Source organism: Protomyctophum bolini, assembly GCF_963924005.1.
Source record: "Protomyctophum bolini genome assembly, chromosome: 15".
Lineage (NCBI taxonomy): Eukaryota > Metazoa > Chordata > Actinopteri > Myctophiformes > Myctophidae > Protomyctophum > Protomyctophum bolini.
The window spans coordinates 3155620-3227185 of NC_137876.1; the positions used below are offsets into that span (position 1 = coordinate 3155620).

At 49.4% G+C, this 71566-nt stretch overlaps 8 protein-coding genes across 8 annotated transcripts in view; 2 read left to right on the plus strand and 6 right to left on the minus strand.

The window, feature by feature from the left end:
* Positions 1-690, minus strand: part of LOC308329213 (choline/ethanolaminephosphotransferase 1-like) — a gene marked incomplete at both ends in the record, with an annotated part of 1311 nt that extends 621 nt beyond the window's left edge. The window contains one exon of the mRNA XM_080783417.1: positions 1-690. This exon is cut by the window's left edge and continues 621 nt beyond it. Coding sequence (XP_080639543.1) covers positions 1-690 — 690 coding nt within the window.
* A 1385-nt stretch (positions 691-2075) lies between these two features.
* On the minus strand, positions 2076-3446 carry LOC308329214 (BRO1 domain-containing protein BROX-like; the record flags this gene model as incomplete). Its single annotated transcript, XM_080783418.1, has 1 exon — positions 2076-3446. One exon carries the CDS (start codon positions 3444-3446, stop codon positions 2076-2078), a length of 1371 nt encoding a protein of 456 aa, XP_080639544.1.
* Positions 3447-17584: 14138 nt separating this feature from the next.
* Positions 17585-19720, minus strand: LOC308329216 (eukaryotic translation initiation factor 3 subunit B-like; the record flags this gene model as incomplete). The annotated part of the gene is made up of 1 exon (XM_080783421.1): positions 17585-19720. The coding sequence occupies one exon, from the start codon at positions 19718-19720 to the stop codon at positions 17585-17587; it is 2136 nt and encodes a 711-aa protein (XP_080639547.1).
* Positions 19721-24965: 5245 nt separating this feature from the next.
* On the minus strand, positions 24966-25910 carry LOC308329217 (deoxyhypusine hydroxylase-like; the record flags this gene model as incomplete). Its single annotated transcript, XM_080783422.1, has 1 exon — positions 24966-25910. One exon carries the CDS (start codon positions 25908-25910, stop codon positions 24966-24968), a length of 945 nt encoding a protein of 314 aa, XP_080639548.1.
* Positions 25911-26164: 254 nt separating this feature from the next.
* On the plus strand, positions 26165-27570 carry LOC308329218 (inorganic pyrophosphatase-like; the record flags this gene model as incomplete). The annotated part of the gene is made up of 2 exons (XM_080783423.1): positions 26165-26168; positions 26648-27570. 2 exons carry the CDS (start codon positions 26165-26167, stop codon positions 27568-27570), a joined length of 927 nt encoding a protein of 308 aa, XP_080639549.1.
* Positions 27571-37144: 9574 nt separating this feature from the next.
* Positions 37145-37702, plus strand: LOC308329219 (NADH dehydrogenase [ubiquinone] 1 beta subcomplex subunit 5, mitochondrial-like; the record flags this gene model as incomplete). Its single annotated transcript, XM_080783424.1, has 1 exon — positions 37145-37702. The coding sequence occupies one exon, from the start codon at positions 37145-37147 to the stop codon at positions 37700-37702; it is 558 nt and encodes a 185-aa protein (XP_080639550.1).
* A 12100-nt stretch (positions 37703-49802) lies between these two features.
* On the minus strand, positions 49803-50327 carry LOC308329220 (superoxide dismutase [Cu-Zn]-like; the record flags this gene model as incomplete). The annotated part of the gene is made up of 1 exon (XM_080783425.1): positions 49803-50327. The coding sequence occupies one exon, from the start codon at positions 50325-50327 to the stop codon at positions 49803-49805; it is 525 nt and encodes a 174-aa protein (XP_080639551.1).
* A 6128-nt stretch (positions 50328-56455) lies between these two features.
* On the minus strand, positions 56456-57331 carry LOC308329221 (gamma-soluble NSF attachment protein-like; the record flags this gene model as incomplete). Its single annotated transcript, XM_080783426.1, has 1 exon — positions 56456-57331. One exon carries the CDS (start codon positions 57329-57331, stop codon positions 56456-56458), a length of 876 nt encoding a protein of 291 aa, XP_080639552.1.
* Positions 57332-71566: the final 14235 nt, after the last annotated feature.

The following is a 71566-nucleotide window of genomic DNA, read 5'->3' on the forward strand; positions in this document are numbered from 1 at the left end:
CAGCGGCGCCATCTTGGCCGTCAGCACCGCATCCTCCTGGCCGGCGGGCAGCAGCAGGGCGGCCACGGGGGTGGGCAGCGGCAGCGTGCGCCGCCAGAGCTCGGGGCCGCCGAACGCCGCCGCCAGGTGCACGCCGATGATGAACATCTGCACCTCGGTGACGTCCACCGCGCCGCAGCGCAGCGTGCCCAGGACGTACGTCTGCCAGTGCGCCAGGTAGAACATGGCCATGGCGGCGAAGCAGCAGAAGAACATGGCGTCCGGGTGCGTGCCCAGCTGCGCCGACACGCACGTGCCCAGCACCACCAACACGGTGGAGAGCGCGTCGCAGCCGTGGTCCAAGAGCTCGCCGAGCGCCGTGGAGGAGGCCGTGCGGCGCGCCTGCTTCCCGTCCACGGCGTCCAGCGACTGGTAGAGGAAGATGCCCGCGGCGGCCGTCAGGTACACCCAGAGGGGCGCCCGCTCCGTGGCCGTGGGGCAGTGCCACACCAGCAGCAGCGTGGTCAGCGCGTTCACCGCCAGGCCCAGCACCGTGATGAGGTTGGGCGCCACCCAGGGCGGGAGGCGCCGCAGCAGCCACTCCCAGAAGTGCTGCATGACGGGCTCCAGCAGGCTGCTCCCCGCGCTGTTGTACCGGTGCTCGTCCAGGCGCTTCAGCTGCTCCTGGGAGAGCGGGAGGGACGGCGGCATCGTCTTCGTCCTCGTCTTCTTGTTGTTGGACGACCGCCCCGGGGGCTGTCGGCGGGTCAGAGGAGATCCTGCACCACTGGACCGCAAACGTTGTTCTTCTTGACCAGAACGGAACCACGGTTTACGGTCGTCTTCCAGGGTTGAAGCTCGAGACACCTGGGTAAGCCTCCCTCTGTCTGTGGGATGGGAGAAGGAGGGGAGAGAGGGTGGTCCGGTGTACAGTTACACGGAGGTGTGGCCGTAGAAGGACAGCGGTGGCGAGGGACGATGTGGTCAAGTTTCTTCCCTTTGGCAACCTATTATAACCCTCCGATCGGAATCGATCGATGTTACGTCTCCGAGAGTTTGAATTCGTCTACAGACCAAAGATGCCGATGAACACAACTGAGTGAACGCTCGGCCCTTAAGCTCGTTTTTGATTGGAGCCGGTCTTGACGACATATCGATGACACCAGCGAGGGACGGCCATATATGGTTATGGGCGGTCTGTGGGTATACCTTGTTCATTGGTCCACAGAGAACCAATAGAGTCAGGGGGGCGGCAGTGGCTGAGAGTGTGCCGACTATGTCCCCAGTTAACCCCTGGGGTAAAGAAAAGGCCTTAGGTGTTATTTTTGGGCTAGGTTGGCCCAACTGTCATCCAATCAGGATAGAGAGGGGCCTTCCGCCAATCATGATCGAGCAGGGGGGCGGGCATTGATGTGCGTGCTGTTGGCCTGTTGAGCGTCCCCCCCCCCCCCACTGTAGTGCGCGCATAATGCACATCTTTTTTTTTTATACATATTTTTTATCCCACAATTTTGTAACCCATTTTTCACCCCTGTGTCAATCATCTAATGTGATCCTGGGCTCTACACACCCTCCACCAACCTACTCCACATATATGGGGGACAAGGGGAGACCAACCTAGTCCCCATATATGGGGGACAAGGGGAGAGCAACGGACTTGAACTCATGCTTCCTTCATGCCTGAGTGTCCAAGTTGCTCCTTTACAACCTGACAGGGGGGAGTTTCCGTGGTTGGACGTAGCGCGTGGAAGGAACACGTTATTCCAAACAGTTCCTTGCCCCTCCATCAGGTGCCCCGGCTGGCCAGGGGGAGGCAGTTTAGTGACTGCATGTTTTTTGTGAGGGTACCTACCCTAGGGGTCACGGGGAGAACATGAAAACTCCACACAGAAAAGCCCTTTCGCCAACCCCGCCTTTGGTTATGGGCACTGATGACGCGGAGGAGGAAACACGCCGCCAGCACCCACAGCGTCCCGAGCGGGAATCGAACCCAGGACCTTCTATAGCTGTGAGGCGACAGCACTACCAACTGTGCCACCGTTCCCCCAACATAATGCACATCTTGTTACCAAATCACTGGATGCTCTCTTTGATGTTCAGGAGACGACGCAGCCCGAGTCCTTCAGAGGCTTCAGGTCCGGCTCCTTCACGGGCCTCACCTCTTCCTCCTCCTTGCTCCGGGCGCCGGACGACGAGGGGCCTTCCGCCCTCCTGCCGAGGCGGAAGGCGGCGTAGACCTCCGGCGTGGCCCAGAGCTCGCTGGGCGGCGGCATCTGGAAGGCGACGGGCTCCGCCGCTCCGTGGCCGGCCTCGAGCTGCAGCCGCGGCTCCTCCTCCTCCTCCTCCTCCGCCGGCACCCTGTGGAAGTAGATGAAGTCGTTCTCCCGCTGGCTCTTGGCCAGCGTGCTCTCGATGAGCCGGCCCAGCTTGAGGAAGAACAGCTGCTCCGAGGGCTTGCAGGCCGTGGCGGCGGCGGCGGTGCTGAAGCCGCCGTCGGGGCCAGTCGGGCCTTGGGTCTGCCGGTAGTCGCGGCACAGGGCCTGGGCGCGGGCGTAGCAGCGCGCCGCCGTGCGGAGGCAGCGGATGGACTGGCCGCAGCGGTCGGCGGCCAGCAGCGTCTGCCCGTGGTAGCAGTGGGCGTAGGCCGCGTAGAAGCTCTGCTTCAGCTGCAGGAACTTCCTCCACTTGGCGGCGGTGGAGGCGCCGCTCAGCGCGGCGTCGGCCCTCCGGTACAGCTCGGCCGTGTGCAGCGCCAGTGCGGCCACCAGCGCCGCCTGGTGGCCCAGCGCCACGGCCCGGGCCATCGTCACCTCCTGCGCCTCGGCGCGGCACTGCGCGGCGTAGGCGTCCAGCACGCGCGGCTCCAGGTCTCGGCCGCCCCCCGCCCCCGCCGCCGACGAGGAGGACGAGGCCAGGCGGGGCGCCTGCACGGCGGCCAGGTGAGCGAAGATGCCCGCGGCCACCCGCAGGCCGCGGTGGACGTCGGCGGCCTCGGCCTCCGTCACGTCCTCCTTGGCGGCCGTGCGCGCGGCGTGCTTGGTGTGCCACAGCGCCACGTTGAAGGCCATGGAGGCCAGCTCGAACACGGCGTCCCGCCGAGCCACGGCCGCGCCCGCCAAGGGCAGCAACGTGTCCGTCCACTTGAACTTCTGAGCGAACCTCATCTCGTTGTCGCGCGGTGTCTTCGGCGAGGTTCCGTCGTCGTTGGGCGCGGAGGAGGAGGAGGAGGGGGGAGGGACGATGAGGCCCTGCAGGAGGGAGAAGTAGGCGTCGGCCGCGCTCCTCATGGCGTCCGGCGGGAAGGCGTCCACATCGGCGAACATCTCCAGGAGCCGAGCCCGGGACGTCCTCAGCTCGCTGCACAGCCTGCTGGCCACCTGGCCGGAGGAGGAGGCGTGGCCTACGCAGAGGTCGAAGGACACCTTGGCGGTGGCCTTCAGAGGGTTCCTGTGGAACCAGTGTGTCATCCTGGCCCGTTGGTCAGGAGTTTTATTGTGGGGGGGGGGGGGGGGGGGGGGGGTAATGGGTATGGGGCGGGACGAAGACTCGCCAAAAAAGCGTCTTACGACAGAGATGTTGTGCGGTTTCTGTATTTTTTTCGACGGCTCACTTCAGGGGGGAAAAAGGCTGGCACTCAACTCCAGGGCGGTCTGGATGTATCCGGGTGCAGATTCAGACGATAACTTGGAAAGAAATATTAATATAGTGTTGTTTAATAAACAAACAGACCTTTGGAAGGTCTGATGTACAAACAAACCCACTGGTTCGACTTAGGTGGTTCACACTGTGAAAGGAAGCGGGACCGACCGTTGGCACTATAGTGTTCATTTAAATCGCTTGCACGCCATCCGGGGCTTAGACGCGTTTGCTGGATCGTGTGACGAGCGAGTCCGGGTATAGTTATGGTTATTGATCCAGGGTTGTGTTATTGATCCGGGTAGTTATGGTTATTGACGCTGGTGCCGAATCACATTAGAGCCTGGGCGCAGTCTGACATCATCACTCCATATATGGTCATAACATTTGACGTTCATTTGGAACTCCATATTTGGATGAATGAACATGACATTTTGAGGGAGCGCTAGAGGAGTCACAGAGAGGAAACCCTGGGGGCGAAAAAGAAATAGTGAACGCTATGTTTCATAATTATGTGAACGGGCGCAATGATAGTCAACGGCCCGCAGCGCGTTCATGTCTGGCCCATGATGAGCAATCCCAGAATGCACCGTTTCCAACCTGGAAGAACGCCTCATGCACTGCAGGGTGACCACAAGTGGACCACAGGTTTATTTTTATATTATTATTAGCCGGTTGGAATTGATATGAAACTTATATAAACCTGCAAGCTCGGGGACTTTGGCATTCAATGGGTAATAATCTTAACCTGCGAGCTCGCGACTTTCAATCTCTCTGAGTGTTAAGTACAGTATACAAAACATTATAAATGTATACAGAAACATAGCGCTGCAGTCCTCCGGGGTCTGCATCAGTGTGGAAATCAATTATCAACCAGAAAACCACCGTCTGCTGTTGTCCAAACAAAACCCTCGGCATTAAGCATACAAAATTAATTATGCTCAAATCATCAAGCGTGGCGAAAAAAAAACAACAAATAAATAATTAACCCTTCAAGGAAAACAGATGGTTGGTTAGCCACGCTAACCTGGTTCAACGTAACAACACTTAGTAATGACTACACAGAAACACTCACACCATCTATTGTCTTTCTATAACGTTATGATTATAAAGGCACAGCCCTCAATATAGGTTATTGGAAAATACACTATGGGACGGAATCACAGTGCCAGCTACATTTTCTACACTGTCAGTCAAAATAACAATGATTTTACGATATTAATTGGAGTCTCAGAGATGGAAATGCCATTAAATATATATTCAGTGACTTCACTTAAAATTCTAATATCACTTATTTTTTTTGTTTTGTTGTGATAATCCTCTGTAAAGGCAGTCTGTGGGACACATGCTCAAAAGACAATTCATAATAATGAATTAACGAGGCAACACAAGATGTCAGAGTTATAGAGTATAAGGATTTTACTCGAGTAAGGAGACAAGACTTACATGACCTGTTCATGTATGGAAAACCCAGTCTGACTCCCCGAGAAACAAAAAGGCGACAGCTTTTATAGCTCAGTCCCACACAAACAACCCCCAACTTATAGCCTCAAGGCATTCACCAAATGGGACAGTGACATCATAAAACAAACAGCACCGAACAGCACCAAACTGTAACTTGGAGTATTATTAGATGTTTATCCCTAAATTTCCACGACACCTCCCTGCTATATTTTTTACCTTTATTTAACCAGTAAAGTCACATTGAGACTGCCTCTCTTTTACAAGTGGGAACTGAAGGCCAAGAGGCAGAAATAAAATTACACTTCAATAATACCACATCGTCAAGGTTACATTTTGAACGAGCCAAATACAACATCCATAATACACCTTAAAGTACCTATGCATAAATACAACAAGTCACCTGTCCTACTTTTTAGTAGCAGGGCAAAGATACACCATATACACAATCTACACGATCTGAACCGATATACTAAATATATAGGCAGGAACATACTGTAGGCTAGTACATATCCAAACATGTGCAGGTGTTGGATTGTACATCTAAGATAATCCTTTTGAAACTTCTCAAGGGAACTTTCAAAGCCAATTTTTTGTCTGGACTGTAGATCATTCCACGACCAAGAGGCCAAAGAAGGCCAGACATTTTTTTTCACCCCCCTCGGATTTAAATGCTGGTACTACACACTACACACTACACACTACACACTACACACCGCAGCCAAGCATTTGACCTGAGGTTGAGGCCGTTTTGGACCAAGTCGAATTTGGATGAAATGTAAGACAGGCAGGTCACCCAGAATGGCTTTATAAATGAAAATATGCCAATGCTGAAGCCTGCGAGCTGCCAATGAGAACCAACCGACTGCAGCATACAACGTGCAGCGATGTGTTCTGAAAGGTGCATTTGTTATGAATCTCAATACAGCATATGGTACAAGGGGATCCAATTTGGTCAAGGTTGAGGAGCAGGCAAACCATAATCCATAACCATAATCCAATTGGGACAGAAAGAGACCAATGACCAGTTTTTTTTACGAGCTGTACAAGCAAAACAAGCCTTCAATCTGTAGAAGAAACCCAGAGTGAATGTAAGCTTTTTGCACAAGGAATCAATATGAAATTTGAAGTTAAGGTGTTTATCCAGCCAAAAGCCAAGGTATTCGTAGCGTTCCACCCACTCAATGGGAGGTAACATATACTACTATAGAGTGTGCTGACCATACCAGTAAGACGCGCAAACGCGGGAAGCGAATGCAGCTCGTACATATTTTTTTATTTTTTATTAAGATTTATTTTTAAGTTATTATTTTTTTAAGTTACGTTATTTTTAAGTTACGTTTTTAACTTAGCCATAAAGGAGTCCCCAAAGCAGCTATACGTCCAAATATGGAGTGTTTTGCATCAATCACAAACAAATCACTCAGCTCCATATATGGGCACAAAAGCGGGACAGACAGACAGACAGACAGACAGACATGATCTGCTAGGTCTCATAGTAAGTGCTCACTGATTCGCAACTATAGAGTGTGCTGACCATATAAGGAGTTCCTCCCTGTCCCCAGTTAACCCCTGGGGCCCGGCCTTCATCCAATCAGGGTAGAGAGAGGGGCCTTCCTCCAATCATGATCGAGCGGGGGGCGTGCCTTGGTGTTTATGCTGTTGGCCTGTTACGTGTCCCCCCCACTGTCGTGCGTGTGCATGTGCACAGTAGGTCTGCTTGTAGGTCTGCTATTTTTGAAAAATCGAAGAACGACTGACATTTTTAGAATCTGATCTCAGGTCAGAATGGGTTCATCAGACCAGTGTGTGTCCAGTGGAAACCTCGTATGAATCTGATCTCAGGTCAGAATGGGTTAAACGGGTTGAGAATCACTGCTACAGAGCCGTAACAACATTCTTCTCTTATGGGGGTCCCTGCAGGCGTATCTCTTCAAGTGGGGGTCCGTGGGCTCACTAGTGTCAATGTGGGGGTCCTTGACATGACAAAGTTTGTGCTATAAATAATAAAAACAAGACATTAACTGCCAGCCATGGTTGAAACAATCGCTCTCTGTTGTGCCTCTGTCTGTGCCCCCTTCTGTCACAGCGTGTTGCTGCCCCCTGTCTGCCGAATCAGGAACAGCAGACAGAGCCTGTTATCTTTGTTTTAAAACCCATTTTGGGGCGGGAACCCCCTTTTGGTGTTGGCATTATGTTATGCTTTTTTAGCTATTGAAAAATAGCAGATCTACAAGCTCATAGCGCGCTACACGAGCTTGTAGGTCTGCTATTTTTTTTGAAAAATCGAAGAACGACTGACATAGAAACATAGCTCTTTAAGAAAACTGTCAGGATGTAGAAGAGATTTTTAGAATCTGATCTCAGGTCAAAATGGGTTGAAAGAACATTAGGTGTCGGAACAGATAGTTTGGGAAAGGATGCATGTCCCACCACATGAGAGTTAATTCTAACCCACCACATGAGTTAGTTCTGGCCCACCACATGAGAGTTAGTTCTAACCCACCACATGAGAGTTAGTTCTAACCCACCACATGAGAGTTAGTTCTCACCCACCACATGAGAGCAGGATGATGGAGTCTGCTACGAGAGAGAGAGAGAGAGAGAGAGAGAGAGAGAGAGAGACTCGCATATCTTGAGAGAGGATTTTCCGGATGCAAACTGGGGGTCCTCGAAATTAAACGGGTTGAGAATCACTGGCTCTGGCATGCACATCTCTTCAAATGGGGGTCCGTGGGGCCACATACACACACACACACACACACACACACACACACACACACACACACACACACACACACACACACACGGTATGATCGTAAACATCGGTCTAATGTCCATGTTGCTGTGGGGTTACAGTACAGAAGATGGTGAAAGATACGGATAAGGTTGATGCAATTATGCTCCTCTACTATCTCCTCCTCTCCTCTCCTCTCCTCTCCTCTCCTCTCCTCTCCTCTCCTCTCCTCTCCTCTCCTCTCCTCTCCAACATGCTGACAGTGCAGTCTTGTGTTTACCACAATCATCAATCAACACGCTAATTTACCTCTCATTATTTCATGGCTGAAATCGCACACACGCACGCACGCACACACGTACACATGTCATGCACACAATCCAATCCACATTATATAAAAAAAAAGATCTGCGCCACATTTTCAACATAAAAAAAAGCAGATCTACAAGCTCGTATAGTGCGGTACTCGGTGGGGCGCTATGAGCTCTTAGGTCTGCTATTTCTTCAGTAGCTAAAGTATAAAATAATGCTTAAAGTATATATTCAGTGATTTCACTTAATTCAAATATCACTTCTTTTTTTGTTGGATGGGGAAAGGAACAGGTCGGTAAATAACGTGTTCCTGACTCTCCCTCCCTGTCAGGGGAAAAGAAGCAGCTTGGACTCCTCATGCATTGAAGGAAGCATGATGGTAGAGGAAGTGTAAGCGCCCAGGATTACATTAGATAATTGACATTGATAAAATCCACATTAAAAAGATGGTTGGCCGAAAACATAGTGTAAATATAGTGTAGAATAGATAAATGGCATAAATGAAAAAAGAAAAAAAGTAAGGGGGGGAAAAGAAAATAAATCCAGTTTTATTGGTCAGTTTATATGCATTTTGTCCTGTTTCTTGTGATTTTGTTTTGTTTGTTTTTTGCCTCCTGTTTTTGTCTGTATTGTACCGTTTATTGTCTGTTGCTCCCCTTCCCCTTTCCCCAAGAGGACCACAATGGAAACAACATGTCTGTTGCTCCCCTTTCCCCAAGAGGACCACAATGGAAACAAGCCTAACAGCTTTCTTGTGAATTTATCCTTTTGAAATATATTTTTCAATAAAGTATTCAAAAAACACTGGGTGAGAAAATGGGTTGCAAAATCGTGGGATAAAAAAGAAAAGAAAAGAAAACACAGTGTGCAACGCTGCATCACTGACATGCAGGGAATCTAGTTCAGCATCAAAGCTACAAAATAAACACACAAACAAAGAGAAGAGACTCACGTTGTTTGAGGCTGCAGGCGATCTGGGGGGGGTGGGGGGAGGGAGGGGGGGGCACCCTTTGTCAGTTTCCACGGCAACAGCGGCGGCGATGTAGCCTGGATGTACTCCAACGAGGTGTGATCCTAAACGATGAGAGGAGAACATCGTCACGCGGTGCTACAGGGCCCGGCGGAACTCTTACATAATCACGTGTGTGATTAACACATTTAGTACCGGAACTGCATCAAAATAAAGGCGCTGCTTGCGCCGGAGTAATCGCCAGAGTAGTGATCGCTTCCATTTTGAAAGCCATGAACCGGAAATACTTTCTTAAAAAAGTTGACTGACAAAGTGCCATCACAATCTCCGATCATCTTAATATATTTATATACGCTACAAAAAGAGTTCATATTTTGCGGGAGAGACGGATGAGGAGCAGAAACGCAGCGCCAGCATATCGATCCATTCATCACCACGGAGAGCGCCCTGGATGAGGAGATACGAGTCATTCTTTCCGCCGCGCTAACATGGGAGTCAATGACAAGCTAATAGTTTCACAGAGCGTTAGCATACGGCAAGCGAAAAGCGAAATGCCAAAAAAAAAAGAAGTAATTATTCTGAATATTATTATCTCGCCCCGCGTCGTTTGGACGTCGCTAGGACGTCCACAGACGTCTAAGGCACCTCTCGGTTCCAATCCTTATGACGTTTCAGGACGTGTTATGTACAAAATGTGTTAATATATTTTTTTATCCCACGATTTTGTAACCCATTTTTCACCCCTGTGTCAATCATCTTAATGTGATCCTGGGCTCTATACAGACCCTCCACCAACCTAGTCCCCATATATGGGGGACAAGGGGAGAGCAACGGACTTGAACTCATGCTCCCTTCATGCCTGAGTGTCCAAGTTGCTCCTTTACACCTGACAGGGGGGAGTTTCCCTGGTTGGACGTATAGTGCGTGGAAGGAACACGTTATTCCAACCAGTTCCTTTCCCCTCCATCAGGCGCCCCGGCTGGCCAGGGGGAGGCAGTTTAGTGACCAGGATAACTGCATGTTTTTTGTGAGGGTACCTACCCTAGGGGACACGGGGAGAACATGTGAGGGTACCTACCCTATAGGGACACGGGGAGAACATGCAAACTCCACACAGAAAGGCCCTTTCGCCAACCCCGCCTTTGGGTATGGGCACTGATGACGCGGAGGAGGAAACACGCCGCCAGCACCCACAGAGTCCCAAGCGGGAATCGAACCCAGGACCTTCTAGCTGTGAGGAGACAGCACTAGACAGTCCTATATTTATTCTTCTGAAAAACCTTAGTCGACTTTAGTCTTTAGTCTTAGTCAACAAAATTAACACTGCTGAGCGCTGACACTATTTATACAGGATTTAATGTCAATGTGTTGTAATTCAATCCTGTTACAAAAGCAGAGTACACTCATCTAGTTCAGAGCGTAAGCTGACCATGCACACACACACACACACACACACACACACACACACACACACACACACACACACAGTCTCATTTTGTCTTTTGTGCGCGAACATGCACGCACACATGTACACACACACAGCCTATTATATATTCCATCAGTTGAAAATGCCAGGTTTTGCATACAGATCTGATTGGCTACTAGAGATTACAGCTGAGTCGCAGCAGCACCCAATCATCTCTCAGATGGTAGCCTTCAATTCATATTTCACATGCACGCACGCGCATGCGCACACACATTTGAAATGTTTATTTATGTCCACATAATGAGAAGTACAGGAATACCTTGTTACTGTACAAAGGACATAAACACTGCCAGTGCAGTTTGACAGTGGGAGAGCAGCCAGTTACAACGTGCATGGACGGCAAAGCATCGTTACATACAGTACAGCTGACATGTCGGACACAGGGCAGCAGACATAAATCATGGATAAAGGAAACAACGCCTCCTCCAAATTGAGCGGCTTCCTATAATGGCTGAAACTGAGCAATACCTCGCTAACTGCTTGGCTCTCCTTTTGGAAAGGCCGGCCATTTGTAAGCCCCTCACAACCAACTTATGCACATGCCCTAGGCTGCCAAAGATAAAAACTAAAAGTTTACATCTGTAGCCTAGCTGTGAGATGGTCTGCATTAGCTGCTGATACTTCAGCACTTTGGTTAGAAAGGCTTCTTCCAGGCTATAGTCAAAGGTACAGCCGACCTTGAGAATGAACACCTCTCTATGGTTTTCATTTACAACAATGACATCAGGGGTGTTAGCTGAAATGTTAGAGAACACAGAATCATCATTACACAGGTTAAACATCCTCGGCTTCACAGTAGAATGCTTATAAAGCATAATGGAGGACCTGAAAATGGAAGAGATGTCTTTCGATATCAAATCCACTATTCTGTCATGCCTACATATGTAAAGGCCCCTGTAAACATGGCAACCATTTAAGATGTGGGACATGGTTTCAGCTATTTGTTCATGGCCATGATGGATACAGTGAGGAGCATGATTGCCTGGAAACCAGATGGAGAGATTAAGTTTAGAAGGTAGAACCTGTAATCTCGCTTTCAAAGTAAAAACAACAATGCACTCATCAATGGCAACATTTTTGAACACAGAGTGAGAGACAGAATGGTCCGCAGCAGGAAGACATGCAGTCTTTCCTTGTAATCTCAACTCAGTCCAATGTTGTCGCTGTCTTTGTTGTTGCGCCCATAGGAGGCGACATCTGGCATTAGTCAGTGGAAGTTGATGCTCCGTTCCACACACAGTCATAGTCGCTCTGACAGAGATACTGGGGTCAGATATAACATTCTCTGAGGCAGCCACCGCCTCAGAGTTAGACCCTACCCACTCCAGGGTAACGTCAGCCCAGCAGCACATGTCATTTAGGTCTGGCCAGTCCGACCACACACCAAAGCCAGGAGAGCGACTGTCCAGCTTTCCATTGGGTTTCCTCTTGAAGCCCAGGAAGCTAGAGTCCGAACCATTCGCTAGGGGGACATTGCGTCTTTTTAGGTCCAAGAAAAGAGAAGAACGAGCAAGCCTTCTCACATACTGGTCATCACTGTTCAGCATATTCAACAGATGGGAGACACGCGAAGCAATATAAACCCATTCAAAATTGGGGACCCCCAGACCACCCTCACCTTTACTGTGGAATATAATGTCACGTGTTGTGTGTGTGTTTAGGCCAGTCCATTGTCTCACTAACTGTACAGTTTTGTCAGTCAACTCACGTAGTGACTTTCGTGGAACATGTACATTGGAGAATAGGTGTTGTACTTTGGCTAATGCAATTACTCTGACTGCCTCCAGCTTCATGATTAGTGGTAGGGGCGATGCATGGATTGAATCAAGTCTGCTGGAGTATTCAGAAATGATCTCCTCGACCTGATCTTTCCACTCACCTGCCACATTAAACTTGTGACCCAGGTATGTGTATGTCTGGTGACGCGAATAGACTGTTAGGGGTTTATTGCCAATTGTGAATGCAGGTATTGTATCTGTATTGGAGTGATACCAGCGGTTTCCCCCGCTCCGCCTCTCATAGAGAACTGCACATTTTGAGTCTTTGACCTCTAGTCCTGACCACTCCAAAAAGGACACACACACACACACACACACACACACACACACAGCACTCATGCACGTATGTACACACGTACACATATATGCACAGAGCACACGGTGCGGTATGCACTGCAGACACACACACATGCGCGAGCGTGCACGCACTCACGCACTAACATTCACGGTGGGTCACATTTGCAGGCAACACTGCACCATTTGCAAACGGTTAATGAAGTGTTCAATCAATAATTAAAAACTAAATGTGTTCATGATGTTCCTTGGAATAACCGAACACATTTTAGATTCCAATGCAGTCCAATAGTTTCCAACAAAAACAGAAAAACGAATTGTCCATATTTGCCCGTTAAACAACCAACCAAATCAATATTAAATCAATGCTCCAAAATAGAATAGCAATGCATACAAAGACTACATTGATCGATTTAAATGTGTATTAACAGTTTGCAGAATTACAGTACACTTCAAGCACAAACTCAATACAAAGACTGTTAACTGTGAGTGGACGACCCAATTAAGCATTACACTTGTTTACAAGAGGGTCCACCTTGTTCAATTCATCGAAAAATTTACAAATAGACACTACTATATTTGTCTATATATAGACAAAGAAGAGAACAGGAATATGCTGAGAGGTCCCAGCAGTTTTAAGAACATGTTTCAGGCAGGTAAACGAGGTACAACAACCATTTCACCAGAGCCAGTATTGCAGATGTGGTTTAAAAGTAAAGTGGGCAAAGGCTCATTCATGTATAATAGGAGCCACACAGTGGAATAGCCTGGATCCAGTGTTAAACTGACCTCTAATTTGAGGACATTTAAACAGAAGACTAAAAAATGGCTACTGGAAAAGGTTCCCCTATAAAGGGTCATCTTAGAGGGATGGATAGGGACATACCTGTTGTGTTGTGTATGTAATGTCTATGTACCGTTATGTATTTGTGATGTATTTTAAAGTATTGTTCCGTTCAGTGTGAGAGGACCTCAGTGGAAATAAGTCTTTACGTCTTTACTGTGTAATCCTTGAATCGCTGATTATAATGTTGTATTATGATTGCTTTTCTAAATAAATCAAATCATAAAAGGAGGTAAAAAGGGTAAAGAAACATATACAGTGGGGGGGGGGGGGGGAATAAAATCACTATCCTCTCACCCAAACTCTGTCAGGGGGTTCCAGCCAGGTCGGGTCATCCTTTGTTCCTTTGTTGTGTTCTGTTTCAGTCCATTAGTCCATATTTAATTAATATCATGCACCTTCTCAATATGTAGGTATTTAATCCAACATAATTATCTGTATAATGTTTAGGACACAGTAGTTTATGGCAGTATACTTTTATATTAAAGCACTGATAATGAATGAACAAACAGAAGGTTGGAAAGAGCTGTTGAACAGCTAGCTAGTTGATGACCAAACACATCATGCTCTGATCACTTCCTGGATCCACTTCCTGGAACTGTTCTATAGGACAAATCAAGAGGAGAGAGCATGGAGGTTTTGCACATGCTCAGTGTAAACAGGAACTGCGATGATGGAGTGTTCCAACAGAGGTAGAGGTGCATGAGAGTTGCTGACACTGAACTGAAATAATAAAAAGGATATAAAAAAAAGAGAATAGTAATAATAATAATAGTAATATATACGATTTTTATAGCGCTTTTCTAGGTACCCAAAGTCGCTTTACAGGAAGAAGTACAGACATAATATGTCTGTACTTCTTCCTGTAAAGCGATTATTTGTTAGGAAATAAATTAAAAGGTTTAAAAGATTAAAAACTAGAAATAAAGTACAAAGTTGATTTTGTTTTTATTTTAAAAAGTATATCAATTTCATAACTGTGTTAAATGTTTTGTGTTTTGTATAACAGACTGAAAGATAAAGGACTGCAGTACATTTACTAAATGTTAATGTTTTTGTATATTTTCTTTTGTGGATTTTGGGAACGCTTTTTGGATCATATATATCGTATAAATTAAAACGATCGCAATGTAAGCGAGCAATGTAAAGTTAACTTTTATAGTGCATCGTTTCCGGGTCGTGGGTTTCAGAGTAAAAGCTCCTATTTTGAAGAACTTCCGGCACTGATTGTGTTTTAATGATGGTAGTTACGACGTGGCAGTTTAACGTCATGCCCAGGACACGCACACACACACACGCACACGCGCACACGCGCACACGCACACACACACACACACACACACACACACACACACACACACACACACACACACACACACACACAATTCATGTTCTGGGATGGGTTCAGTGGGTCTGAGGACACCGTTGACTGGTTGACGCACATAACAAAGCCGACTTCACATGTGAATTATTGATACCGTAACACAGAACAATAGAAACAATCTGGGGGGGGGGTGATTGGTGGAAATAGATGTGTGATTCATTGTAATTGTGCCTCTCAGCAAAATGAACCCGCCGTCCCAAAAGCATGATGAGGTTGAATAATTCATATAGAGGCTGGGGGAAGGAGGCCGTGGTAGAGAGACACAGAGAGAGAGAGAGAGACAGAGAGAGAGAGAGAGAGAGAGAGAGAGAGAGAGAGAGAGAGAGAGAGAGAGACACACAGAGAGACACAGAGAGAGAGAATCAGGCGTTTGTCTTGTACTTTTTCCGCTATGGTCATTTGTTCGGACACATACTGTACGTTCTCTCACTACATTGTTGTAGCCTGGATCAAGTCTTTAAACAGTCTGCTTCCTTCCGGCCTTCGCCTACATTTTCAGGGGCCACAAATAACAGGAGTTAAATTAACAGTGGGTTTTACAATATAAATCGGGGTACCAGAGATAGAAATGCCATTACATCGGAGGTCCGTAGCCTAATGCGTGTATACATTTACGGGTCCATGAAATTAATATGTTTCGGGAATCACGGCTAGAGCCGTAAAAATCCCCCCTTATCGGCATCACTGGCATACGGTATGTTTTCAAATGGGGGGGGGGGGGGTCCGTGGCCTAATTAATGTTGATTTGGGGGTCCTTGACACAAAGAAGTTTGGGAACCACTGGTAAAGGTAAAGATTCTTGGGAGCCTGAATTGGTGTGCCGATTTTTTCATTTCGTATACACACTGATACCATGAACTGCCATCCTGTTTTTATGTTCTATGTGTCCCGTGTTGTTAACTGTGTTTTATGTGGTTCATGTTGTCTGCCTGTTGATATGATTTGCCGTTACGCCAAATCAACCAAATAAATGAACCTGAACCTGATAGATTTCTATAGGAAGGACCTAGAAATAGATTTGTGGGAAGAGCGGTTGTGGTTGCGGTCGCGGCCCGGACAGGAGTCACCCCACAGAGCCTATAGCCCTATAGTTCCTCCACACGCCGGATTTTTCTACCTCCCAGTCCAGGCAGAGTAGTTCCGGAGTTTCTGGTTTGCCCGTCGTATATCACTACGAGGGGCAACGATACAGTTTAACAGTGATACGATACACGTATCGCCCCCTCTCTCTCTCTCCCTCTCTCCCTCTCTCTCTCTCTCTCTCTCATTGAACCATACTCCCCACAGCAACATTAGACACGCACACACACACACACACACACACACACACACACACACACACACACACACACACACACACACACACACACACACACACACACACACACACACACACACACACACACACACACACACACACACACACACACTGCATCAGAGCAGAGGACCATCAGTAGAACCTTAACGCCACAGGGGAGCACTGGCAGACCACCGTACATCAGCCTGATAAGACAGACTGATTGCCCCCGCTGTAGAGTGTGTGTGTGTGTGTGTGCGTGTGTGTGTGCGTGTGTGTGTGCGCATGCGTGCGTGTGTGTGTGTAAGAAGTGATGTGATTCTTGGCTAAGGGGCAAACGGACATGCTTAATGCATCAAACACTGTCCTCAGTATGACACGCACACGCTCACACACGCACGCACACGTGCACACATGCACGCACACACACACACAGCCTGCAGGCACCTCATCCGCTGAGCGGCCACCATTTATTTCAATTATAATGTCCGCTGTCCAGGAATGGACACACACACACGCACGCGCGTGCACGCACCGGTTCCGATATTATACAGGGGGCCACGATGGAAACTGTCTTTGCACTTTGCACTTCAATCAATAAATATCATATTTGATTTGGCTTTCGTTCTAGACTAGAGGTACTAGAAACTTTACATTCATATTGAAATCATTGATGCATTTTTATAAATTTTATATATGTATATGCTGTATATGCTGTATATATGCTGCTAAACTTGAGGTCTACGGGCAAATCTAGTGCCCATAATTTTTAACTAGAACTAAGATGAGAGAACATATTACTCCAGTTTTGGCATCACTGCACTGGCTTCCGGTTGTTTTTAGGATTGATTTTAAAATGATTTTACTTGTCTATAAAGACCTACATGACTGCCTGCCTAAATATGTCCCAAACCGCCCCCCTAAGGTCTTCCACTGCTGGCCTGCTCGCTTTGCCGAAAAAACTAAAAAATACGGGGAAGCAGCTTTTTGCTTCTACGGGCCGTCGGCATGGAACAAACTCCCACTGTACCTTCGTCAGGCAGCCTCTAGACATTTTTAAAGCTCAGCTCATTACTGCTTGTGTTTTTTAATGTCGTTGCCTTGCTTTTCTTTTATTCTCCATTGTTCTGTAAAGCACTTTGAGCTGCATTTCATGTCATGAAAGGTGCTGTACAAATAAAGTTTTATTATTATTATTATTATTATTATTATTATTATTATTATAATTGCCCGTTAACTTTTCACGCAGTGATTCTGGCAGAGATCTCAGATTTAATTGAGATCTCAGAGAGATACTGGCAGATCTCAGATCTGTGAGTGGAGTGGTACGGGGGATATACTGACAGGGATACTGGCAGATCTCAGATCTGTGAGTCCAGTGGTACGGGGATATACTGACAGAGATCTCAGAGAGGAGTCCGCTCTTCGCCGACAAAGAACTCCATGGTCTCCTCCTCCCAGTCGCTGGTGTCGCCGCCGTCCCGCCGGTCGGTGTCCACGTTTCCTCTCAGCTGGAGGCGGAGGTCCCGGCGCTGGCCGTGCTCCCGCTCGGCCCTCTGGCGGTACAGCCGGTACTGGTCCACGGCGTCCCTCCGCCGGTCCACCTGCTCCTTGGAGGCCTTGGACTGGCTCAGGCGGTCCTTCTGCTCGAAAACCTTGGAGTAGCGCTTCAGGTCCTTGCCGATGGCGGCCACCTCGCCGTCGCTGAGCAGCGTGGGCGGCCGCGGCCGCCACAGCATCTGGCAGAAGCGCTCCTTGGCGTTCTTCTGGAGCAGGCGGCCCTGGAAGCTCCACAGCCAGTAGGCCGTGTCCACCTTGTTCTGCCACCAGGACACCGAGGTGACCACGTAGCGGCCCGTGGGGTCCCACTCCACCTCGCCCGCCGTGTAGTGCTCGCCCGTGTTCATCAGGGTGCAGTCGGACGCGTCCAGGAAGGCCAGCTGGCCGTTCATGCCGCCGCCCTGCAGCCCCGCCAGCACCAGGAACTGTCCCCGCGGGCTCCAGAAGAGGGCGTTGGCCTGCTGCGCGGCGAAGGTCTTCAGCAGCTCCACGCTGCCGCCGTCGCTCCGGATGTGGTAGACGGAGGCGCCGTAGCGGCTGGGCGACTCCCCGTGGACCACGGCCAGGCGGCTGCCGTTGGGCTCCAGCGCGAACGTCACCACGCTCTCCTTCATCTCCACCACGTCGACGGGCACCAGCTTCTCCCGCAGGCGGAAGATCTCGAAGTGCGTGACGAGGCCCTGCGTGCCCTTGGGCCTCTTGTCCACCTTCACGCACAGGTAGTCGCCGTCGCGCTGCCAGTGCAGCTTGACGTCCACCACGTTGAAGGCCTTGCGGGCGGCGATCTCCAGGCGCGAGGGGATCTGCACCAGGGCCACCCGGGCCGGGATCTGGTTGTCCAGCGACGGCACCCAGAACGCCAGGACGTTGTCGGCGGGAGACCACGAGAAGTCCTTGACGCCGACGATCTTCATGCTCTTCTTGTCGAGCAGCCCCATGGACGGCGTCTCGTAGACGCACAGCGCGTCCTGGCCCAGCCGGGCCACGTACCGCCCGTCGTGGCTCCACTTCAGGACGGGCCAGTGCGTGTGCCCGCCGGCGCTGTCGCACTGCAGCGTTCTCTTCAGCAGACCGGACCGGATGTCCCAGACGTTGACGAGGGTCGGAGGCGGCAGCTCCTCCTTGGAGTCGGCGGGCGGCGGCGGCTGGCTGTAGGTCACCACGTACCTCTCGCAGGGGGAGAAGTCGGCCAGCGTCACGCCCTGGTGTTTGAACCGCTGGATCTGCTTGAAGCTCTCGCCGCCCCAGAGCGCCACGCCTTGCCGCGGGTGGAAGGTGGCCAGGTAGGTGCCGCGCGGGGACCAGCGCACGTAGGACTCGGTCCACATCTGCCGGTCCTCCAGCGCCAGCGGCTCCCCTCCCGCCGCGGCCGCCGCGCCGTCCACGTTGCAGCAGAAGACGGCCGTCCTCTGCCCGCCCTCGTAGATCACGCTGTACTGGTCGCAGCTGTCCGGGTCCAGGAGCCAGTGCTGCAGGTCGCCCGTGTCCCTCAAGGGCTGCGTCTCCTCGGAGGGCTCCCAGTCGGCGCTCTCGCTCTCCGTCATGTAGCGGTCGAAGTCGGTGAGCGTGGCCACGGCGAACGTGTGCTGCTTGTCCAGCTTGAGGCCGTCGGCGGCCGCGGCGGCCTTGCGCGCCTCCGCCGGCGTGGCGTACTCCAGGAAGGCGTAGCCCTTGGTGACGCCGGCCTCCGTCTCCGGGTAGAAGTCGGAGACGACGGTGCCGTACTTGGAGAAGGTCTTGAGCATGGTCTTCTTCAGCTTGTCCAGGCGCTCGGGCCCCACCTGGGGCACATTGTCCACCACCACGCAGCTGGCCTCGGCGCGCTCCGGCTCGCCGGGGCGGTCCCGCAGGAGGTCGGCCAGGAGCTCCTCGTCCGTCACCTCGTCCACGAAGTCCTCGGGGTCGCTGAACGAAGGCTCGTCCGTCGTCGTCGCGTCTCGCGTTTCAGCGAAAGGGTTCTTCCCGGGGGTGATTAGATTCATCGTTCGGTTTAGGGGGTTTTCTGCACAGAGTGAGATTATCAAGAGACATGTAGGGTTTAAATTCGAGACGTGGCCTAGGCTACATCATAGCGTGAGGACAGAATGGCATGCCCATATATGGCTTCGTCGGATGTCACAAGTCACACCCGTGTGAAGTGAGAGGCACTCTTATCATCGTACATCATCATGCATCATCTCATCCTGGCCAATCAGAATCGTATAGTTCCATCCCCACCCAGCTCCATCCTAGTTGTGTCTGAATAGTTCCATCCTAGTGGTGTCTGAATAGTTCCATCCTAGTTGTGTCTGAATAGTTCCATCCTAGTTGTGTCTGAATAGTTCCATCCTAGTTGTGTCTGAATAGTTCCATCCCCACCCAGCTCCATCCTAGTCGTGTCGGAATAGTTTCATCCCCACCCAGTTCCATCCCTAGTTGTGTCTGAATAGTTCCATCCCCACCCAGCTCCATCCTAGTTGTGTCTGAATAGTTCCATCCCCACCCAGTTCCATCCCTAGTTGTGTCTGAATAGTTCCATCCCCACCCAGCTCCATCCTAGTTGTGTCTGAATAGTTCCATCCCCACCCAGCTCCATCCTAGTTGTGTCTGAATAGTTCCATCCCCACCCAGCTCCATCCTAGTTGTGTCTGAATAGTTCCATCCCCACCCAGCTCCATCCTAGTTGTGTCTGAATAGTTCCATCCCCACCCAGCTCCATCCCTAGTTGTGTCTGAATAGTTCCATCCTAGTTGTGTCTGAATAGTTCCATCCCCACCCAGCTCCATCCTAGTTGTGTCTGAATAGTTCCATCCTAGTCGTGTCGGAATAGTTTCATCCCCACCCAGCTCCATCCCTAGTTGTGTCTGAATAGTTCATTCCCCACCCAGCTCCATCCCTAGTTGTGCCTGAATAGTTCCATCCCCACCCAGCTCCATCCCTAGTTGTGTCTGAATAGTTCCATCCCTAGTTGTGTCTGAATAGTTCCATCCTAGTGGTGTCTGAATAGTTCCATCCTAGTTGTGTCTGAATAGTTCCATCCCCACCCAGCTCCATCCCTAGTTGTGTCTGAATAGTTCCATCCCCACCCAGCTCCATCCCTAGTTGTGTCTGAATAGTTCCATCCTAGTTGTGTCTGAATAGTTCCATCCCCACCCAGCTCCACAGGTGGCAGAATGCGTAGACCTGCAGGGTGACGGGCAGCAGCAGGCTGTAGTAACACAGGCCGCGGCCACTCGTACAGCCCCGTGGGAAGTCCGGGTCCACAGCGGCGGAGAGGAGCAGGCCGCACAGCGACAGCCCCGCGGCGGCCAGTGGCAACGTGTATACGGGACAACAACGCCTGGCGAACATCATGACGGGCTGGCTCCGGGCCGCGTGCGTCGTAAGCTGGATCTGAGTTGACCGATCTGCCCGGCGGACTGGCGTTGTCTCGTGGACTTAATGCACGCGAGCCCAGCCCCGTGGTGGTGCGTCATCTTATGACACATGGTTCCATATTTAGCCATGGCTTCAGCCTGGTCCAGAGCCGTAGAGGAAGCAGGAGATTTACGACATCGTGGGGGTAGAAAACTAAGCGCTGTTCATGCAGCCTGGAGAGAGACAAGCTGGAGTTGGAAATACATTTTTTCAACGAGGGCGGCCAAATAAGGCATGTGTGCAACATGACAACTGTTTTAAAGTGTTGTACAGTGACAACTAAAGTCTCTGTAATGTTTATGTTGTACTAGTACTAAACGTAAAACGATCTAAAATAAAAGAGATTTAAGATCATTAAAGCCGGGCTGTTACCTGACTACAACTTCCGGTCCAGGATTCCCAATGCTCTTCGCCAATATAAGTCTATGTAGAGGATAGAGCCGCCATTGGTCACTGGTTTTCAGTCAACGTTTTCTTTGCCCGACCAGGCCGTCCAAATCCGAAAACAACGCGGCCAAAAAACCGATGGAGTCCGTGACGTGTCGATGACATCACCATCCATTATGCTAGAAAGGCCCCGGGACTCTCGCCTGCCTTTCCATTCGGCTCCAGAGAACGTGACCATGAGCGATGACGACACATTCCTCGGCCGCTTCCCGAGTCCTCCCGTCGGTTCCCGGACGGCGTGGTGCGACTCCTCCCACGTGACGCAGGGGGGGCGCGTCGAGCCTGAGCGCCCCCATGCAGAGCGGACCGCCGCCGCCGCCACCGAACGCGAGGAGCAGGAGGAGGAGGCGAGCTACGAGTGTCCCCTGTGTTCCCTGGTCTGTCCGGACGGCACCATACTGCAGGAGCACGTGGACCTGCACTGGGAGTACGGCAGCGCGGAGGAGCAGAGGTGTAGGGAGCGGGAGGCCCGGCAGGAGACCCCCATACAGGGGGGGGCCTGGCAGGGGTCCCCGCCGCAGGTGGTCGAGCGTAAGGCTGCCCGGCCCGAGAAGACGCAGCTCTTTGGCTTGAACGGCTACGGGTCGCGCTATCACAATCAGAAGAAGCAGGAGGGGGTTAAAGCCTCCACCGCGTCCCGAGGACGACTCCCGGTCAACTTTCACAACAACAACAGCAGGAACAGAACGACGGTGATGGACGACGACGACGACGACGGCAGGACCAGGACTCGCGGTGTGACCGGCGCCCTGTTGGAGCACTACCGGAGGGGGAGGGGCGGCGAGGAGGCCTGCAGGGCGGACTGCTTGTTGTCCCGCGTGTGGCTGAGCGCCGAGGCGGACCACTTCTGCACGTCGGACCTGGACCGAGGCTGGGGCTGCGGCTACCGCAACGTCCAGACGCTGCTGTCCTCGCTGCTCCGCGTGAGCTCGTTCGCCGGCCGCCTGCGGTCCCTGCCGTCGGAGAAGAGGATGGCCGCCGTCGTCCCCGGCGTCACTCGGCTGCAGGCGCTGATCGAGGCGGCGTGGCGGGAGGGCATGGACCCGCAGGGCGCGTCCCACTTCGAGGGGCGCGGCGGGCGGCTGCGGGGAGGCCGAGCCTGGATCGGCGCCACCGAGGTCCACGTGCTGCTCACCTCGCTGGGCGTCAGGGCTCAGGTCTTGGACTTCCACCAGGCCACGGGCCCGGGCGGCACCCACCCCAGGCTCTTCGAGTGGGTGAAGAACTACTTCTCCTCAAGCGCCGGAGGGCATGCGGGCACTGCCAGCCCGTCGCCGCCGCCGGCCCTCCTCGTCCCTCGTGCATCAACGCCACAGACATCCTCGCCCGCCCTGCGAGGAGGAGGAGGCCCGATCTCGGGGGAGAGGAGGAGAAGAAGCCCTGTCAGGCCGCCGCCGATCAAGTGTGCTAATCCCCGGAGCACCCTCGGAGGAGCCCAGGAGGTGCGGGGCTATACTCCCCTCTCCCTCGGAGGAGCCCAGGAGGTGCGGGGCTATACTCCCCTCTCCCTCGGAGGAGCCCAGGAGGTGCGGGGCTATACTCCCCTCTCCCTCGGAGGAGCCCAGGAGGTGCGGGGCTATACTCCCCTCTCCACGCCGCCTACAACAAATGTTCCCCGTGGGGGACATAACACGCGTCCGCGCGTCACGCAGACCTCCCGACCCCCTCTCTACCTGCAGCACCAGGGCCACAGCCGCAGCGTGGTGGGCATGGAGGAGAGGCGCGACGGGACCCTGTCCCTGCTGCTGCTGGACCCCGGCTGTCCGTCCGCCGCCAGGGAGCTGCGGCTGGGCACGGCCGCGGCGGCGGCCAGGGCCGTCGGGCGCATGCGGAAGCTTCCCGGGCAGCTGAAGCACCCGCAGTACCAACTGGTGGTCGTGGAGGAGGAGGCCGCCGCGCTGTCTGCCCAGGAGATGGGCGCGTGCGTCCTGAGGTCAAAGACGTGGCGAGCCCAAAGGATCCCGTGAGTTCCAGCCGGGTTTGTCTTCACTGTGGTGGCTCTATCAGGGGGTGTATACCGTTGTCATATATCACGATACTTCCTCCCTAGGGCTGCAACGATTCATTGATTAATCGTATAATCGAATCATTCAATTAGTCGTCAACTAATTGATTAATCAAATCGGCAACTAATCACTAGAGTTTTTTTTCCAATTTATCATAGGTGATTTCCCACTTAACCATAGTTTTAAGTGTTAAGTGTAACTAAACTAAAGAGTGATCCATCTCTCTTCCCTTACAATCTGATGATAGTTGCACAGTAGCGACTGCAAAGCTAAATATGACACATAACATAACGATTATAGTATCAAGAACAGAACATATGGCTTGAATATTTATTTTTAAATGACATATTTGAGTTCAGAAGAGTTACTGTTCCTTCTAGACTGACACATGTGTAGCTATTCTTTAATTAAATGTCAGAATAAGCCTAAAGACACCAGGAGTTGCTTTAATTATTTTAAAATGTAGTCTATTTTATTTGAATAGCTGGCCTAATAAGCAGCTAATCAAATGAAAATTTGAAAGAATTATGTTTTTTTTGTTAGTTAGAACATCTAAAAAAACCTAAAATATATTTTTAACCCTTTGACTGGACACTCTTAATAAGATCTTATTGTGCATTGGGCCAGATTTCGCGACTTTTTGAATGACAATAGAAATATGTGCGATATGACCACAATGTCAGGAAATGTCTCATTTTCAAGCTGCATGTCTGTACTTTTACAATGAAAAAATAATTATGATTCTAGCATTTTCCATTGTTTACTAATAAGCATTTTAGTACAACTTGGTTTCAGTGAACAGTGAAACCAATGTGATGATGAGATGATGTATGATGATATAAAAGAGCACCCTCACTTCACACGGGTGTGATTTTTTTATTATAATAGGCTTGGGAGACTCTGTAATGCCGCTTGTAAATAGTGCTTTTTTTTTGCTTTTTAGCTTTTAGCGTCTAGTTAGTGTAATTGCTGACGAACGTTCTCAAACAAAGGACTGTATACACCTTTATCACTGCATGCTAACTAGTCCATGTCTATTAGCCCTGTATGCTAACCAGTCCATGCGTATTAGCCCTGTATGCTAACCAGTCCATGTCTATTAGCCCTGTATGCTAACCAGTCCATGTTTATTAGCCCTGTATGCTAACCAGTCCATGTTTATTAGCCCTGTATGCTAACCAGTCCATGTTTATTAGCCCTGTATGCTAACCAGTCCATGTCTATTAGCCCTGTATGCTAACCAGTCCATGTCTATTAGCCCTGTATGCTAACCAGTCCATGTCTATTAGCCCTGTATGCTAACCAGTCCATGTCTATTAGCCCTGTATGCTAACCAGTCCATGTTTATTAGCCCTGTATGCTAACCAGTCCATGCGTATTAGCCCTGTATGCTAACCAGTCCATCGACGTACTGGAACTCGTCACTGTCCTCGTGCTCCAGCATGTCCAGGGCGACCTCGCAGCTCTCCCGCACCACCCGCGCTGCGTCCCCGCGGTAGCGCCGCAGCACGCCGACACACTCGTCGCGGCCGACGGCGCCCAGCGCCTCGGCGGCCTCGTGGCGCACCATGGCACTCTCGCCGGGGCGCTCCAGGGCGGCGCGCAGCGCCGGCACCGCGGCCGGGTGCCGCATCTGGCCCAGGACGTACGCCACCTCGTGGCGGAACAGGGCGCTGTCCGAGGGGCGGGCCAGCAGCAGGGCGGCGCCCAGCGCCAGCACCGCCTCCTCGCCGCCCCGGTTGCGCAGGGCGAACATGGCGCGGTAGCGCTCGAAGAGCGGCAGGCTCTCGTCCAGCAGGAACGTCCGCAGCTCCGCCACGCTCTTCCTGGGCGCGGGGGGCGCCGGGTCCACGGACAGGTACGGGTTGGGGTCCGCCTTGGCGGCGCCCCCCTCCTCTCGTTTCTCCCCGCCACTCCCTAGCCACTCCAGCCGGCCCACGGCCAGCTGGCAGGTCTCGGCCACCTCCACCGCGGGGTCCCCGCTGTACTCCTTCAGCAGGTCCAGGACGGCGGGGTCGCCGATGGCCCCCAGCGCCTCGGCCGCCTCGTGCCTCACCATGGGCTCCTGGCCCGCCGCGTCTCTCAGGACGCGGGCGAGCGTGGGCACGGCGCGCGCGTCCTGCATCTGGCCCAGGCAGTAGGCCAGCTCGTGTTTCAGCAGCTCCGAGTCGTCGCCGAACGCCTCGCAGATCCACTCCACGGCCGCGGCGCCCCCTAGGTTCCTCAGGGCGAACAGCGCCCTGAAGCGCCGGGCGAGCGTCTGTCCCGGGTCGACCAGGACCCGGCCTGCTGCTGCCGCCGCTTGTTCAACCGCCGCAGCCATGTTCAATGTTGTCCAGGACTTTACCTAATCTCAGCTTCACGGGGGAAACAAACTGGGCCAGCACGGTGACGCCAAACACTGTTATACTCACGTATTGCCTCGTCTACGATCATATATTATGCCAACCACTAGTCCTTTCTTGAAATGACACCTCTGTTGTGTCTTCTCCATATTTGGGCATATGACATCAGTTATATCCATATTTGGGCATATGACATCAGTTATATCCATGTTTGGGCATATGGTACTTAGGGATGGGCATGTTAAGATATCTTTGAGGTGCGCTAGCCCCTCCTATATACAGAATTTGTCCGCACACGTCTCAATATTTTTGCCAAGGAGAAATTAGGTCAAATGTCCACCAAATATGACATAAATTAGTGGCAACACAAACATTAAATGGCCAATTGGCCTAAACCCTTCAATCCGCCACGAGCTACACGGTGGAGGAGCGAGGGAGGGTCAACCAAGGGGCCAGCTATAATGTTGAAGCACTGGGCCCTAGTGGTAAGAGGAAGGACTGCAGGCGGACCCGTGGATTCTTGACGAGGAAACCCCGTGCAACCGAGCGCCCAATGTAAAGCCCAGGTGCACTCTGGGTGCACTTCCGCATTTGGACACCAAAATTTGGTGTCCAAATGCGGAAGTGAAATGCTGAATCAGCGAAAAGACGGTACTTCCGGCAGCCTTCCGGGTGCTTCAAAACGCCACTGAGCAACTTCCACTGACATGAATAGCAGAGGGGGCGGAGCTTCGCGCTAGTTTAGTCTCTATCCTTTTAATACTCTATGGGGTCAACACGTTGAGCTACCGTCTGTTCTTCAAAGACGCCGACGGCAAGTACATCTCGCCGTTCCACGACATACCGATGTACGCCGACGAGTCACAGGGCCTCTTCAACATGGTGGTGGAGGTGCCGCGGTGGACCAACGCCAAGATGGAGATCGCCACGAGGGAAGCCCTGAACCCGATAAAGCAGGACGTGACGCAGGGCGAGGTGCGCTACGTGGCCAACGTGTTCCCGCACAAAGGCTACATCTGGAACTACGGCGCGATACCGCAGACGTGGGAAGACCCGCGCCGCGAGGACGCCGACACGGGCGGCAGCGGCGGCGACAACGACCCGTTGGACGTCTGCGAGATCGGCACGAAGGTGTGTTCCCGCGGCGAGGTCGTCCGGGTGAAGGTCCTCGGCGTTCTGGCTGTGGTCGACGAGGGCGAGACCGACTGGAAGGTCGTGGCCGTCGACGCGGAGGACCCCGAGGCCGGCGCCCTGAACAGCATCGGAGACGTCCAGAGACTGAGGCCCGGCTACCTGGAGGCCACGGTCGACTGGTTCACCAGGTACAAGCTTCCGGACGGGAAAGCGGTGAGCCGCTTTGCCTTCGACGGACAATTCAGGGACAGGGACTTTGCCGTCGAGACCATCCGGAACGCTCACGGGTTCTGGAAAGCCCTCGTCGAGTCCCGACAGACCGCCGCCGCCTCCGCCGCCAAAGGATTGAACTGTAAAAACACGCGCGTGTCGTCCGGCGGGAGTCCTCACCACTGCTCGGAGGACGAGGCCAAAGCTGTGGTCGACAAGACGAGTCCTTGTGGATCAGAGGAGCCCGTCCCCCCGGCGGTCCACCAGTGTTTCTACTATGAGAGCAACAAATAACCCAAGAGAGAGATAGTGCCGGACCTGGACCAGAATGTGTCTCTCAGACTTGAAGATGTGGTATTATTATATGACCAGATCGAGGGGTGCATGCTTTTGGTTAGACCTACCACATTGGTCCGATATCTCAAACCCTCACGCTACCCCTAACCTCCAACTGGGCAGCACACGTAAACGGTAAACCTAACATTGATAATATTAAACTGTGGCTTTCAATAATGTTAAAAAGGTATGTCTTTTGAATCTAATAATATGTTATGTTTCTACTGCATACAGTGGGAAGGTGAAGTAGTGCTTGAGGACAGTGTGAAATAAGCTAATGATAGTGAATGTTTGTGTGAAATAAGCTAATGATACCCTACAGCAGTGATACTCAACCTCAGGCCCGCAGGCCACATCAGGCCCGCGGGACCATTATGACTGGCCCACCAATGAAAATCTAAAAAAAAGAAGAAAAAATAATCTGGAAAATGAAATAAAAATAAATAAATCTGAATGAAGTTATCTTTAATTACATTATTATAAGTAATACTATTAGAGTTGTACTATTACTCGAACGAAAATAAAAGCTTGGGGGGGGGGGGGAGATGCAATGCAAATGAAAGACATATACTGTGTATCCCTATTCCCTGACATAATTTTATAGCTAAACGGACAGAATTCTATTTTATTTGAATGATGAAACCCAGCTGCCATTAATAGTTGGAAATGGAAATGGAAATTGCGGAAATGGTGGAAATGGTGGAAATGCGGAAATGGAAATTGCGGAAATTGCGGAAATGGTAATTGCGGAAATTGCGGAAATTGAGGAAATTGCGGAAATGGAAATTGCGGAAATTGCGGAAATTGCTCTTCACTTATAGCTATCTATTTTCAGGTAGATTGTTTTATTTTACTCATAGACAGGCAGGCAGACAGCTACTCATAGACAGGCAGACAAATAACTACTCATGGACAGACAGACAGGCAGGCAGGCAGGCAAAGAGCTACTCATGTTATGTTATTATGTTATTATAACAGCTACTCATGTTATGTGCAATAATTTGTGCAGTTATGGAAACAGCTCTTTGTGTTTATGCAAGAAAATGTAACACATTTATTTATTTACATATTGTGTGCATGCACATTGTACTTTGATACATTTTGCGAAAATAAAGCAATTGAAAGAGAGAAGTTATCAAGTATCATTAATGTCGTCATTTTATCTACTGGCCCCTGGCCCCTTGCCATTTTTGTAATGTGGCCCACAGGTAAATCTATTTGAGTATCCCTGCCCTACAGGTCCGTGTGAAATAATCTAATGATACCCTAGAGGTCTGTGTGAAATAAGCTAATGATACCCTACAGGTCTGTGTGAAATAATCTAATGATACCCTACAGGTCTGTGTGAAATAAACTAATGATACCCTACAGGTCTGTGTGAAATAATCTAATGATACCCTACAGGTCTGTGTGAAATAATCTAATGATACCCTACAGGTCTGTGTGAAATAATCTAATGATACCCTACAGGTCTGTGTGAAATAATCTAATGATACCCTACAGGTCTGTGTGAAATAATCTAATGATACCCTACAGGTCTGTGTGAAATAATCTAATGATACCCTACAGGTCTGTGTGAAATAATCTAATGATACCCTACAGGTCTGTGTGAAATAATCTAATGATACCCTACAGGTCTGTGTGAAATAATCTAATGATACCCTACAGGTCTGTGTGAAATAATCTAATGATACCCTACAGGTCTGTGTGAAATAATCTAATGATACCCTACAGGTCTGTGTGAAATAATCTAATGATACCCTACAGGTCTGTGTGAAATAATCTAATGATACCCTACAGGTCTGTGTGAAATAATCTAATGATACCCTACAGGTCTGTGTGAAATAATCTAATGATACCCTACAGGTCTGTGTGAAATAATCTAATGATACCCTACAGGTCTGTGTGAAATAATCTAATGATACCCTACAGGTCTGTGTGAAATAATCTAATGATACCCTACAGGTCTGTGTGAAATAATCTAATGATACCCTACAGGTCTGTGTGAAATAATCTAATGATACCCTACAGGTCTGTGTGAAATAAGCTAATGATACCCTACAGGTCTGTGTGAAATAAGCTAATGATAACGCATGTTTGTTTGAAACAAGCTAGTGATACCCTACAGGTCTGTGTGAAATAATCTAATGATACCCTACAGGTCTGTGTGAAATAATCTAATGATACCCTACAGGTCTGTGTGAAATAATCTAATGATACCCTACAGGTCTGTGTGAAATAAGCTAATGATACCCTACAGGTCTGTGTGAAATAAGCTAATGATACCCTACAGGTCTGTGTGAAATAATCTAATGATACCCTACAGGTCTGTGTGAAATAAGCTAATGATAACGCATGTTTGTTTGAAACAAGCTAGTGATAGAGCTCACACAGGTTTGAGAACCACTGCATTACCGTAACCAAGTCTCGTAGATAATTGCAGTTCAATGCCTGATCCGTATATCATGATTGTAACATATAGCCATTCCATGACGTCAGCACATTTGGAAACCGCAATTCACCGTCTGACAATCTAGTCTAAAAAAGATGCTATGCCAATAAAACAATAAAAACCTAAAAAAATTGCCACTCTCTGTATTTAAATGGGGACCGTACCTATGTTCCCTCGGGTCCGCGTCAATATGCCGACGGTCCGATCGACAACCTACCTCAAACCCTCACCCTAACCCTAACCTCCCCCGGGGCAGACACCTAAATCTAACCACCCACCCTCTCCCGACCCCCAGCGCACCTCGGACCAATGCTCCTTCTGAGGGAACATAGGGCTGAGGGAACATAGGGCTGAGGGAACATAGGTATGACCCCTTTAAATGTGATTGGGACAAATTGATCATACATTACCCTCGTCACCCAATAAGCTTGCATAATGCCCATTTTGTAAAACCCTCGGGTGAAGTGCTGGGCGCTCCTATCGTCATACACATCCTCACATTCCATGCTCAGCCAATTTCAAATCATCGCATTCTGTGGGGTACACAGACACACAAAGCTGGCCATAGGAGGGAGGGGCTAGCGCAGGGGGGGGGGGGGGGGGACATCGTTACGGGACTGTAACTCAAAAGAGTGCAGGTGCATTTGGTTCCATCTGTACAACACTACCATAGTTAAATAACCAACAAGAATTTACAAAATTCGTTTTCTTCAACAGGTGGCTGGCATCTCCCTTAGAGATAGGGTGAGAAGTTCAGTCACACGAGAGAGACTCGGAGTAGAGCCGCTGCTCCTTCGCCTGGAAAGGAGCCAGCTGAGGTGGTTCGGGGCATCTGGTTAGGATGCCTCTCCCTAGGGAGGTCCTCGAGGCACGTCCCACTGGGAGGAGACCCCGGGGCAGACCAAGGACCACGTCCCACTGGGAGGAGACCCCGGGGCAGACCAAGGACCACGTCCCACTGGGAGGAGACCCCGGGGCAGACCAAGGACCACGTCCCACTGGGAGGAGACCCCGGGGCAGACCAAGGCGCAGTTGGAAGAAACACATCGACCCACTGGCTTTGGAACGTCTCGGGATCCCCCCCAGGAGGAAGTCACTATAATGTTGCTCTGGAGAGGGACGTCTGGAGCACTCTGGTGGAGCTGTTGCCCCCGCGACCCGACTACGGATAAGCGGTTGAAGATGGATGGATGGATGGATTTTACGGTGTAGTTTGGAAGTCCCAGAGGTTTAAAAAAATCACACTTGTGTGAAGTAAGCGGTGCCTCATGATGATGATGTATTGATCCACGTGACATACACACGATGCCACCACGTATATCGGCTACACTGACAATGAATTATATCTCCGAACTGGCCTGGGAATAGTCCCTGGATCCCCCAGGATTAAATGACTACAATGTTGCTGTGGAGAGGGAAGTCTGGAGCTCTCTGCTGGAGCTGGAACCCCCAATGTGGGGTTCAGTGTCTTGCCCAAGGACACTTCGGACATGTAGGACAGGAGGAGGAGCCGGGATTCGAACCGCCGACCCAGGGATCATTGGACGACCTGCTCTTGCTCTACCTCCTGAGCCACAGCCGCTCCCGGATGGATGCACTTACGAGGGCCCGGCCCCTCGAATGTCACTCCCGAGGTCGTAAAAACAAAGGGCCACTAAGACGAAGCGCTCCTTTTCCTGTCGAAACGATCCTTCATCTGCGACTGCCGCTCGTGACGCTCGTCGATGCGGTGCTGCAGCTGCGTCATCATGTCCTCGCGCAGCTGCGTGCCCTTCCGGTCCCACGACTGCATCCGCTGCGACAGGTCCGCCTGCATGCGCACCTTCTGCTCCTCCCAGCACTCCTGCATCTGGGTCATCTCGCTCAGGATGCGCGCCTCCGTGGCGTTGAAGCCTCCGCCCGCGCTGCGCACCTCGCGCAGCGCCCTCTTGCTGGCATCCAGCGTCCGCTGCATCTCCGTCATCTTGGCCAGCGGCTCCTGCTGCTGTTCCCCGCCGCCGTCGGCCCCGCTGCTGCCGCTCGCGTCCCCGTCCCCGTCCGCGTCCCCACCGCCGCCGGCGTTCCTCGCCGCCTCCTTCCTCGCCGCCTCCTTCCTCTTCTCGTACTCGTGGAGACGGTCCAGGATGGCTGTCTCCTTGCCGCTCCAGATCACGCCCTGCCGCTGTTCCTGCAGCATCTGCCTGGCGGCCGACTCGTCGAAGCGCTCCGGCGCCTCGTTTTCCTCCTCCTCCTCCTCGTCCATTCTCGCCGCCGCCGCCGCCTCCTCGTCCTCCTCGGCCATGCGCGAGCGTTTCAGAGTGTGTCGCGTTTCCGAGTGGAGTCTATGTTTATGACCTTGTCGAGAAGTGTAGTATTGCTGCTAACGAGGCTACCACGTGTTCCAAGTGGCGCCTGAATGGTATTTATATAGCGGTCGTGGTGACGTAACGCTATCTGTTGAACCAATGAGGCTCATAAGCATCAGCCTGATGGCCTCAGAAGACTAATATCTCCCTGGAGCCATATAGGCTCCGGTGGTGGGGTGACCACCGCTCCGGTGGTGAGGTGACCACCGGTGGTGGGGTGGTGGGGTGACCACCGCTCCGGTGGTGGGGTGACCACCGCTCCGGTGGTGAGGTGACCACCGCTCCGGTGGTGAGGTGACCACCGCTCCGGTGGTGGGGTGACCAACGCTCCGGTGGTGAGGTGACCACCGCTCCGGTGGTGAGGTGACCACCGCTCCGGTGGTGAGGTGACCACCGCTCCGGTGGTGAGGTGACCACCTGTAATAACGTGGAGGTGGTTAGTAAAAAGAGAGAGAAGGGCTGTGTGAGAGCGGTGGTTTGCTCTTCACCGCGGCTCAGTGACGTCATGTTGTAGTTTTGGGTGAAGCGGTGGTCACCTCACCACTAAAAATCCAGACTATGAATAACGCTTAATTCTGCATCCAAGCAGACTTGAGAGAGAAGGGGCCCTCCGTAATAACGCGGGAAGTTTGGGAAATAAATCCTATACACCCAAATCAGCTTATAGTGAATCGAGCCCATATAGTGTTTTGTATTTGTTTGTTGGTGGCTCTGTTCCATTCTGGTCTAATAGAGTCCGTGTTAATGATACTAATGAAGGCTCTGTTCCATTCTGGTAAAACAGAGTCAGTGTTAATGATACTAATGAAGGCTCTGTTTATTCTGGTCAAATAGAGTCAGTGTTAATGATACTAATGAATTAAGGCTCTGTTCCATTCTGGTCAAACAGAGTCAGTGTTAATGATACTAATGAAGGCTCTGTTCCATTCTGGTCAAACAGAGTCAGTGTTAATGATACTAATGAAGGCTCTGTTCCATTCTGGTCTAACAGAGTCAGTGTTAATGATGCTAATTAAGGCTCTGTTCCATTCTGGTCAAACAGAGTCAGTGTTAATGATACTAATGAAGGCTCTGTTCCATTATGGTCAAACAGAGTCAGTGTTAATGATACTAATGAAGGCTCTGTTCCATTCTGGTCAAACAGAGTCAGTGTTAATGATACTAATGAAGGCTCTGTTCCATTCTGGTCAAACAGAGTCAGTGTTAATAATGCTAATGAATGAAGGCTCTGTTCCATTCTGGTCAAACAGAGACAGTGTTAATGATACTAATGAATTAAGGCTCTGTTCCATTCTGGTCAAACAGAGTCAGTGTTAATGATACTAATGAAGGCTCTGTTCCATTCTGGTCAAACAGAGTCAGTTTTAATGATACTAATGAAGGCTCTGTTCCATTCTGGTCTAACAGAGTCAGTGTTAATGATGCTAATTAAGGCTCTGTTCCATTCTGGTCAAACAGAGTCAGTGTTAATTATGCTAATTAAGGCTCTGTTCCATTCTGGTCAAACAGAGTCAGTGTTAATGATACTAATGAAGGCTCTGTTCCATTATGGTCAAACAGAGTCAGTGTTAATGATACTAATGAAGGCTCTGTTCCATTCTGGTCAAACAGAGTCAGTGTTAATGATACTAATGAAGGCTCTGTTCCATTCTGGTCAAACAGAGTCAGTGTTAATAATGCTAATGAATTAAGGCTCTGTTCCATTCTGGTCAAACAGAGTCAGTGTTAATAATGCTAATGAATTAAGGCTCTGTTCCATTCTGGTCAAACAGAGTCAGTGTTAATAATGCTAATGAATTAAGGCTCTGTTCCATTCTGGTCAAACAGAGTCAGTGTTAATAATGCTTATGAATTAAGGCTCTGTTCCATTCTGGTCAAACAGAGTCAGTGTTAACAATGCTTATGAATTAAGGTTCTGTTCCATTCTGTTCAAACAGAGTCAGTGTTAACAATGCTTATGAATTAAGGTTCTGTTCCATTCTGGTCAAACAGAGTCAGTGTTAATGATGCTAAAGAAGGCTCTGTTCCATTCTGGTCAAACAGAGTCAATGTTAATGATACTAATGAAGGCTCTGTTCCATTCTGGTCTAACAGTCAGTGTTAATGATACTAATGAAGGCTCTGTTCCATTCTGGTCAAACAGAGTCAGTGTTAATGATACTAATGAAGGCTCTGTTCCATTCTGGTCAAACAGAGTCAGTGTTAATGATACTAATGAAGGCCCTGTTCCATTCTGGTCAAACAGAGTCAGGGTGCTGCTATTGTGCCATTGTGGAGACCCTCTGCTATGCCAGTGGGTCTTAAAGTGCCCTTGATTGGGTTCCAAATGGCTCCATAGGGGTGTACAAATGGAACCATATGGACCCGTAAGGGTTGGTTCTATTGGTATGTACACTCTCAGAGTTATGGGCGTCCTTGAAATGAAAAGTTCAGAGAACCACTGTACACCAAATGTACGAAAAATATGTGTTGACTACCTTTCTTCACTGACGAAAAAAAAAGTAAAGAAGAAATAAAAATTACTAATACTAAGACTAAATATATTGACAGTTTCGTCAACAAATTAAAAGATACACTAAAATGTCTAGTGACTAGTGAAGAGATCCGGTAGATTTAAAATAAATAATTTAGTTTGGTTGCTGTCGGCTGATGTGAGCTTGTAGATCTGTTATTTTCAGCATGCAACCAAGTGTAAATCTGCCATTATGACGCCACCAAGGCCCGCCAATAAAAACGAATAAAATATGACAAAAACTAAATGAGACTTTATTCAAAAGACTAAAACTAAATCAAATGTTGCTGTCAAAATGAACACTGGAACCCACATCTCCACCAGGCCGGGTGTACAGTATCATGACATACCGGTAATCTAATCTCGAGAGAATCATAACGGCAACAGACCCCATCTCCCAGGGGTCTAGTGAATTGTAACAGGGACAGACTCCATCTCCCAGGGGTCTAGTGAATTGTAACAGGGAGACAGACTCCATCTCCCAGGGGTCTAGTGAATTGTAACAGGGACAGACTCCATCTCCCAGCGGTCTAATGAATTGTAACAGGGACAGACTCCATCTCCCAGGGGTCTAGTGAATTGTAACAGGGACAGACTCCATCTCCCAGCGGTCTAATGAATTGTAACGGGGACAGACTCCATCTCCCAGGGGTCTAGTTGTGCATTGTAACGGGGACAGACTCCCGCGCGTTGCCGACAATAAGCCACTCCCGGCCTACTTTCTCACTGTCTCATCTTCTCGTCCATGTCCTGCATCTGCTGCGACAGGTCCTCCATGATCTGCGCCTTCTGCCTCTCCCAGTCCTCCTGCATCCTGTCCATCTCCGACTTGATGCGCGCCTCCGTGGCGTCGAAGCCGCCGCCCGTGCTGCTCAAATCCCGCAGCGACCGCTTGCTGGCTTCCAGGTCGTGCTGCATGTCGCGCATCATCTCCTCCCGGGTCACCGGCCCCTCCCCCTCCCTCTCCTCCTCCCTCTCCCTCGCCTCCTCCTCCGCCACCTCCCTCGCCGCGTCCTCGTACTTGGTGATCCGCTTCAGGATCTCCTCCTCCCGGCTCTCCGAGAGCACGCCCTGCATCTGTCTCGCCATCGACTCGTTGAAGGTCTCGTCCTGCGGCACCTCCTGCTTTTCGGGAATCGCCTCCTCTTTCTTTTCGGGAATCGCCTCCTCTTTCTTTTCGGGAATCGCCTCCTCTTTCTTTTCGGGAATCGCCTCCTCTTTATTTTCGGGAATCGCCGCCGCCTCGGGAATCATCGCCTCCTCCTCCTTCTCAGGAGTCGCCGGGGCCTCCGGCTCCGCTTCCTTCGGTTCCGGCGCTCCGGCCGTCTCTCCTACAGTCTCTGCTTCCGCTTGCTCCTCATCCGGCGCGTCGGTCGTCTCCGCCTCCGGAACGGTTTCGGCTTCCGTCTCGGCCGGCGTTTCGGAAGGCGCGGCTGTTTCCTCCTCCGGCACAGCTGTTTCCTCCGGCACAGCTGCCTCTTCTTCGGCCATATCTCAAAGTATCTCAAAGTCGTTGGTTGTAAAGTCACTTCTAACGTATGACCTTTTCAGGTACTGGGTATTGTTGAATTGCTAGAGTTCTGCCTGGATGTTATTATATAGCCTTTGCGGTGACGTAACACAAACGGCTGGTGTTACCAGCGAGGTCTCTAAACCAAAGCATTTAACGTCAATAACCACTATAACTATATGGGTCCATTTGGTTCCATCTGTACACTCCCAGAATTACCCTCTGGGTACAGTGTGTACATTGGGGTACCAGAGATGAAAACTGTACCAAATGAGAGTCCTGCCCATATCTGGGCACCCCCGTTTTCCACGTCACCGTCTTCATCTGGACGGTCGCTGTTCTTACAGCGATCTGCCATGATGGAGACAATGTGGAAGATTCGGGTTTTGAAAAAGGAAAAATAGTGGTTCCAGTAATCGTGGTCTGGAGTGGCTTTAACTAATGTGGCTGTGGGACCCCCAGATCCCCTACAAAGGACCCCGAGGGCGGGTGCCCGGACCCCACTTCACTTTGAGAACCACTGTTCTATGACATCAGTACTATGACGTCAGGCATCTCCGTATTTTGGGGAAAAAAAGCTTCAGTCCAATGTCCATATTTGTCCAAATATGTCCATATTTGTCCAAAGTGTCAGTTCACTCCAACCCACGTGAAGTTCTAAATAGTTGCCCGTGGTTGGGCTGGGCTTGTCTGTTCCTCCAGCCAGTGACGATATGGGTCTGAACGTTCTGCGATCTGCCGCTGCCTTGGCGGCCAGGCTGACTCCTCTCAAACGCGGAAGTAACGCGGCGAATTCAGTCCAGCGGACGGACGGGGTCGCGGCAGTGCGCCGGGCTCACCACGACGGGAAGAGGCGGATGTTTGTGATCAAACCCACCGACTTCTACGACCGGCGCTTCCTCCGCCTGTTGAGGTTCTACGTCCTCCTGACCGGCGTTCCCACGGCGGTCGTCGTCGCGTGCGTCAACGTGTTCGTCGGCGAGGCGCGACTGGCGGACGAGATCCCGGAGGGCTACGAGCCACGCCACTGGGAGTACTACAGGCACCCGATCACCAGGTGGATCTCGCGGTACGTCTACGACAGCCCCGTCAAGGACTACGAGAAGATGATGGCGGCCATACACGTGGAGCAGCAGAAGGGGGAGGCGAGGCGGACGGAGCTGGTGGTGCGTGGACACATGAGGAGGAAGGGAGACGGGCCCTGGTTCCAGCTGGAGACCCTGGACAAGAACCTCATCGACCAGCGTCCCAAATCCACACCGGACAATTAAACCAGTGGTTCCCAAACAGTGCTCCCTTTGCCTGGAAAGAAGCCAGCTCAGGTGGTTCGGGCATTTGAGTTCGGGTCCTCAACGCACGTCCCACTGGGAGGAGACCCCCGGGGCAGACCAAGGACCACGTCCCACTGGGAGGAGAACCCAGGGCAGACCAAGGACCACGTCCCACTGGGAGGAGACCCCGGGGCAGACCAAGGCACAGTTGGAGGAAACACATCGACTCACTGGCCTTGGAACGTCTCGGGATACAATTATACAAAAAAATAAAAATATAATAATAATAAGTAAATAAATAAACAACCGCCTCACGTATTAGGAGGGCAGTCAGCATGAAGATAAATAAGTAAACCAATAAACAACTGCCTCACATATTTGGAGGGCAGTCACCATAAAGAAGGACGGATATTTCTGGACGAATCTAACGAAGTCAAAAAGCAGTTTGAAGTTACAGTGAAAGCATATAGGAATGGGGCGGGGCAGCTAACACCAATATCAAATAACTACATACTAAATCAAGCAACTTAAATACTGTCTGGGGTCTTTTTTTAAGTGAAATATCCATTCAACCATATCAGTTACAAAGTGCTGTACAACCCTAGCCCTCAATGTCTATCATTCTCCAGAAACATTAATTAATATTGATTATTAATAATTATAATAATAATTTAAAGGAGAATTCAGTGATTTGGGTGATTTTCCGGTCTGATATAGAAACAGGTTTTTCAGAAAACTGTCATGATTTAAAAGACATTTTGTAGAATCTGGCCTCAGTCCTAAATGTGTCAAATAGACACTAGTTCTTTCTATAGGCTATGATTTGGGGCCCTAAAGATGAATACAAAATCAATATCAACACCTTAATACTGTTCAATACTTAGATAGGGAGGGGGTGAAATTATGACAGGCAGTTTCTGCTGTCAAAATCTGACCCGCGCGCATGTCAAAAAACACTTTGTGTTTGAAATAGACACTCATGCTTTCTAAGGTGTGATTTGGGCCTCTAAAGGATGCATACAAAATGAATATCAACATCCTAATACTGTTCAATAGTTTGTCTAGATAAGGAGGGGGAGAAATTATGACTCCCCAGTCAAAAAAACACTTTGTGTTTGAAATAGACACTCATGCTTTCTAAGGTGTGATGTGGGGCCCTATAAGAATGAATACAAAATGAACATCATAATACTGTCCAATACTTCGATACGAAGGGGGGTGAAATTATGTTACTGCCGTCAAAATATGACTCACCAGTCAATAATACAAAAATTTTAACACTTGCTATGCATAATGTGTTATGATAAAGTTCATGATTATTTTTATAATCATGAACTTTTTATAATAATTTCATTATAATTTAGTATAAATGTTTGAGAAAATTATATTGTCTTATAATATTTTTTTATAATGCGTTATATAAACATGGAATACATAGCTTATGAAGTATTATAATACTTGATATAAGTCTACTATAATAAAGTTTATAATGTGTTATGATTAAGGTTACAAAGCATGATGATTATTTATGAGCGCTTATTAATATAATTATATATGAGAAGATTATAAGTGTGTTCATAATGCGTTATTACAAACATGCATAGCAAGTGTTACCGAAGTAACTGGGTTTCTTCTTACGGGAAGTAACAGGGTTTCATCTTACGGGAAGTAACAGGGTTTCTTCTCACGGGAAGTAACAGGGTTTCATCTTACGGGAAGTAACAGGGTTTCATCTTACGGGAAGTAACTGGGTTTCTTCTCACGGGAAGTAACAGGCTTTATTCTTACGGGAAGTAACAGGGTTTCATCTTACGGGAAGTAACAGGGTTTCTTCTTACGGGAAGTAACTGGGTTTCTTCTCACGGGAAGTAACAGGGTTTCATCTCACGGGAAGTAACAGGGTTTCTTCTTACGGGAAGTAACAGGCTTTCTTCTTACGGGAAGTAACAGGGTTTCTTCTTACGGGAAGTAACTGGGTTTCTTCTTACGGGAAGTAACTGGGTTTCTTCTTACGGGAAGTAACAGGGTTTCTTCTCACGGGAAGTAACAGGGTTTCTTCTCACGGGAAGTAACAGGGTTTCTTCTTACGGGAAGTAACAGGGTTTCTTCTTACGGGAAGTAACAGGCTTTATTCTTACGTACAGTAACAGGGTTTATTCTTACGGGAAGTAACTGGGTTTCTTCTCACGGGAAGTAACTGGGTTTCATCTTACGGGAAGTAACAGGGTTTCATCTTACGAGAAGTAACAGGGTTTCATCTTACGGGAAGTAACAGGGTTTCTTCTTACGAGAAGTAACAGGGTTTCTTCTTACGGGAAGTAACAGGGTTTCTTCTTACGGGAAGTAAAAGGGTTTCTTCTTACGGGAAGTAACAGGGTTTCTTCTTACGGGAAGTAACAGGGTTTCTTCTTACGGGAAGTAACAGGGTTTCTTCTTACGGGAAGTAACAGGGTTTCTTCTTACGGGAAGTAACAGGGTTTCTTCTTACGGGAAGTAACAGGGTTTCTTCTTACGGGAAGTAACAGGGTTTCTTCTTACGGGAAGTAACAGGGTTTCTTCTCACGGGAAGTAACAGGGTTTCTTCACGTTGACGCCGTACTCGGCGAGGGCGGGGGTCAGGTCCTCCAAGGTCAGCGTGTACTTCCTGTCCCTCGCCGCCCTGGCGGTCGTCCTGGAGGAGGCCCCGCCTCCTCCTCCGCCGCCGGCCGCCACGACGGACGACGAGGCCTTCATCTTGCAGTGCTGCAGCGCGTCGTTGGCCACGTCCGAGATGAACTTCTGCGAGGCCAGCGAGATGAGGCGGAGGATCCGGGGGTCGGACGCCTCGAAGCCGGCCCGGTTCAGGTAGTAGGCGGTGACGGCGTCGGGGATGGTGGGCGTGTAGTCCTCCAGCTGCATCACCAGGTCGGCCAGGGGCGTGGACGCGGCGGCGACGCCCTCCGGCCTCGACGCCTCCTCCTCCTCCTCCTCCTCCTCCTCGGCGGGAGCGTCCGCGGTGGTGCCATCGTCGTCCGAGTCGTCGCGCGGGGGCGCCGCCGCCGCCGCCGCAACGGGGGAGGCCGACGCGCTACTGGACACGACGGGCGTGTCCGTTTGGGGGGCCTCTACCGGTGCAGGTGCGTTTGATGATGAAGATGATGGGCTCGCCGTTGCCGGTGAGGCTGGTTCGCTAGCCACATCGGCGGACACGTGCGTGGTGTCCATGGCAGACACTTCCGTATCCACGGCGGATACATCGGCGTCCACCGGGCCGTCGGTCGGTGAGGTCGCTGCGTCGGCCGAGGTCGTCGAGGCAGCATCATCGGACACGGATGACGGCGCGCCCGGTGGCGAGGAGGAGCACGCCAGGGCCGGCGATGTCGTGACATCTTCGCATGCCGACGCCTCTGCTGTCGGCGGGTTGTGGGCCAAGGTGGGTGAGGGTGAGGCTGAGCCGGCGCTTGGAGACCCGTCCGTCGATGGGGACACCGTCACGGCTGAGGTCGGGGCGTCGGAAGCGGGCGTATCCGTCGATGGGGATACCGTCGCCCGGGGAGAGGCGTTGGCCGTTTGGCTCGCAATACGACCGCTGGACATGGGAGAGGTGGTCGGGGCGTCTCCGATGGCGCCAGACTCATCATCAACGCTCATTGTTTGCTTTGCTTTAGCTATTAGCGCGGTAATCAAAGACAATCAAATGCAGATAAATTATGGGCTAATCTACGCAATATATGAACTTGTTTATGTCTTCTGAAGGAGTTGTGTTGGTGCAGTCTTCAGCTTCTAACTAGCACAAAATACAGCGGTTAGGGTTCACACTGCGGCCCACACCACGGGATCAGCTTTTATGGCAGAGCTGCGTGGAATCACGCGTCGTCAGACATGACGTCAGTCTCTTGCCCAAATACGGAGTTCCACACAGCTTGCAGACTGCCCTCCGACTAATAGCAGGTAACCAATGGCAAGCCGGTATCTGCGTGTATTAGCTGTGTCAGCTGTGGTCCATCGCAGAGCCATAGAGTAAGACACAGTTACGACATTGAGGGGGAAGAAAACTGAGCGCTGGAGAGCTGTTCATGCAGCCTGCTGGAGTTTGGAATACATTGTTTCCGATGAGGGCAGCGCAAATATCAGCAATTTTAGGCATGTGTGTAAGATGATAATGGTTTTAAAGTAGTGTACAGTGACAACTAAAGTCTCTAAGGTTTGTTTTACCTATTACTAAAACACGATAATACGAAAAAAGGGGATCATTCATTTAAGCCTGTTGCCTGAGTCCAGTGCTGCCAACTTTCGACATCTTTGCCAGTAGAAGTCTATGTAGAGAAGAGAACATGGGGCCGCCATTGGACTGGCCCCATGAAGTGAACGGAGTTGTTATAACTCTGTCGTACTTCAATGGCTGTGGTCCATGATTATCCAAGATGATCCTTGTTGGTCTTTGCAGGGGCAGCGGTGGCCGAACGGTTTGCGGAGCGGTCTTGATATCGGAAGGTCGCTAGTTTTGTATCCCCGGACCGGCACGTTAAAATGACCACCGCTGAAGTGCCCTTTATGGACAAGGCATTGAACCCCTACCATGAAATGTTCTATGAGCAGGGCCTGGCTTTAAACAAGTTCTTGATCTTAGTCCAGTTACCCTGCAGGGTAAACATGGTACCTTTCCTTTCCTTAGTCCAGTTACCCTGCAGGGTAAACATGGTACCTTTCCTTTCCTTAGTCCAGTTACCCTGCAGGGTAAACATAGTACCTTTCCTTTCCTTAGTCCAGTTACCCTGCAGGGTAAACATAGTACCTTTCCTTTCCTTAGTCCAGTTACCCTGCAGGGTAAACATAGTACCTTTCCTTTCCTTAGTCCAGTTACCCTGCAGGGTAAACATAGTACCTTTCCTTTCCTTAGTCCAGTTACCCTGCAGGGTAAACATAGTCCCTTTCCTTTCCTTAGTCCAGTTACCCTGCAGGGTAAACATAGTCCCTTTCCTTTCCTTAGTCCAGTTACCCTGGGTAAACATAGTCCCTTTCCTTTCCTTAGTCCAGTTACCCTGCAGGGTAAACATAGTACCTTTCCTTTCCTTAGTCCAGTTACCCTGGGTAAACATAGTACCTTTCCTTTCCTTAGTCCAGTTACCCTGCAGGGTAAACATAGTACCTTTCCTTTCCTTAGTCCAGTTACCCTGCAGGTAAACATAGTCCCTTTCCTTTCCTTAGTCCAGTTACCCTGCAGGGTAAACATAGTACCTTTCCTTTCCTTAGTCCAGTTACCCTGGGTAAACATAGTACCTTTCCTTTCCTTAGTCCAGTTACCCTGCAGGGTAAACATAGTACCTTTCCTTTCCTTAGTCCAGTTACCCTGGGTAAACATAGTACCTTTCCTTTCCTTAGTCCAGTTACCCTGCAGGGTAAAGATAGTAACTTTCCTTTCCTTAGTCCAGTTACCCTGGGTAAACATAGTACCTTTCCTTTCCTTAGTCCAGTTACCCTGCAGGGTAAACATAGTACCTTTCCTTTCCTTAGTCCAGTTACCCTGCAGGGTAAACATAGTACCTTTCCTTTCCTTAGTCCAGTTACCCTGGGTAAACATAGTACCTTTCCTTTCCTTAGTCCAGTTACCCTGCAGGGTAAACATAGTACCTTTCCTTTCCTTAGTCCAGTTACCCTGGGTAAACATAGTACCTTTCCTTTCCTTAGTCCAGTTACCCTGCAGGGTAAAGATAGTAACTTTCCTTTCCTTAGTCCAGTTACCCTGGGTAAACATAGTACCTTTCCTTTCCTTAGTCCAGTTACCCTGCAGGGTAAACATAGTACCTTTCCTTTCCTTAGTCCAGTTACCCTGCAGGTAAACATGGTACCTTTCCTTTCCTTAGTCCAGTTACCCTGCAGGGTAAACATAGTACCTTTCCTTTCCTTAGTCCAGTTACCCTGCAGGTAAACATAGTACCTTTCCTTTCCTTAGTCCAGTTACCCTGCAGGGTAAACATAGTACCTTTCCTTTCCTTAGTCCAGTTACCCTGCAGGGTAAACATAGTACCTTTCCTTTCCTTAGTCCAGTTACCCTGCAGGGTAAACATAGTCCCTTTCCTTTCCTTAGTCCAGTTACCCTGCAGGGTAAACATAGTACCTTTCCTTTCCTTAGTCCAGTTACCCTGCAGGGTAAACATAGTACCTTTCCTTTCCTTAGTCCAGTTACCCTGCAGGGTAAACATAGTACCTTTCCTTTCCTTAGTCCAGTTACCCTGGGTAAACATAGTACCTTTCCTTTCCTTAGTCCAGTTACCCTGGGTAAACATAGTACCTTTCCTTTCCTTAGTCCAGTTACCCTGGGTAAACATAGTACCTTTCCTTTCCTTAGTCCAGTTACCCTGGGTAAACATAGTACCTTTCCTTTCCTTAGTCCAGTTACCCTGGGTAAACATAGTACCTTTCCTTTCCTTAGTCCAGTTACCCTGGGTAAACATAGTACCTTTCCTTTCCTTAGTCCAGTTACCCTGCAGGGTAAACATAGTACCTTTCCTTTCCTTAGTCCAGTTACCCTGGGTAAACATAGTACCTTTCCTTTCCTTAGTCCAGTTACCCTGGGTAAACATAGTACCTTTCCTTTCCTTAGTCCAGTTACCCTGCAGGTAAACATAGTACCTTTCCTTTCCTTTCTTTGCTCGAGGGGCTCTTCACATTGGCTCTTCGTCACTCTCGTCCTCATCGGTGCGCTCCGTGACGCTCTCTGCCTGTTCGTCAGACTGCAGCAGCTCACTGAGCAGAGACGAGATCTCTCCTTTCAGTCGCTGGACCGCCGCCGCCACCAGAGTCAAGTGAGCCTCCGTTTCGACGTCGCTCTTCTTCGTCGAACCGTCCCGGTAGGTCAGCTCCCCTCGCACCGTCGGCATGCTCTGTTCCTGTGTTGGCTTTTTTCTCCTCAAGCAGATCCTGTGTCCTGTGTGGTGTTGGTCTTCTCCTCAAACAGATCCTGATCCTGTGTGGTGTTGGTCTTCTCCTCAAACAGATCCTGATCCTGTGTGGTGTTGGTCTTCTCCTCAAACAGATCCTGTGTCCTGTGTGGTGTTGGTCTTCTCCTCAAACAGATCCTGTGTCCTGTGTGGTGTTCGTCTTCTCCTCAAACAGATCCTGTGTGATTTTGGCCTTCTCCTCAAACAGATCCTGTGTCCTGTGTAGCTCTGGCACTCTCGTAGCTCTCCTTCCCGTACTGAGCCATGAAGTGATTCTCTCCTCTTATACCACACACTGTGTGCAAGTCAGGCTTCAGACCGAGCTCCCTCACATATTGCATTATCAGATACTATGATGTCAGCCTTGTCCCCAACTATGGAGTCCCACTCCAGGACTGTCCTAATTGGGTAGTCATGGCAACCTGAAATCAACAAATTGTTCAATTTGTACCATAATAATAACACTGTAGAAATGAATGGACAGCGTCACGCCATTGGTTTCTACATAGCGTAACTGAATGGACCATGGGCTCGTCTGAGGACGACCTAGAGACAGTTTATGCTCTTTACATTTGAAACAAGTGTTGGCGTACAGAATACAAACATTAGCATAAAAAAATACTAAAGAGGAGGGCCTTAGAAACAAGTAAAGAAGCAAGGCGGAAATAAAACCTATAGGGGTTGAAACCTGAATAGCTTTGTAAACTCTGAATGAAATTAATTTTAGTGTAGGGGTAAAAAAAAAAGGCGGTATGAAATGGGGGTCCATGACTTACTGCATGATCAAACTGGGGGATAGAGGATCACTGAGCTCAACTTTACCGGAATCCCAAGCTACTCGTATTTAACTTTAGCGTGTACAAATTTGAACACCATTTTATACAACCTCCGAGTGACAGAACCACAAGGGTCCATTTGGACAGCTGGTGGTCTCGACGTTTAGTACCAGAACCTTACGACGGACGGACGGACGGACGGACAAAGGACTCATGGTCGTACAATCTCGTGGTCGGAGTCAGAAATAATCTAACCGACCTTCACCATTATGCTGATGATGTCGTCCTAACCGCAGATCATATAAATCATCTGTTCAGACACTTCTCGTCTCATTTGAGGATACGCCGCTAGGTTAGGACCCACATCAGGCACACGGACCATACTCTCTCCTCCCATATAATACAGAGGGGGACATTTCAAAGGATCTGCCATTGGTACTTCAGCACAAAGTGGGGCATTTCACACGGAGACAATGAGGCGAATCGGGGCACGACAATGCCTGCAACAAAACCCTCTGCTATGCCAAAGTCCCTCCAGGTGCATGTGTTCGGTCCGACGTAGGCCTACTGACAGACCGACAGGCATTAGTCCGACATAACCTCACAGGGAAACCACACGTTAGTTTTAACCTGCCACACATGTCGGGTCTGTGTTGATTGAATGCATCCGCTCACATGGTGCTGAAACATGGACTGTGAGCGAGCTACAGGACCATCTGAAGGACAACCGATCTACGGACGACTATACCGGCAATGACAACAGCGGCAGCACGTCCAAGAGCGATTCCTGCGAGTCCCGTCAGACTGCTTGCTACCGTACGACAGATCAAACAGCATGGGGTTCTCCCCATGCACCCCCAAATCCACCAGAGGAAGCGGGCGTCTTATACATGCCCCGACACCATCCCCATGAGGTTCCAGGAAACTGGGGCGCAGCGATGGCCGACAGGACCCGACGGCAAGGCACGGCGTGCTAGGAGGATCTCAACGCCAGGCGAAGGATGATGCGGATTCTCTCCATTGAAATAAAAAAAGCATACTCGTATGAGCAGTGGGCGGTGCAAACTATACTTGTATTGTTGTTATATAGTTACTGTAGTGGACATACGGACATAGCTGTTCCTTCCTCCTCCATGCATAGGGACATATGGGGACACACAAAGCCAGGCATTGGAGCGCTGTGCACCGCTCAGAAAGATCACACCCAGTGTGGTTGATGTAAGCGGCACCTTGGATCAGGTGGTTTCAATGAGCTCTATATATGAACCAGGCACTATTGCAATAGGCTGCTCAAGTGCCAAAGGAGGAGAAATTAATGGCTGAAGAGAACGGACCCTCGTTTTCGAGGCTGCCATGATGATGATGATGATGATGGGGAGGGACTCTGGTCAACCGACTGTTTAGGGTTAAACACTCTAGACTCGGTAACCTTGACCCAAACGGGCTCCGTACTCGGACCTCTCGTCTTCATCTACTCCGTATGTCATCGACAAAAAAAATGGCAGATCTACATACAGGCTCACAACGGGACATGGATGCAGGGGGTTCACGCCCTCTGGTGGCCTCCGGAGGTGCATTCGTGGGGGGCATTGGCTCAGGGGTAGAGTGACCGGTAGAGCAGCGCTATATATATATAAATAAATGCACCATTTACCACTCAGTGAGCGATTAGGTGATTTCATCGAGCTCTTTTGTATGAACCAGAGCTACGACGTTAAGATATCTGTCAATCCATTTCAATAGGCTGCTCAACAGCGCCACCATTCACACCCAAGTAGCCTAAGCAAATACTGCAACACGAACCAGAAGGCTGCCGTTGTAGCTGCTTCAGCGGGACTCAGTGAGGGGCGACGGCACGTCCCAGAGCCTGGGCCCGGTTCTGCAGGCTCTGGAAGTGAGCCTCCCTCAGGATGCGGTTGATCTGGTCGTAGGAGACCGCCGGGTGGTCCGGCGGGGAGGAGTGGGAGGGACCGGCCTGCACGCCGGACGGTGCGGGAGCCTCCGCCTCCTCCTCCTCCTCATTGGCCAAGACACGCTGCGGACGCTGTCCGCGGCACGCACGCGGGAGCTGCCGCCGTGCCGGCAGACAGCTCGACCGCTTAGCCCGCGGCATCGTCTGGACATCATCATCATCCTCCTCATCGGTGGCGGCGCCTCGCGGGCGTTTCCTGCTTTCGGTCAGCATGCGGCGACGGCGAGAGGCATCGGCGTGCGTCGACAGGCTTGACACGGCGGCGGCGGCGGCGGCTCCTGACCAGCGTGGACTGCTGCGGCGTTGGGTATTCGGGCAGACGTTAGACGCCATGAAACTGTGGGGAGATTGGACGACGATTGGACGACACGCGGCAGACACAGTTTGACGGACGGGTCTGGGATGGGGTTGAGTAAGTTGGTCACGGTCGTCGTCATCTGTGACGGCGGCGCTGTGACGTCACCGTCGTCCGCATTCGTCGCAGGGATTTTTAGGCATCCGTCCCGAGTCTGCGTCTCGCATGTCGTCGTGCGATATACGCAGACGGTCTCCATATTTAGGGATATAAACCGAGGCCAGAGACGAGCGGAGACAGATTGTTTTTGGGCGGTGCTAGCCGCTCCAACACAAAGCATGGTTACCATGGTTACTGTGTCTATTTCAGTGACGTAACGTTCCCGCAATCAAAGGAACCGCTCACTTCACTGGGTGTGAATTTTGAGGGGCGGCAAACACAAAGACAAAAATGAAGACGGAAAAGTGCATATTGTGATTGGCCAGTTTGAGATGATATAATAATGATGTATGATGATAAGAGCGCCCCTCACTTCACAATGGGTGTGATTTTTTCATGTGAAATTACATCGTATCATGGCAAACAAGTCTGTGGCGTTTTTAAAATGTTTGTTTAGAGCACCTCTTAACGTTATATGGCATGGCCTAGTCTATGGAATTTTCATGGTCAAGCAAACATTACCAGGTGGCATCACACGAGTTTGATTTCTTTATTCTTTTGTTTTTGATTTGTTGTCTGTTTTAAAAGGTATATTCAGTGATTTCACTTCATTCAAACATTCGTTTTTATAGGTGGCCCAGCCTGTGAACGTTTGTCCAGGACCTAAACTAGTGAATATAGCCGATCTACAAGCTCACAACAACGCGTTGCAAGCATGCAGATGCATCCACTACTTATTTAATTTCATTATGTAATTATTTTGTGGACATCTTTTAATAATATATATATATATAATAATTAGCCTTGGTTGTCCCACAGGCTGCTGAACACATGTCATGCTGTTATGTGTGAGCGTTAAAACTGTTTTTGTTGCACAAGCCAGCCCGACGGCGTGCCGCGGGTTCGACTCCCGAGCCCGACGGCCTTTCCCGCGTGTCACTCCCCATCTCTCTCCCCCCTTTCCTGTCTGACTACGTAACTGTTCACTGTCAATAAAGGCATAAAAAGCCCCAAAACTAATCTTAAAAAAAAAAAAGATATTGTGTTGCGACTAGTTGCACTGCGCAAAAAGCATGGAATACGGATGTGTATATTTCCAGCAAACTTCGGTAAACTCCAGAATTGCACCATCACACCTGTATATTACCGTATATTAACTGTATATATGCTGCTGAACTTGAGGTTTCCGGACAAAATACAGTACCCATAATTGCCTGTTAACTCCTCTTTTTAATTGCATTGGTGCGGTCTGACGATTTAATAAAATCACACCCGTATGAAGTGAGGGGCGCTCGTATCGTCATACATCACCCTCCGTGCTCAGCCAATCAAATCATCACAAATGTCATTCCGGCCAATCGTTTTTGTGGTCTTCACTTTTATCCTTAATATGTAGTAACTTGGCTCAGCCAATCAAATCATCGTTACGGGGTGATCAGCCAATCATCAAGCCAATTGTGTTCACACAAACCCCTGCAGGGTGGGGGCTTGTCTCATGTGCAGAGGCAGCTCCCTCCAGAGCTTGGGAGCTGCCACTGCAAAGAACCCAACTCCCTCCAAGCTTCAGCCTGTTTTATTTATTGACGTATTGACGTAAATTTTCCCTTCATTGTCAATGGCATTTAACGTTTGTGTTTTGCGAACATTTTGTGGGGACAAAAGCTTTATATAGCCCCTCAAAAACAAAGAGCAAGATTTCGAATCCTATCGCACACGGGAAGCTAGTGGAGGGAGGCTTAGCACAGTTTGGTTCCATTTGTACATTCTCAGAGTTAAATTAGCATTGATTTTACAATATAAATCGAGGGTCCCAGAGAGGCATATATATATACAGTTAATATACGGTAAATATACAGGTGTGATGGTACACTTCTGGTGTTTACCGGAGTTTGTTGGAAAGTCTAACGGGAGTTTCCTGTAATATACACATCCGTATTCCATGCTTTTTGCGCAGTGAGCTGCAACATGCGGGTAGATGTTACTCTGCGATGCCGATGACGCCGCAGGCCAGCCGCGGCCCGGCGTTGCCCGTCCTCAGGCTCTCGTCGTCGCCGCCCTTGCCCAGGTCGTCGGGCCTCTCGTGGACCACGGCGGTCCGGCCCACGACGGACAGCGGGCCGTTGAGCGCCACGCCGCCGTCCGTCATGTCCACGCGGGCCACGCCGTCGCCGCCCGCCGTCACGTTGCCCAGGTCGCCCGCGTGGCGCTCGCGGTCGCCGGGCGCGCCGTGCCGCCGGCCGTGCGGGTTGAAGTGCGGCCCGGCGCTCACGCAGCCGTTGGTGGCGTCGCCGAAGGCGTGCACGTGGAAGCCGTGCTCGCCGGGCGCCAGGCCCGTGATCTGTCCGCTCAGCGTCACGGGCGCCGACTCGCTCTCCTGCTCGAAGTGCACCGTGCCGGCGACCTGCCCCTCCCCCCTCAGCACGCACACGGCCCTCAGAACGCCGCCCTCGTTCCTCCGACTCGCCGGACGTCCAGACGTTCCTGCCGCTTTTTTGGCGCTCATGACTTTTAACGCGGGAGTGAGCGATGCGGGGTAAGCGTGCGTACGTCCACGCCGGTTATATTACAGAGCTCTAGCGCTCCAACCCTTCGTTCTTATGAGGTCACCCGCCTCGGATGCCTGCGATTGGATCTCACAGTACTGAGGTCATAGACGACCGACGTCATAGAATGGCCGTCATATGATGTCCGAGCTACATGTGGAAGCCACGAGCCGTCTTGCTGTCCGATGCGACTGAGAGGTGATAACAGTGAGGTGATAACAGTCTGGAGCAGTGGTTGGTGACTGAAGGCCTATTCATAGTCTGGATTTTCGGTGGTGAGGTGACCACCTCTCCGGTGGTGAGCTGACCACCAGAGCTGAAATAACGTTGAGCGGTGGTGAGTAAAAACAGAGAGAAGGGCTGGAGCGGTGGCGGTGGTTTGCTCTTCACCGCGGCTTGTGACGTCATGTTGTAGTTCGGTGGTAACCTAACCACCGAAAATCCAGACTATGTATGAGCCTTGAGAGGTGATAACAGTCTGGAGCAGTGGTTGGTAACTGAGAGTTCTTTTTTTACTGCTGTTTATTAACACCACTGTGCTGTGAAACACCGTAGAACTGACGTACAAAACAAAAGACACAAAACATTAACTTAGGACATTATTGTTACATTCACGATAATACATAAACCTTCACAAACAAATACAATACTGACCACTTTGCCTGCTTGCACATGAATGGGGGGGGGGGGGGGGGGTCGACTTGGATCCTTCAGTCTTTTCTCTTCTTTTCTCTATTTTACTTTACTTCATTTCTTGTACTTAACTTAACTTTCTTCTGCTTTACATTTTACAGTTCACTTTACTTCGTTCACTTCACTTCTCTTTGTTTACTTTACTTATTCTGTTCTACTTTGCTTTCTTCCTTCTGCACAGAGCTCTCTCTCTCTCTCAGTGATCTGCACAGAGCTCTCTCTCTCTCAGTGATCTGCACAGAGCTCTCTCTCTCTCAGTGATCTGCACAGAGCTCTCTCTCTCTCAGTGATCTGCACAGAGCTCTCTCTCTCTCAGTGATCTGCACAGAGCTCTCTCTCTCTCAGTGATCTGCACAGAGCTCTCTCTCTCTCAGTGATCTGCACAGAGCTCTCTCTCTCTCAGTGATCTGCACAGAGCTCTCTCTCTCTCAGTGATCTGCACAGAGCTCTCTCTCTCTCAGTGATCTGCACAGAGCTCTCTCTCTCTCTCTCTCTCAGTGATCTGCACAGTGCTCTCTCTCTCTCAGTGATCTGCACAGAGCTCTCTCTCTCTCAGTGATCTGCACAGTGCTCTCTCTCTCTCTCTCTCTCAGTGATCTGCACAGTGCTCTCTCTCTCTCAGTGATCTGCACAGTGCACTCTCTCTCTCTCTCTCTCAGTGATCTGCACAGTGCTCTCTCTCTCTCAGTGATCTGCACAGTGCTCTCTCTCTCTCTCTCTCTCAGTGATCTGCACAGTGCTCTCTCTCTCTCAGTGATCTGCACAGAGCTCTCTCTCTCTCTCTCTCTCAGTGATCTGCACAGTGCTCTCTCTCTCTCAGTGATCTGCACAGTGCTCTCTCTCTCTCTCTCTCTCTCAGTGATCTGCACAGAGCTCTCTCTCTCTCAGTGATCTGCACAGAGCTCTCTCTCTCTCAGTGATCTGCACAGTGCTCTCTCTCTCTCTCTCTCTCTCAGTGATCTGCACAGAGCTCTCTCTCTCTCAGTGATCTGCACAGTGCACTCTCTCTCTCTCTCTCTCAGTGATCTGCACAGAGCTCTCTCTCTCTCAGTGATCTGCACAGTGCACTCTCTCTCTCTCTCTCTCAGTGATCTGCACAGAGCTCTCTCTCTCTCAGTGATCTGCACAGTGCACTCTCTCTCTCTCTCTCTCAGTGATCTGCACAGAGCTCTCTCTCTCTCTCAGTGATCTGCACAGAGCTCTCTCTCTCAGTGATCTGCACAGTGGTCTCTCCTTCAGTGTAATGAGACTTCTGCCCTCTCTCTCACTCACAAACAGGTGTAACCAACAAGCTTAATTACCCGGACACAGATGCAACCAAGACACATAATGGGAAACCCACGACATATTGAACACACTAATAGAGCGCCCCCAAGAGGACAAAATACAGAAATAAAACCATGACATGGCAGCAGTAACACATACTACATGGGCTATATTTTGCACCACCCCTTAACCCTTATCACTAAACAAATTCGCCATTTTTTTACTATTTTAAAAAACCTTTTAAAAAACAGTTCAAATAGCCGATCTACAAGTTCACAATGTCTCGATGTAGATCAGCTAGTTGAACTGTTTTAAAATATGTTTCACAATAGTAAAAAATGGCAAATACTTTTAGGGATAAGGGTGGTGCAAGATGGAGCCCTCTAGACCTCCGGGAGATGTAGTCTGTCCCCTCTAGACTTCTGGGAGATGGAGTCTGTCCCCTCTAGACTTCTGGGAGATGGAGTCTGTCCCCTCTAGACTTCTGGGAGATGGAGTCTGTCCCCTCTAAACCCCTGGGAGATGGAGTCTGTCCCCTCTAAACCACTAGGAGATTTGGAGTCTGTCCCCGTTACAATGCGCTACCCTGGGAGATGGAGTCTGTCCCCTCTAGACTTCTGGGAGATGGAGTCTGTCTAATCTAAACCCCTGGGAGATGGAGTCTGTCCCTGTTACAATACGCTACCCCTGGGAGATGGAGTCTGTCCCCTCTAGACCTCTGGGAGATGGAGTCTGTCTCTGTTACAATGTGCTAGACCGCACAAAACAAATAGCAGATATACAAGCTCATTGCAAGACACTTTGTGCCACGCTATGAGCTTGGATATCTAATATTTTTGAAAGAAGCAAACCTTTTTAACTCAGATATTTGCTTCCTGGGGTCCCTGGAACTAAATATTTTGACGTATAATGTTGGGGTCCTATATTGAAAACATTCATGAGCACCTCTGATAAAATGTAGCATTCTTTTTTTTCAGAATACTCAGATTTTTGGAGAAATAGCAGATCTACAAGCTCACAGAGTACGGTAAAACTACTACGTTATAATATCCTATGTATAATAGGTTCAGTGTTCAATTTGAATCCGACTGAAGGTCTGATTTGGTATTTTGAATTTAGTTTTAGTCCTATTTAATAATCTGAAATTGATTCTAGTCTTAGTCGACTAAGTATATTTTAGTCTTTTGAAAACACCATTTAGTTTTAGTCCTATTCAGTCATCTGAGATCATTCATAGTTTTAGTCAACTAAAGTAACAGTGAATAGTCAACTAAAGTAACAGTGAAGACTCTGACTTTCAAATGTACATAATTTTTGTTTTGATTGTATTGCTGTACTGTTGTATTGTGCTTTCTGCTTTGGCAATGTAAACATGTTTTCTCATGCCAATAAAGCCCATTGAATTGGATTGAAATTGAATAGGTTTACAATGGCTACGCTGACAATATTACTGTTAAAACACATTGACTGCCATGGACGGAGATCTCCGCCTTTTAATGTTTGATATTGATTTAGGTTGGCCGTGAACACAAGCTACTTGTGGCTAGCTCTGGAATGCTAGCGCGATGCAAACAGGGCGATGACCGAAAAATCGAAATATATGTAAAGCTGTGTGAATGTGTGTGTTAATGGGTGAATGTAATGCACAATATATGTAATGGTGTGTGAATGTGTGTGTGAATGGGTGAATGTAATGCACAGTCCACTGTATGTAAAGCTGTATGAATGTGTGTGTTAATGAGTGAATGTAATGCACAATATATGTAAAGCTGTATATGAATGTGTGTGTGAATGGGTGAATGTAATGTGCAATATATGTAAAGCTGTGTGAATGTGTGTGTGAACGGGTGAATGTAATGCACAATCTCTGGAAAGGTGTGTGAATGTGTGTGTGAACGGGTGAATGTAATGCACAATCTACTGTATGTAAAGGTGTGTGAATGTGTGTGTGAACGGGTGAATGTAATGCATTTCAAACTCCAGCTTGTCACTCTCCGGGCTGAATGAACAACAACATCCGTTTTCTGCCCCCTCAATGTCGTAACTCTGTCTTACTCTATGGCTCTGTGTGGACGGTTCAGAGCACCTGCCTAGCTACCAGTGACATCATCAAAGGCGATTACAAGCTAATAAAATGTGCATACGGGCCCTGGGTGAAAGTAGTACTTGCGCGCTCTGCTTGCCCAAGTAATACTAACTAGAAATGCAATCTGTCGAGGTGCCTGCCAACTTGTGTGCCTTGCACACACGTAGGCCATGCATGGCCTACTTGTGCGCAAGCAGAGCATGCAAGTACTGCTACTAACTAATGTCTATTACAACTGCTGTTCTAAATCCTTTAGACCCGTTATTGACCTTTATACCAACCTTGAAACGTACTTTAGTTACGTCACCATCAACAGCCAATAAGGGACCACCATTCTTACCCCGACACACACACACACACACACACACACACTCACATACACACCCACCCAGCCAATCACCTAACAGAGTTATGTCATCAAGAATGGTGGTCATTGGCCATTGGACAACATCGACATACGGTGGACAATGCAGACATACATACCCAGCCGATCGCAGTACTTGCGCGCTTTGCTCGCGCAAGTAATAACAAAAAATGACACTCTCGGTAGCACTGCTACCGAGACACACACACACGACTAATAGACACACACACACACACACGCGCTGGAGCGATTTGCACCGCTCAAAATAATAAAATAATAAATCATGCCCCATGTGAAGTGAGTGAGGGGGCGGACGCTCTGATCATCATATATATTCATGTATTCATTCTGGCCAATCACAGTCTGCATCCCCCACTTCTCAGTCTTTACTTTTCGGCCCCTCCTGCCAGCCAATCAAATCATCGCTATGGAGGTGCTCAGCCAATCAAATCATCATCGCTAAAAATTCACGCAAACACATAAAGCTGGGCATAGGAGGGGGCTATAGGGCCCCTCACAAACATTAAAAACCTATCCTATACCGACGGAAGGGGCCAGGTCCACTCAGCTCCATATATGGGCACAAAAGGGACTGTTTTCACTAATTTCACAGTACTACAGAGTTCTCACTAATTCGTAATTTATTCTAATTGTTATTGCAATTTACGATCTGCGTTCGCTTCCCGCGTTCGCGCGTCTTACTCGTATCAACGAGCGATACATTACAAAGTCTATAGGAGCGTCTATTGGGCAACATTCAACGTCATTTCCGGTTTGTGCGTGTGTGTGTGTGTTCTGTCAAGGAATTTTGGGTTGAACCTTTAAGAAGCCCAAGGCAGCTGTATTTCTTTACCCTAAGGCAGCTGCGTTCACAGCTGTGTTTACTGCATTTCTTAACCTCTTTTGTTTAACCTTAATTACATCCTTATTGTCCCTTTGCTTCCTGTGAGGGGCTGGAGGGACTTCTGTCCTTATATCTAGACTGTTCTCTACTGTTCTGGGTGACACACGGCTTTTTCCCAAGTGCAATTCAACTGTGGATACATTTAATCTAAGTCTGTGTGCTCCATTGAAGCTACCTCCGATAATAATCACTCATTCCTCGAAACTCTGATCTGTGCCTCAATGTACTGTCTCTTCTAACTCTGAATCTAAATCAATGATTCCAAACTCTTAATCAAAGATCGTGTTTCTGACGACCCGTCGCAGTCTCGACCGCTATAGTGGCATGTGGCATAATGAGAAGAAATCATGTGCCTCCCGCGGATGTTTTGGTTTAGATGCAACGCTATCTCCTGCACAATCAAGATGGAGTCCTGTGTGTCACCTGGAAATGGACTCCATGGTCTGCAAATAGCCGCGGGCGGGCACACCGATTGATTTAAGCGGTTCCAACTGGACATCCGGGTACTTTAACCCATTCTGTACGGGAACCCGTTTTGGTGTTGGCATTATGTCATGCTTTAGCTATTTAAAAATAGCAGATCTACAAGCTCATAGCGCGCCACCGAGTGGCGCGCTACGAGCTTGTAGGTCTGCTATTTTAGAAAAATCGAAGAACGACTGACATTTAAAAAAATCTGATCTCAGGTCAGAATGGGTTATAATCAGACCAGTGTGTGTCCAGTGGGGAAACCTCGTATGAATCTGATCTCAGGTCAGAATGGGGTTAAGGCCCGCTAACACAACCCCGCCACCTTGCCGGGGGCTTTCAGGGAGACGGCCAGCTTGGCGTACTCGTTGTCCATGGCGCGGAGCAGCGGCGAGTTGCACACCAGGCACACCTGCCGGTGGTCGCGCTCGTTGAAGGCCTGCAGCAGCGTCTCCATGGCCAGGCAGTCCTCGCTGGCGGCGTAGCCCGGCAGGCCGTAGCTGTCGCGGACGCAGTCGTCGGCAGCCACGGGGTCCCCGCGGTGCAGGTGCACCAGCACCTGCGCCACGGTCCTCTTGAAGCAGGCCGGGTAGTTCCCCGCCGCGCGCAGCGCGCCCTTCTCCCGCTGCAGGAGCGGCGCCGCCTCGTCCAGCCGCCGCAGCCGCACCAGGAGCCTGGCGGCGCGGCCCAGCAGCTCGGCCGCCAGGTGCGGCCGTCGCTGGCCCTCCCCTCCCCCTCCTCCTCCTCCTCCTCCTCCCCCCCACGACGGGGGCGCTGCTCCTCCCGCGCTCTCGTAGGCGCCCGCCGCCCTCTGGTACAGCTCGGCCGCCTTGCCCAGGTCGGCCGCCTCGGCGAGCCGCGCGGCCCTCTCCAGGGCGGGCGCGGCGGCCTCGGGGCTGGCCCCGCCCGCGGCGGCGTACATCCCGCACGCCTTCTCCATGCAGCGCACGGCCTCGGGGAGCCGCCGCTGCTCCTTCAGCATGGCCGCCGCCTGTTCCGTGGCCCGCGCGGCGCTCAGCAGGTCCTCCTTCTCGGCGTGGCACTCGGCCTCCTTCAGGTACGCCTCCTTCGCCAGCTCGAACTGCTTGGCGCCGCGGAAGCGCGCCGCCGCCCTGCCGTGCTCCAGCGCCGCGCTCTTGTCCACGCCCGTGAGGAAGTCACGTAGCCACGACAGGAAGCTCATGGTTTCTGAGTTCGGGTGTTCGTGTTCGTGTTGTGTTGCGTTCAGTCGCGCTCAGTTCGATTCACTCAATGACTGGAATGAAACGGGTGGAAAGGTTTATAAAAGGCAACGACCTTGTCCCCCTTTATGCCCATTTATGGAGTTCCGTGCCAAACGTCCCGCTTCTGTGGCCAGGGCTGAAGTGCCTCTCCGCTTACAAACAACAACAACAACAACTAGACAACCTCGGAGAGGTCGCAATTTAAAAAAATTGCAGAGTGTGGTTGCCGCAGTGACTTACATATATATACCCCTCCCACTGATATTGCCAGCCTGTTACAGTTTCAAGTCACACCTTAGATCGTGTGTAAGTAATTCGGAGGGGATTTAACCCCCGAAATTCTGGTTTTCCGACAAACGGTTACATTTATCGCGTTTGCGGCGCCCCCTATGGATGAAAATGGAATTGCTTTTGGAACTCGGTTGAACGAACCACCCCGGACATGTGATTCAAATTTGGGATGGATTGGACATTCCGTTTGTGATTTATGGCATTTTTCGTGATATAGGCCCCTCCTACTGACTTGGGAAGACGATTACGGCCGAACGATACGCACTACCGAAAATCTGCAAATCTGTTTTAATCGGATGGGTCCAGAGACCACGTGTACAGATTTTTGTGAGATTTGGACAAAATCTGTAGGAGGAAAAGCAAAAAGTGTGTTTTGGACAAAATTCAAAATGGCGGAAAATCCATCATGGCGGAAATGGGCGTGGCCTATATGGGGAGATGCGTCATGACCCAAGGAATCCAGGGAAAAAATAATTTTGATTTTACGACATACGGTTCAAGAGTTATGAGCCAAAAGGTAAAGTGGGCTGTTATAGCGCCACCATGAGGCCGACCTAAAAATATATATTTTTAATTAATTTTAGTGATAATTAGGAAATATTCCTCCAAGTTTTGTAACTATAGTGCTTACAGTCTCAGAGGGAAAAATACTTGAATGTGATTTTTTGCATTTTTCCATTGAAGTCAATGGGATAATTTAATTCACTAATAAATTCATATCAATTAAACTATACAACATTTCTCTTAGCAAAGTACACGCCATCGATTCCCGATTTTTCCGGTCAATTTGACATATGGCTCAAGTGTGTACAGTCAAAACTGAGGGAGGAGTAGTGCGTCAAAATAAAGACTAGTGGAATAAACTATGGAATAAGTGGAAAAATAATAAAGTGTTACAATTACAAGAGTCTGGTTGCCTGTGGGCAACCACACTAATTATTGGACGATAAGAGTATAAGTTTGTGACCGCGACGGAGGCCCGCCATCTCAAGAGAACATGAATCGCGAGAGATAAGAACGCCCCTCACTTCACACGAGTGTTACTACAGCTTTTGTCCCCACACGTCAACCTCACAGGGTCTTAATGAGCCAACAATGTCAATGGCACTAACATCACAATGGAAGGGGTTACTGGGGACTCTGGCCCACTGACTTCACAATGGAAGGGGTTACTGGGGACTCTGGCCCACTGACTTCACAATGGAAGGGGTTACTGGGGGCTCTGGCCCACTGACTTCACAATGGAAGGGGTTACTGGGGGCTCTGGCCCACTGACTTCACAATGGAAGGGGTTACTGGGGGCTCTGGCCCACTGACTTCACAATGGAAGGGGTTACTGGGGGCTCTGGCCCACTGACTTCACAATAGAAGGGGTTACTGGGGACTCTGGCCCACTGACTTCACAATGGAAGGGGTTACTGGGGGCTCTGGCCCACTGACTTCACAATGGAAGGGGTTACTGGGGGCTCTGGCCCACTGACTTCACAATGGAAGGGGTTACTGGGGGCTCTGGCCCACTGACTTCACAATGGAAGGGGTTACTGGGGGCTCTGGCCCACTGACTTCACAATGGAAGGGGTTACTGGGGGCTCTGGCCCTGCTGAAACCTTTGCCATATTTGGAGTCATAACGTCATAGGCGTGTCCTGGATGACTTGCATGGCCACATCAAGCTGATTAAAAGCGCTCCGGTAGGTGTCCCCTTTTCACCCATTCGACAAGGACGCATGGAACAGAACGTTGGCTTAGCAGCGTCACTTCTCACGACACACGCCACCCATCCGTTTGCCACCATGACGAAGCTAACGGAGTGGGTCTGTGTGGCGCTGGCCCTGGGCACGGCCTGGGCCGCGGCGAGCTGGGACCCTCTGGAGCTGGGCGTCCCGCGGGCCTTCAGGGAGGCGGCCCGGCCCGTGCCCGCCTATCTGCTGGTGGCGTGGGGATGCTACGCCGTGGCCACGCTGGCCTACCGCGTGGCCACCCTCAACCGCTGTGACCGAGCCGCCGCCGAGCTACGGGAACAGATCCAAGAAGCGAGAGAAGACCTGAGGAGAAAGGGATTGAAGATCTGAACCATATGACAGACCTGAGGAGAAAGGGATTGAAGATCTGAACCATATGACAGACCTGAGGAGAAAGGGATTGAAGATCTGAACCATATGACAGACCTGAGGAGAAAGGGATTGAAGATCTGAACCATATGACAGACCTGAGGAGAAAGGGATTGAAGATCTGAACCATATGACAGACCTGAGGAGAAAGGGATTGAAGATCTGAACCATATGACAGACCTGAGGAGAAAGGGATTGAAGATCTGAACCATATGACAGACCTGAGGAGAAAGGGATTGAAGATCTGAACCATATGACAGACCTGAGGAGAAAGGGATTGAAGATCTGAACCATATGACAGACCTGAGGAGAAAGGGATTGAAGATCTGAACCATATGACAGACCTGAGGAGAAAGGGATTGAAGATCTGAACCATATGACAGACCTGAGGAGAAAGGGATTGAAGATCTGAACCATATGACAGACCTGAGGAGAAAGGGATTGAAGATCTGAACCATATGACAGACCTGAGGAGAAAGGGATTGAAGATCTGAACCATATGACAGACCTGAGGAGAAAGGGATTGAAGATCTGAACCATATGACAGACCTGAGGAGAAAGGGATTGAAGATCTGAACCATATGACAGACCTGAGGAGAAAGGGATTGAAGATCTGAACCATATGACAGACCTGAGGAGAAAGGGATTGAAGATCTGAACCATATGACAGACCTGAGGAGAAAGGGATTGAAGATCTGAACCATATGACAGACCTGAGGAGAAAGGGATTGAAGATCTGAACCATATGACAGACCTGAGGAGAAAGGGATTGAAGATCTGAACCATATGACAGACCTGAGGAGAAAGGGATTGAAGATCTGAACCATATGACAGACCTGAGGAGAAAGGGATTGAAGATCTGAACCATATGACAGACCTGAGGAGAAAGGGATTGAAGATCTGAACCATATGACAGACCTGAGGAGAAAGGGATTGAAGATCTGAACCATATGACAGACCTGAGGAGAAAGGGATTGAAGATCTGAACCATATGACAGACCTGAGGAGAAAGGGATTGAAGATCTGAACCATATGACAGACCTGAGGAGAAAGGGATTGAAGATCTGAACCATATGACAGACCTGAGGAGAAAGGGATTGAAGATCTGAACCATATGACAGACCTGAGGAGAAAGGGATTGAAGATCTGAACCATATGACAGACCTGAGGAGAAAGGGATTGAAGATCTGAACCATATGACAGACCTGAGGAGAAAGGGATTGAAGATCTGAACCATATGACAGACCTGAGGAGAAAGGGATTGAAGATCTGAACCATATGACAGACCTGAGGAGAAAGGGATTGAAGATCTGAACCATATGACAGACCTGAGGAGAAAGGGATTGAAGATCTGAACCATATGACAGACCTGAGGAGAAAGGGATTGAAGATCTGAACCATATGACAGACCTGAGGAGAAAGGGATTGAAGATCTGAACCATATGACAGACCTGAGGAGAAAGGGATTGAAGATCTGAACCATATGACAGACCTGAGGAGAAAGGGATTGAAGATCTGAACCATATGACAGACCTGAGGAGAAAGGGATTGAAGATCTGAACCATATGACAGACCTGAGGAGAAAGGGATTGAAGATCTGAACCATATGACAGACCTGAGGAGAAAGGGATTGAAGATCTGAACCATATGACAGACCTGAGGAGAAAGGGATTGAAGATCTGAACCATATGACAGACCTGAGGAGAAAGGGATTGAAGATCTGAACCATATGACAGACCTGAGGAGAAAGGGATTGAAGATCTGAACCATATGACAGACCTGAGGAGAAAGGGATTGAAGATCTGAACCATATGACAGACCTGAGGAGAAAGGGATTGAAGATCTGAACCATATGACAGACCTGAGGAGAAAGGGATTGAAGATCTGAACCATATGACAGACCTGAGGAGAAAGGGATTGAAGATCTGAACCATATGACAGACCTGAGGAGAAAGGGATTGAAGATCTGAACCATATGACAGACCTGAGGAGAAAGGGATTGAAGATCTGAACCATATGACAGACCTGAGGAGAAAGGGATTGAAGATCTGAACCATATGACAGACCTGAGGAGAAAGGGATTGAAGATCTGAACCATATGACAGACCTGAGGAGAAAGGGATTGAAGATCTGAACCATATGACAGACCTGAGGAGAAAGGGATTGAAGATCTGAACCATATGACAGACCTGAGGAGAAAGGGATTGAAGATCTGAACCATATGACAGACCTGAGGAGAAAGGGATTGAAGATCTGAACTATATGACAGACCTGAGGAGAAAGGGATTGAAGATCTGAACCATATGACAGACCTGAGGAGAAAGGGATTGAAGATCTGAACCATATGACAGACCTGAGGAGAAAGGGATTGAAGATCTGAACCATATGACAGACCTGAGGAGAAAGGGATTGAAGATCTGAACCATATGACAGACCTGAGGAGAAAGGGATTGAAGATCTGAACTATATGGACAGCGGGTTCGCATATTATGCTGATTATGTTTTCATTGATTTCCATTTTAGGGATACATTCATGACATTTTTGAAAAATGTGTTTTCAACTCGTGAAAATGTGAGATTTTTTTGTGTGGAAATATTTTTAAAATAAAGTTTAGACAAAATGAAGGGATATGCACTTGCGAATCACTGACATGGATCCATGACCCACTGTTTGAGAAACAGCGGAACTAAGGAAATAATGTATACACATAATGTGGTTATTCTAGGATTTATTTTGTTTAATGTTGTTTTACTTTCCGTCTACTGTCTATAACTGTCTATAAAGTAACCTTGGCGTTATATTCTAAAAGGTTTATCGTTTGCATCAACCCTAATACCAACAATATTTGATCTATTAGAACGCTACATCTTAAATTCCTTCATTTCTTTGTATTCCTATAGAGACCAGTCTTTTTAACTCTCAAGAGTTAAATTATGATCAAGAAGTCTACGCAATTAGAGCATGTAGAATAAGAATTATGCTACATGCTCTAGTTGTGTGTGTCTCTAGTTGTGTAGACTTCTTGAGGCAAACAATCAAAATAAGAATTATTTTGATTGTTTGCCTGTCAACTCCCCTTTGGTACCAACATCAATACAGAGAAATCTTATCCAACGACGACAGAAGCCTTGTGTCCTTGTGTCCTTGTGTCCTTGTGTCCTTGTGTCCTTGCGTCAAGGCTAAATCTCATCGAATGGTGGTCCCGTGCCTCAAATGCCAAATAACGGACCTTGACATGAAAAAGGTTGAAAATTGCTGCCTGGTTTCTGGATCAAAGTATAGGCCTACTCCCTTTTATCCGGCTACATGTTGCTTAGAAAATATGTTAATCCTTCCCCCAAAGATATAGTATGTCACAGGGAAAACAGGAGAGCATTTAAGCATATCAAATTAACTTTTATTATACTTGGCGTTTAACCACTTTAACCCCAGTGTTTCTATTCTGGGGAGAACATTCACCAAGAAAGTAGATCTACAAGCAGGCCTCATGGCGTACTGCAGGCTGAGAAGGAACTCACCATGTTCATACAGTTTAACTCTGCAGGTTCCGCATAGAGGGTCTAAGTCAGGGGTGGGCAACTTTGACAATGGACAGGGTCACTATATTTCTACACTCGCTCTAGAGGGCCACATTGCATATTAATGTCGTAGCAAAAAAATGCTGATCTACAAGCTCAAAATGCGTCGCAGTGCGACACGTTTTGAGCTTGTAGCTTGTCGCGGTATGATGACGAAACCGGAAAGCTCAATCTAAGTAGACGGGAGGTTTGCTTGGACAACAATTGCTCATAGAGGCAGATCCTGTACCGCGTTGTAATGGCCGCTGGTGTGGATGATCGTAACATGCCGACGGACCATTCTTCGTCGGAATTTCACGGATCAAAAGCCCAAATACTTCAGCGTATTAAGCTCTAAAGGTATAATAAAACAATCCCGGCAGCGTAGGATATTTCATTAAATAGCGGGTAACACGTATTTCGCAGTCGACCTGTTAAAGGAGGACCTGGAGCTGCGGGTTACAAATCCCCCGTGGCTTTTTTGTGAGGTCAGGGTGGGGTAGGGGTCTGACTTATGGAAAAGCCCTGCTGTGAACGGTGAACGGAGTGACACAGCCCCTGATGTGAACGGTGAACGGAGTGACACAGCCCCTGATGTGAACGGTGAACGGAGCGACACAGCCCTGCTGTGAACGGTGAACGGAGCGACACAGCCCCGATGTGAACCGTGAACGGAGCGACACAGCCCCGCTGTGAACCGTGAACGGAGCGCGCTCAGCGGCTCTCCGACGGCACGCCGCCACCGCCGTCTTCCTCGGACGGGCTCCGCCGCTCCCCGCGGACTCGCATGCGCTCCTTGAAGTCCTCCAGCTCCTTCCTTCGCGCGCCGCCGTCGTCCGGCGGGAACAGCTCCCTCTTCCTCCGCACGATGTACTCCTCAAAGTACTCGGGCTGGTTGGAGACCCAGAACACGGTCACGGGAAAGGACAGGTACAGCATCACCCGAAACATCTCGATTTTAACGCCCATGAGAACGCACGTACTGTACGTACTGTACATCGAAGACGCCGTTCCGACTTCACACGGCCTTCTTTATACGCGGTTCCCTTGGCTTGGAATTAAATTAAATTAAATATGATGTAATTAAACTGTGATGTAAGCTGTTGCACGCGGCGCTGACGCTCTCGATGAGGTCACGACAAGGCCGCTCTGTGTCCCATGATGTCAGACCCAGAGCCACATAAGGAGAGTCCGCTCCAGAGCCATCGAGCGCTGTTCATGCAGCCTGAACTGAGACAAAGCTGGAGTTGGAAATACATTGTTTTCAACCAGGGCGGCGAAAATGAGAGCTATTTTAAGCATGTGTGCAACATGACATCTGTTTTAAAGTATTCTACAGTATATACAGTTACTCTTTGATGTTTATGTTGTACTGTTACTACAAAACAATTTAAAATAAAAGGGATTTAAGATCATTAAAGCCGGGCTGTTGCCCTGTGAGTCCAATGCATTTCTGCCTATACTTCCGTGGTCCAGGACTTGTCCCAGTTGGTTGTCCCCACGCTCAATGCGTAGTCTCTGTAGAAGAGTTGTAAACTGAAGCCCCGTGAAGTGAACGCAGTTTGCGTAACTCCGTCTATATCTAAAGCCAAATTCCAATACCCAAAATCCCGGCCACTCGCTCACTTTGCACTCGGTCACTCCAGCATGGCAAATTATGGTGACATTTGTGACCTGCCGAAATATGTTACCATCTTGTGGACTTCACACAACTTACATGGAGGTCTTTAAATATGTGGCCTTGAATACCGCTGGGTTGAACTCTGTTAATGAACAAACTGCAACGATTTTCATTCGGACACTGACATTATGTGATGTCTGCAAGATTTTCACATATTTCAGCAGGTCACCAATTTCACTGTAACACCACCTTGCTGGAGTGAGCGAGTGTGAGTGAGCGAGTGGCCGATATTTCCGTTATTGGAATTTGGCTTAAGGCTCTAGTCCGCCCTACGTCACATGATGTCAGACTCAGAGCCGTGTGAGGGTAGCTCCCGTTCACTTCATCAGGCCAAAACGTTGCAAAGTTCGAGTTACGTCCCGATAGGCGCTGAATCGTAAACTCATCTCCTGGGGGTTATACGAGCGCTTGCGGCAACTGTCACTCGAAGTGGCTATACTGGCCGATCACAGCGCGTCCTTGCACAAAAAGATATAGGCTTTTTGCCATGAATGATTAGCGATGTCGGCTATATCACACAGCATAAAGGCCACTTGACGTTGGTTTGTGTTACTGAACGCAACTGTGGATGTGCGGAGTGATAAGTAAGTATAATTCTACCACAGGTCGTTTCTAGGAAGCAATCTGATTGGTTGAAACAGCCTTCTAGCCGTGGGTTAAACCAGCACCGTTCACCACCTAATCAAAACAAAGAATTCAGCTGCTCTGTTCTCCCAGAGCGCTAGCAAACTTGGTGGCTAGGCTAGCTAGTTTCTTGTGAAGGTTGTGGTCGTAGTGACTACATCTGTCATTAAAAAAATACATTCTTTCAGCGATTTTAATAGTTTAAAAAGGGTAACTGTGGTAGAATTGCAATATTACACTCGAGGGTGTGGGTTAACGTGATTATTGCCACTTCAGTGATGCTTGCGGAACTCGACTCTGTCTCGTTCCTGACCGCATCACTGTCGTGGCAATAATCACGTTAACCCACACCCTCGAGTGTAATATTGCTTAAGTATAAGATAAGTAAGGGATAATGTGTGCCTAGGTAAGGTCATTGTCGGGAGATAATTCACCGACAGGGTGATTAACCTACTATGATGTCACTGAACGTCGTGAAGGTACTGAAGGACCCACCCACCTCAGACATCATGAAGGTACTGAAGGACCCACCCACCTCAGACATCAGCAACATTATGGAAATTGCAAAAAAAAAAAACGACTGCACAGTTCAGCTAGAACTGCTATTTTTTGGTGGAAGAAGAAGAAAACAGAAAAACAATAAGGGACAAATCCCTTAATTATGAAGTGTTACAATGAGTCTGACTCATGGCGGATTTACCATTGGGCTAGGGTGGGGCTGCAGCCCCGGGGGCCCCCGACTGGGGGGGGCCCTCCAAAAAAAGAGGGGAAAGAAGCCTTTGGCTTAGTGGTAAAGATGTTGGCTTCCCACGCAAAGTGTTGCACATGAGATACGCGACCATCCACGTGACCTCGGACTCCCATATTTGGGGCATGGCTTTACTCCCGAGGTGACTTCACCGCGATGACAAGATCGAGCATCGCCACATGCAAGTATAAAGCTAATGATTAAATCCACATTCAATTGAATACATCTCATGAATCATAGTATTCTCGATGCACTTTAGAGGTATTTTAGTCATGACGAAGCTTCAACCCTGGGCAGTCCTCGTCCTCGTTTTGTGCGTTTGGCGGGCCAGTGTCGACGCGTCCAACGGTCGGAACTCGACAGGCGGTGACTCGACAGGCGGTGACTCGACAGGCGGTGACTCGACAGGCGGTGACTCGACAGGCGGTGACTCGACAGGCGGTGACCCAAAGCCCCCGGCGGAGCCCGCGCCTGGGCCCAAGAGGCCCACCAACCTGGGCTCCCTGTGGACCTTCCTTGGCTTCGTGGCCGCGGTCGCCCTCTTGGCCGCGGCCGTCTTTGCGTGCGACAGGAGGCAGAAGAGGCTGGAGGAGAGAGCCAATAGGGAGCCGGAAGCTCCTCAGGGGGAGGGCGCGTTGCACTTTGGACTGCAGGGCCCGCCATGAGGCCATGAGGACGAAGAGTCTGTGGGGGCCCGGAGGGCCAGGGGCCCCCATGAGGATTTTCGGGAGATTTTGAAAACATGACCAATGACAAAAAACTCCCATATCTGCTGGGCGAAGTACAACAATGTGCAAACACAGCAGCAAGATTTGTGAGTTGCTGTGATAGGAGAAGGATATCAAATGGAACACAACCACCCTAAAGACTAATCATTGTGTATATTCCTGCACTATACCTGCATCGAGTGATCTTGGTACATAGAAGTTGATCTATTGAAGATTCTGACCTTCAAAGTACATACTTTTTGTTTTGATTGTATTTCTGTATTGTATTGTTCTTTCTGCTTTGGCAATGTAAACGTATGTTTTCTCATGCCAATAAAGCCCTTTGAATTGAATTGGAATTGCACCCAACCGCACTGAAGACAGTCAAGACACTGTCCAACACCCGCCCTCCCCTGGCTAAACCAGGCACGGACCCCCATGAGGATTATGAAAACTATTCGTCCCTGTTCCAGAGACTCCTACAGACGTTGCTGTGTGCTGTTTGAGAACTTCATATGTGCAATTGGCAATTAATTGGATTGTCAGTGACACGGCAGACAGCAGATCAGAGATGTTCCGATGTTGATGATTCAGAGTATATACAGCACAGCATAGCATACAGCAGCTGACCTTAGACCAGCCACAAGGTAGTGACTGACCAGACTGACCCGGGTTAGGGCCGATTCATACTCCTATTTTAGAGCCGAATAAAAGTCGGTTCGGCTCTGTAGTGCCTACAATGTGACGTCATTTGAGGTTCGATGGGGGACGGGTACCGTCCTAAAGTTGACTCTTCGGTGCTACTGAAATTTTCTGACGAGCCGAAATCATTTTATCGGCAATACAGCGCCGAAACAGCAGTAAAATAGGAGTATGAATCGGCCCTTACATTCAAAGTATACGGTATTAAGTACAGGTTCACAGACAGAGGTGAGAATGTAAGGCGTGTGTTCACTGTTTCTCTGAAGACGAGAGGTGTACCCATTGATCAACCATTTTGCTCCCAGCTATCAACACCAATTATTTTGTTAAACAAATTGCCACAGGAACAGACAGACAGACGCCAGACCGTAAACAAACAATTACTGAATAAACATTTGAGTACATTTGTTCACGAACATGAAATAATAGTGTAGAATTTCCAGATTCCACAAAACACTTTTTTGTTGTTGTTTTTCTTCTTTGTAATTATTTGTTTGGTCCAAAATATTGTGTTTGTTGTTGTCATGATTTGCCACGACTCCCGTTGGCTTCGTACGACGCTTAAAAGGTCTTTAAATCAATACTTTTTGAAACGTCTATGAGGAAAAATGCATTGGGAATTATTTCATGAGCATGAAAGGGGGCGGGACTGCGATGCTCTATACTCCCGCAATCTGGCGGAGTCAGGTTAGCAGGGACCTCGATCCACTGCATGGACAGATTGTTGCATATTGCGCACGCTCCCCACACATGGGACTATAACCCTGGAGACAACCCGAAACTTCGCACACTCCCCCACACATGGGACTATAACCCTGGAGACAACCCGAAACTTCACACACTCCCCACACATGGGACTATAACCCTGGAGACAACCCGAAACTTCGCACACTCCCCACACATGGGACTATAACCCTGGAGACAACCCGAAACTTTGCACACTCCCCCACACATGGGACTATAACCCTGGAGACAAACCGAAACTTCGCACACTCCCCACACATGGGACTATAACCCTGGAGACAACCCGAAACTTTGCACACTCCCCGCGCATGGGACTATATAACCCTGGAGACAACCCGAAACTTCGCACACTCCCCACACATGGGACTATATAACCCTGGAGACAACCCGAAACTTCGCACACTCCCCCACACATGGGACTATAACCCTGAGGACAACCCGAAACTTCGCACACTCCCCACACATGGGACTATAACCCTGAGGACAAACCGAAACTTCGCACACTCCCCACACATGGGACTATATAACCCTGGAGACAAACCGAAACTTCGCACACTCCCCACACATGGGACTATAACCCTGGAGACAACCCGAAACTTCGCACACTCCCCACACATGGGACTATAACCCTGGAGACAACCCGAAACTTCGCACACTCCCCACACATGGGACTATAACCCTGGAGACAAACCGAAACTTCGCACACTCCCCACACATGGGACTATTTAACCCTGGAGACAACCCGAAACTTCGCACACTCCCCACACATGCACGCGCTTGAAAAAGTGCGCGTGCATGTGCGGATCTAGTGTGGCACTACAAGCTTGTAGATCTGTTTTGGGTTTTTTTTAATCGGGAAAACCGTGTGCAAATCTATATATTATTATTTCACAGTAAACATATTTAACTCATTATCATTTTGCTTCCGGTGGTGGTCCCTGGAACTACATATGTTCAGATGGGGCTCCGTGGCCAGATACAGATCATTCTGGGGGTCCTTGATGTGAGCATGGTTGAGCACCGCTTGATGGTTGAACGACATACAGTAGGTTTCTCAGACAACTGTCGGGATTCAGAAGCCTTTTTCTTTTCTTTTCTTTTTTAGAATCGGCCTTGTGCGTCCGTGTGTGAGAGAGAGAGAGAGAGAGAGAGAGAGAGAGAGAGAGAGAGAGAGAGAGAGAGAGAGAGAGAGAGAGAGAGAGAGAGAGAGAGCGCGCTAAATTGAGAGAGAGCAAAATTGAGAGAGAGCGAGATTGAGAGAGAGAGGGAGAGAGAGAGAGAGAGAGAGAGAGAGAGAGAGGGAGAGGATGATCAGTATGCATGAGGTGGAGCATCACAACAGAAAAAGGTAAATTGAAATGTCATTTTATATTCATCTCAAAGGAATGCAGGTTGTGTGTGTGCGTGTGCATGAGGCGTGTGCGCGCGTGTGTGTGTGTGTGTGTGTGTGTGTGTGTGAGCGCGAGCGTGTGTGTGCGTGTTTTACTGCATGCGTTTATGTGCAGTATAAATGGGAGCCGACAGTACAGTAGTATAGTACCATACATGGCCACTAGAGGCCGGTAGAGGCAGCTTTTCTTTCACACAGCTGGAAGGTTGATGTTTGAAACAGTAAATGGATTGCATTTTTATAGCGCTTTTCCAAGCACTATACAAATATAATAACTTTACCATGTGGTTTTCAACCAGTGGTCCGGGGACCACCAGTGGTCCTTGAGGGGGTTCCAGGTGGTCTCCATGCACTGGCCACGTGTCCCACTAAGATACAATATGCCGGTTCGATTCCCCCGGATGGGCAAGAAAAAATATGGGTTGGAAAGTGATTGTCATCACTCACCCAACACCGCTGAAGTGCCCTTGAGCAAGGCACTGAAACCCCAACTGCTCACCCTGGAGCTGCTTAGTGGCAAACAGTATCAGACTGTGGTTGTACTGGTCAGTACAACAGTAATCAGACTGTGGCTGTACTGTTCAGTACAACAGTATCAGACTGTGGTTGTACTGGTCAGTACAACAGTATCAGACTGTGGTTGTACTGGTCAGTACAACAGTATCAGACTGTGGTTGTACTGGTCAGTACAATGACTGTGGTTGTACTGGTCAGTACAACAGTATCAGACTGTGGTTGTACTAGTCAGCTCCCAGGTTTTAATGTGAGTGTGTGTGTGTGTGTGTGTGTGTGTGTGTGTGTGTGTGTGTGTGTGTGTGTGTGTGTGCTACTGCCCTGGGTAAATAAAGGATAAAAGAAAAAGATAGGCTTCATTCTACAGAAAGCCCCACTACGGTACAATGTGTAAGAGAATGAAATGCAAGCTGGGAAAAAAAAGGCAAAACACACACAAACTAAATCTAATTTATTTTCTCATTTTCTGCCATTTTACTATTGCAGATTGAGGCACTTTTTCCCAGCCAGTCATTTCTTGATTAAACAATACACTGAATTGTGAGTCTGATTTGGAACACCGTGATCTATAAAAAACGTCCCTATATTATGTAAAGATATACTTCCATGGCCCAGGGGTACAGAAGAGGGAGTGAAGCCAGGACTTTGCTACTCAAAACTTGGCACAGAAACGTGCTCATCTGCACCCTCCCTGTAGCTGTGAGCAGTGGCAGCTAGGGACAACAGGTGTGCGTGCGTGCGTGCGTGCGTTCGTTCGTGCACATTGAGCATTGGCATGAGCTCAGACCAGCGCTGCATGCGTTGAAACGCGTTCGACCTGATCACCGTTTGTTCTGATCAGCTGTGGTTGGTTGGTTGGTTGGTGACTGACAGGTGACAGGATGTGCAGCCAAGCACCACCAGGGAACATGTATGTATGTCATCATGTTCTGGCAGGAGGCCAACCAACGCACAGCAGCACAGGGAGTGGATCAGCAGGTTTGAAAAAGGAGAGAAAAAAAAGAAAAGGAAATGAAAAAAAAAAAAGACTGATATTTCGGAACAAATTCTGACATAACATGTCGGAACTCATCTGTCACTGATCTCACTCGCTCCATTTCTCACCCCTTTCCTTCTCTCTGTCTCTC